Genomic DNA, 71,384 nt, shown 5'->3' with positions numbered 1-71,384 from the left:
GAGCTCCCAGGCAGTCTCCCTGAAAGCAAAGGGGATGGACACCAAACCCTGCTGTGGAGCTGGAGTTCTCCATGTCTCCTGGGGAAGAGCTGAATCTCTTGATCTCACTGTGTCCCACAACATCCCCCCATCCCCTACTGACCCCACTGGGTGTGTTTAATGGGGTAGTTCAGGCAGGGTTAGTCTGAAGAGGTTCTCACATTCCTTCTCCTGGGCCATCAGCCCTGAGCAAGTGTTAAGTCCCCACTCAACAGCAGATTTTTCCTCTCTGTGTTTTAACAGAGGAGGATGGTCTGGTGAGCGTTGCTGCTCTTCTCAGCACTGTACATCACCTCCTTGTTTGAAACAAGTCAGGCAGCACCCATGAAATTAAAGTGCTTCAAGCAGCCTGGAAAGGAGGGACTCACATGGCTGATTGTTGAGAGTTCTCCAGGAGAAACCAGCAGCACCCTCTTCAGAAACACAAGCAAGGCTCGCAGTAGCAACCAGGGGCTGGTTCCCACTCTGGCTGAGAATGATCTGACTTCAGGGATTCTGGTGTGCAGAGAAGTGGCTGCTGAGTCTACACGGCTGCAGTGGACACAAACAAGGAGAAAGCACTCACAGCAAAAAGTTGTTTTGCTGCCTCTGGGCCTGGATTTCTCAGAGGAGCCCAGGAAGAGGCTTAGAGATGTTTTGCTCAGCACAGGAGCCGTGGTTATACCTCCTGTGTATCTCAACTAATGTAACCACAGCATGTTAATGAAACCAGACCTAAGAGTGTACCCAACAATCAATATCAGAATGCATGAATATTATGCACCACAGACCTCACACTCCTATTTTATATGTTTGTTTCCATTTTTCAGGACCATTTTCTTACACAGAACACTCAAGTGGAATGATTAACTTCACTTTAAAACTCTAGCAACGCATAAAAATCCCCCTTTGGGGGATATTTTAGTGATGATTTGCTGCAAGTGGCCATTAAAACAATTTAACATGTGGCAGTTCAGAGCAGAGCTAAAAGACAAGAGCCCTGAGTTCAAAGACTGAGCTGGTGCTAAGCTGCTGCTTCCACAATTAATGTACTTCTTTCCTCAAGCAATGCAGGATGGAAGCAACTTTCCAGAGAGAAGGAAAAGCACTTTGCACTGACAGGAGATGCAGAGGGAGAGGAGGAGGCAGGGGAAGTTTGCTGTTTGGTGCCTTTAATCCTATTATCTGCAGAAGCATCACAAAGTGGCAGTGCAACAGCTCCTGAAACAGGCGTGGAAGAAAAGCCTGTATTCTCCTCATGCCCTTCCTCAAAAGTTAAACCAATCTTTTTCCTCCTATTGTGCAAGAGCTGCTTCCACAGAGAACACAGAGTGCCTGACATTGATGACAGGCTTAGATACCTCACTCACTGCAATAGAAATGGACACACTAAACTTTGCTCCCAGTCTCAGAAGAGAATGATGATCCTCAGAAACCAGGACAGCTCTGCAAAGCAAGGGTCTAGATCATGTTTTTCTGTGCTTTGCATCTGGAATTTATTTATTCAGAGTAATTTTATACTCAACACGAGGTGCAGTGTTCAGCCTGAGAAACATGGGGCATACCCATGAAAAATACCATTTTTCTACTTTATCAGAGGGGAGAGCTCTTCTTTTGTTCGCCCTTTCGTAGTTCACCCTAAACAGAGTAAGTTCCTCAGACATTACTGCAACCTATTTGTACAAATATAATGCTAAAAATTAAAATGCACTTGGAAGGCCAGAGACAGCTTATTTTTTACAATTATAATTCCAGCCCAACACTTCAGGTACCAATCCTCCAGCCTGTGGTATGAGGGCTCAGTGTAAAGACACCAACCACCAATATCAGTGTACTTAGCTTCATCTGCCTGGTTCCGGATGCAAACACAGAAATAATGCAATAAACTTCTTTGCTTCAGCCACACAAAGACATCCCCAACCAAAAGAAAAAAAAAAGGCTACCACCAAACCTGACTAATTTTTTTAAAGAAAAAGGCAATTTTTCACATTTTAATAGCTTTCATTCCATGTCTTAATAAATGCATGTTTGTTGATTTGTGTAAGCATGATGTAGGATTCTGCAAATGAATGTAATCTGCAACAAGGGGATAGCTAACCACTAGCTAACACTTTTGAATAATGAATCCCTACTGTATCAGATGGACGCTATTCATAATAATTCCTTGCTTTTCTCATTTTGTCGTGTACAGTAGCGATTAATCAATTTGCAGTGTTATGTCACCCGCAACAAATTGCTAGCACCAAGACAAATTTATTGCTTTATGATAAAAGAACTTGTTTAGGTAGAAATAAATTAAATTTGGGGGTTGTTATTTGAGTTTGATGTTTACATATATGACCCATGCAGCACAGGCCAGCAGAGGTAAGGGTATCTAATTATAACACTGGTGTTTCGAGGATAGCTCAAAGAGATGCAAAAGCAAGTGGTGTGTTTGTACAGCCAACTGGTCCTTGAAGAGAGGAAGTCCTCCTGGGAACTCTCTGTGCCATGACTGAGGCTGTTCAGAAGAATTTGGGAGGATTATCAGGGAACAGAGTTGTGCCCTCACTGTTCCTTCCGTGTAAAGATGGTTTGATGCACTTTGGGGGTCTAGAGGAGAAGCACCTCCCAACAAGCAACTCCTTCACAGCCCCTCTGAAGGTGGTGTTGCTTTGTGGAAAGGGGCTGAGCAGGAACAGCTTCGCAGGGAATAACCAGGCAGGTCTGGTTGCCTTTCTCTGCAGCCCTAGGACCGCCCAGCCACGAGCAGCAGACAAAGGTCTGGTGCAGGATGCCAAGTGCTCCTTGTCTGCTTGCACTCCTGCAGCTGGATGCAGCCTTGGGACTCCTTCCTGAGGCACTGGGAGGAGGTGGACAGCCTTGAGGCTGCAAGGGCTAATTAACTTCTAGCACTTAAAATGCTCCATTTGCTGCCTTTAATTCATATTTTTTTATATCTTTTTAGCTTCCTTCAGCCTTTGATAGGCTCCAATCTCATATTAGCTGCTCCTCCATAAATCTTAGTTTTGCTCTTACTTTCTCCTTCCCACTGCTGCAGAAATCACTGACTCTTTCCCCATGTTAAATGCAGCTGTTACTTCTCTTTCTTTGCTTATTTCTTCCACTCTTCGCTTTTTCTCCTTTTCCTGTATTCCTGACCAGGCATTTTCTGTAGCTCTGGATAATACCTCTCCCTTCCCTGCTACTCCCTACTAATGTCCTTGTCAGGCGTCTCCTGAATCATTGCTGCACCATCCCAAAAGATGTTTAACTGAGATTACTCCTGGCTGGAACTGCAATACTGAGAAAACCCAATGTGTCAAATGGTTCCTCCACACTCACTGCGGGCAAGGTGACCCTGAAATCTTGGGAAAACGAGGAGAGGAGAGGAGAGGAGAGGAGAGGAGAGGAGAGGAGAGGAGAGGAGAGGAGAGGAGAGGAGAGGAGAGGAGAGGAGAGGAGAGGAGAGGAGAGGAGAGGAGAGGAGAGGAGAGGAGAGGAGAGGAGAGGAGAGGAGAGGAGAGGAGAGGAGAGGAGAGGAGAGGAGAGGAGAGGAGAGGAGAGGAGAGGAGAGGAGAGGAGAGGAGAGGAGAGGAGAGGAGAGGAGAGGAGAGGAGAGGAGAGGAGAGGAGAGGAATGCTCAGTGTCGGGGTGCAGAGCCTTTTCTCCAGAGGTGCAGGCAAACCTCACAAAGGGCTGTGGTGAGTAGGGAATAAACTTCATCAAGTGCTTGTAGGTGTGTAGGGGCACCACAGCTGATTTACGAAAATTCCCTCAATTTTTCCCTTTATCTGAGGTGTATAACCCTGTGTGAGCACTGATCTCACAGAGTATCCACACAATTTGAACATGAGTGTGGACAACACCTGAAAAAAAGTCATATACTCCTAAAATTCAGGCCAAATCCAAGTTTCACCAGCCTCTGAGGGTTCCTCCAGATTTTTGCCAGTGTAACTGGTCTCAGAAGGTTCTGATGTTAGTCAGCCACAGCACAGTAATGGGCTATTAATTAGCCAGTTTCTATCAACACCTGCAGCGCAGTTTTATTACCCATGACGGCAGCCAGCAATCTGCCCTCGGAATCAGGTGAGGGAGTGTTCCTGCTTGCTGAATAATCCTCATCTCTGATAAAATCAAACCTATTCCATACAGCTTTCTCACCACCAAGTATTCCTGAACCAGGGATTAAAAAAAAAAGATAATTAACCCAAATAATTTGTTTGACTACATGATCTCCAGGTGGTTCAAAGTCTACCACAGCCATATAAGAAAACCTACAGCAAGAGAGAGCTGGGGGATTGTCCAAATTAATATTTTTTGGTGCAGAAGAAGCTCAAGCATTGTTATTAGTTTTTTCAATTGCATTATGGCAGTTTTGCTGTCACAACCCAACCACAGCATCACACAGATACTGTATGATGTATGTGGTATACTCCTATTTATGTTCCAGTGAAAGGTATAATTGGGGCATGTGGATAAACATACCCAAATTGATTTTAAGTACCTGGCAATTTAGCACAGTGTTATAAACACCTCATTGCTCCTCTCCTGGTCCCCCATCTCAGAGCTGCCCCAGCTCCAAGGATTGTGCTGGATCTGCCCCAGTGTGAAAAGAGCTCCACATGTCCCTGTCTGACTTAAAGCACCCTTTATGCTGCCTAATATTACCTTTACCAACACAGAGTGAAACATGAGGTTTTAGATATCTCTCTCTCTCTGTTTAAAAAGTTGCATATTTCAAGCATTAACAGCTACATTTTTAATGAATTTCTATTTTTAAGGAAGAGGGTAACAATAACTTTTAGACCGAAAAAGCGGGAAGAGATTAGTGAAGTACAAAGTTAGAAAATCTCAGTTTATTCAGTCAATTAATTGTCAATATTAAGTTCTATAAAATAAGTAAAAATATGTAAAGCAGGTCTGTCCTTATGAACGTAAGTGCAAAGGGGAGGGTGCTGTGTTATTCTTAAAGTGAATCAATATTTTGACAAAGCTGATATTTACTCTCACACATTTCAAACCCTTTGATGCCCACGTGGGACTTGGCCTCACAAACATGGGTTGTCAAATGCATATTCATTAACCTCACAATTGGCTAATCCAATAAAAAGAAAGAAAGAAAGAGAGAAAGAGAAAGAGAGAAAGAAAGAGAGAAAGAGAGAGAGAAAGAAAGCGAGAAAGAGAGAAAGCGAGAAAGCGAGAAAGAGAGAAAGAAAGAAAGAAAGAAAGAAAGAGAGAAAGAAAGAAAGAAAGAAAGAAAGAAAGAAAGAGAGAAAGAAAGAGAGAAAGAAAGAGAGAGAGAAAGAAAGAAAGAAAGAAAGAAAGAAAGAAAGAAAAAGAAAGAAAGAAAGAAAGAAAGAAAGAAAGAAAGAAAGAGAGAAAGAAAGAGAGAAAGAAAGAGAGAAAGAAAGAGAGAGAAAGAAAGAAAGAAAGAAAGAAAGAAAAAGAAAGAAAGAAAGAAAGAAAGAAAGAAAGAAAGAAAGAAAGAAAGAAAGAAAGAAAGAAAGAAAGAAAGAAAGAAAGAAAGAAAGAAAGAAAGAAAGAAAGAAAGAAAGAAAGAAAGAAAGAAAGAAAGAAAGAAAGAAAGAAAGAAAGAAAGAAAGAAAGAAAGAAAGAAAGAAAGAAAGAAAGAAAGAAAGAAAGAAAGAAAGAAAGAAAGAAAGAAAGAAAGAAAGAGAAAGAAAGAGAAAGAAAGGAAGGAAGGAGAGGAAAAAACCCCACCAATGCCCTGGTAGCATGCTTACAGAGTCATTTATTGTAAACATGATCCAAGAGGCTCATTCCACACATGCTAGTAAAAGCTTAAAAACCGCTGGCATTGCTTAGCCCCAAGTCAAATCCTGCACAAAGAAAGAGCCTTCAGGCCAAGCCAAATGGAAAAAGGGAATTAGAAGGATGTTACTCATTCATTACTGCCACTTTAATCACTTAGAGGTCCAATTAAGTATAAATCATTAGTATTAAGTTACTTTATCCAGGACTCTTTATAACACACATGACTGGATTTGGAGGGCTCTCGGTGGCTAGATGGAGCGTGAGCTGAAAAAGGCAGTCAGATGTTGGGTTCCCCCCTCCCTTTCCCTTTCCCCCTTGCTATGAAATTGATAAATGAAGGCTGCATTCTAGGTGCAGCAGTAATTTCTGTAGTGCAGTCAAGTGCTAGGTCCCTTGTCTCCTCCAAGCAATGAGGCCACCGTCCCCTTTAATGCCTGAGCCTTCCCCTGGGCTGCTGAAGGGCCGGACCAGAACCAGGCACGGTTTCATTTCCATGCACAAATCCCCAGGGCAGGAACCCTTTATTCATTAACGGATCCATCCTTTCCTGAGGAAGGAGACGGAGGGAATAGAAAAGTCTTGAGAGAAAGTGGCTTTCATCCCTTTCCTGCTCTCTGCCTGCTGTTACTGCCTGAATCTCTCCTGAGGAGCAAAGCGACTTTGGGGCATGTGAAAAAAACGATGCAATAGCATCTTCTAAGGTCCTTTCCTCTTCTAGTCCTTTCCCCCCCCATCTTCCCAGGGATAAAATTTCCCCAGCGGCCCAGATCACTGTCTGGGAAGCATATTTCCTTCTAATCGGTTTTACAGCTCTTTTAAAGTAATATGTCAGATCATTTTCTCCATACACATAGTTAATGAAAGTAACCCTACAAATTCATTTTAAATAGATGGAAGTTGTTATAACCCTGATCTGGAATTTATTACATTCATTACAATCTTGCTGAAGTAGGTAATGTAATGGACTATTACTTTTATTATCTTTTTAATCCCTCAAAATTATTAGGAACTGACTAATATTTGGCATCACCCTGTTAATGTTTAAACAGAAATTGATATCTTCATTCATCTAATAAATGATGGGATCTTTTTTCTGCAAAAGAACTAAAGCTGGTGACTCTTTTTTTAAACTGAACTAGGCCAAAAGATTTCTAAGTAAAATCTTAAACTGACAATATGATAATTTTATTAAATCAGCTCTTTTATCAGGTTATGAGAACATTTTCCAGAACATTTTCGTGACTCCTGACTGCCCAGAGAACAATCAGGGCCCCATCCATTTCTGCGAGGGATGGATTCAGATTTTATTTCAGCAGTCAGCCCTTTGATCCAGCTTTTTTCCTGCTGACCAACAGAAGCAAAGCACCTCCCAACCTCCCTCCCAATCAAGATAAACTTACACTCAGGAGCAGTGTTTGTCAAGGTTACCAGCTTTAAATTGGCCTCCCCCAGCCATCACTTTCTTGTACATATCCTTTAACACAGCGTCCAGTCCCACCTCTGTGACATCCAGCAGGACGTGGTGTGTCATTCCCAACACAAAGGTACAAGTGCTTCCTCCTCCTCTCCCTCACCCCCTGGCAGCGATGCTTGCAAGTTCACTGAGTGCATTTCCTTTGGCACCAGAGTAAGAGGCCGGGCATTGCATCATCCATTGCTGGGTTAAGGAGCTCTGGGGGTTATTCCAGGGTGACAGACGTGGGGACAAACACGAGGCAGGAGCTGTGCAGGACCCACGTGTGCTCAGACGTGTGTGCACACGAGTGCAGCCCTGCGTTCGGGCACCGCAGCCTGGGCAAGGGGAAAAGCTCTGTCTGGAAGGAGTGAGGTGCAGCCTTGTGCTGCACACGATGTCCCTGTTCAGGGGCCCTGAACTCTCCACCAGAAGCGATAGGGGCTGCAGTAAAGCCCTCACCCGCCCGAGCAGCTGATATCTTGCCGGGCTGTGTGCACACTGATGTCCCTGGGAGCAGCTTCCTGCTCTCGGGGAGGCTGTTGGTGCTCAGCCGCAGATGCAGTGCTAAAAGGACAAGAGCAGGGGGGTGCCATTTTCCATGGATCCCAGTAAACTGGGACCAGTGTCACTGGTCATCGGTCGCAGTTGTGCCACTGACTCTGCCAGGAGTAGAGTTCAGTTCTATTTGAACAGTGTTTTTGCTTTTCCATACAAAATCTGTCACCTGGACCTCACCTCTGGCTAAAGCTTCCCGAAGACATCTAAACGGCAAAGTCCCATTTTTGGGAATTATTTAGATAGAGAGAGTAACAGTGTCAACAAGTTTCTGATGGGATTAGCAAAAGCACCTCAATTTTATTTTACATTGGTGATGATGAAGGTGCTTTTGAACCTCACATAAAACACATATTTGTACTTTTGGAAAGCTTTAGACACCTTGAAAATGAGGAGTAGAAGTCACTTCTAAAATTGCACTAACAAATCTGGCCCTCTGGCACTGCCAGAAATGTTACCCAGCATGCAACCCTTGAAAACATCCAAGTTATATTTTAATATTTTTAATCTGTATCTCACCTTACAACTGCTACTGATATTCATTATAGATTAAGGCCAGAACAAAGATAACAAGAGTTCTTTACAGTTTCTTTGGAGTAAAACCTGTGTTTTGTGGCACAGTGCAAATGAAAGACAAGAAAAGTTTCTTTGGACAGTAGCCCTAAAAGCCAGTTATAGGGATATATGTGTTCATATACATTAGAAAGACTGTTTTATTAGCATATAGGTGACAAAATGCACAGAGTTGGTGGCATGATAAAAAACTGAAGAGGGAACTCACAGCATGGTTTATTTTTAATTGAGATGAAAAATGAAAAATATAAAAATTTAGATGCAATCCTGAAAGAGAAACATTTTCTGCCAATTGAACCAGGTGAAGTGAATATTAGATAATAGATATGTTCACAGAAGGAAAGATCCCTGAGATAAAACAAGAAAGACAAGGAGAAAAGTGCCAGCTTCCAGTGAAAATGATTAAAATATTAGCAGGAAGAGCCTGCTTGGATGGGATTTTTGAGAATCATGTAGAAACCTGCAAACTTTTACCTGCAAATATTCCCATATTCAGATATCACTGAGTGGCCAGTATTGGAGAGTAGCTGGGGTTACAGATGCAGCTGGGCTCTCTCTGCTGGTTATGGTGGCCCTGTGCCAGTTGGTACCAGCTAAGGATCTGTCACCAACATAATCATCTTGTGTCCTCAAATGTCTTCTCGAAGTTCAATCATCATTTCTATCTTGTAGAACTGAACATGCTGTAGGTACTGACCAGAAAAATCTCCAAATCATATTGGTGGCCTTAGCTCTTAGACCTGACAGCCCCAAAAGATGTGGCAGAAAGAATGCTATTTCCTGGGACTTCTGTACTCTTAACTACATTTTTAAAATATGTTCCCTTTATGTCTCCCTGCAATCATAAAAAAATAAAGAAATAACTAGATTTTGGTGGCTGGTTCACAAAAAATCAAGTCTTTTAGATGCACATTAGAACCAATAATTTCTTGTCTCACATAAATACTGTCCCTGCTTTATGATCTGCTGCTGAGGTGGAGTAAAAGGAGCAGAGAAAAAGAAGAAAAAGATTCCCTTTTTTTTTTTTTTTTTTTTTTTTTTTTTGTATTCCAAATACTGCTTTAATAAGACTGAAAGTTTCTCTTTTTCTCTCCTTGCAGCCCTACAGCAAATAAATGGAGGTGTCAGCCCAACACCCTTGTAGGTTTAAACTGAATGGAAGTGTCCTTTTGAAAAGCTTGTTCTGTCTGACAGTCCTGAATGCGCTCCTATTGCAGTTCCTTTGAACACCCATCTTTTCTGTGTTGCTGCTCTGCTGACATGGCTTTTCGTTGAGTTAAAGATTAACAGAGTGCTGCTGAATGACAGGACTTTGTGATAACTTAATTGCATGAAACATAGTTGTTCCTATGCAAATCAGAGTGTAATTGGTCACTAAGAAATTACTCTCCCTGTATAAAGATGGCTAAATGGATTTTGGACACACGTGGGGAATAATCTGTTACCTTTTATCATACTTGAAAAACATAGCTCATAGTTTTTATGATGAGTGTTAGACATACATTTCATACCACAAAAGTATCTGGTTATGTACATTAAATATCAAGTCTGAGAGCTCTAAAGCCTCCTTCATTTTACGTGTATTTTCACTGCTGACATTGGAATTAACATAACAACGTGGGAGATCTGCAATAGATTAATAAATTGTGAATCCCAATGGACATACCTTGCAAAGGTCCCATGGTATTTACCAGCCAGAGAAGACACGGCAGAAACTCTTTTAAATGAGAAAACACTGAAGAAGCTCTCTGAAACGGTTTCTTTATTACAATTAGGTTTGGGTAAGGGTAAGTACGGGATTATAACATCATCTAAAAGAATATCATAAACCAGACAGGAAAATGATATTGTAATCACAGAAAGGGGACCACTCCAGGGCTGCAGCTCTGACTGAAAGTCTATGCTAAAGAGCAAATGAAAAAAACAAGTTTAAGAACTAAAGAGGTGTGTGGTGACCACACTATTACCAAACTATTTAGCACTTCACTTTAAACAATAGCAGGGTATCATATACCGAATGATGTGAGCTAAGCCCTGTCTCGTGTGGAAAGAGTGCAATTACAGCACATCCCATCCTTCTCCCCGGTGTTTCACTGCAGATGTTCAACACTTTAGGAATGCTAAAGCACAACGGAATGGAAATGGTATTGGAACAGAAAGAGCCTCCCGAAATGAACTGTACGCAGCCCGTTGTGTTGGCATGATTGATACTGGAGCATGTAGGTGTAATGAAACTGATGCTGTCTCTTCTGCACCTGTGATTTATTGAGTACAAATTTAAGATGAGAAAAGGCCCCATACCAGGAGCTGCATCTTCCCCCTCAAAGAGGGTATGGTCATCCATCACCAGCCATTGCAAAAGGCCCAATAGTGAGCGGCTCATCAGATGAGCCAATAGTCTCTTTGTTGGGATTCCTAACAAGTGTTGGATCAGCAAAAGTCTATTTAGGCTGGTGGACCTTTCAGGACCAATTTGTAGTGGGTCACTGATTCTGCTAGTGTATTATCTTCTTTACTACTAGTACCAGTTGGGCAAGCAGCAAAGATTAATGATTTTAGCTGCCGACTGTTTGTGGCAATCTACTGCTTCTGGACCAAAGATTAAGATTTTTTTGTGCTTTACTAGAAAGGACACACCTTTTATCTGGGACCCATTTTTATTTGCTGAGTTCTGTACAAATACTAAAAGAAAAATAAAATAATGGGCACCTCAGTTGCCTTTTTAATGGCAATAAAAGGGATTTTTGCAGGTGCATAGCACAACAGAAGAGGGTTTTGAAAAGGAATGATAAAACTCAAAGCTGAGAGTAAGTTTTGTCCTCATTGGGCTACAGAATATGGCTCTGCCTCATCCCTCAATACACAGTGCTGGAGAAATTCCAAGATCTCCCTACTTTTTAAAAGAAGGGGAATGAGGGAAATGTGATTCTCTACAGCAAGAGCTCATTTTCCAGGTTCATATTTCACTATTTTTCATAGCAGAAATTCCCATTATAATGGCCTTAGACATGGTGTAAAATAACTCAAATCCATCCCAGGAACCTGAATCTGTGCTGGGATCCCTTGGCTTCTGGGGAATTCCTGGGATGCTGAGTGGCTTTGGCCACTTCTGGAGCCAGTTTCTCTGTAAAAGAATCAGAAACAAGGATGTTGTGACTCTATTATCAGGTAGAACTACACGAGACACTGACTGACAACATCTAAGAAAGGAAACAAGGTGTGGGAGAGACTTTGATTTAGCATGTCCTTTCAGATATGTTATCAAATGAGATGTTATCTCACCAGCCCAGTAGTAAACTCATGCTCCAGGCTCAAGGGGTTGGACAGCAGGACTCTGGGCAGTTCTAGAGAAATGCCACTGGCTCCTTAGTAAAAGATGAGACCTGGTTCTTTTCAGCTCCCTGGGCAAACCACCACTGAAGGAATTAGAAGTGGAAATATAATGACAACTCTGCTGTTGGAAAGGAGAAAGGTAAAAGAATCCTAAAAAGGGTAAACTGCAGCACTTCTAAAAATTCTGGTCCAAGTTTTCTTTATCAGTATTATTTGCCTGATCCAGTGTGATTTGCCAGAAGCTTCCCACCAGCTGTAGGGAGACAAAGGACAGGTCAGCAGAAGGATGTGAGCAACCAGGAATGAGAGAATGCTACATAAAGCAGTGCAAGTCATGCAGGAATTCATCTTCACAGAGGGCTTTGGCTGCAGATGGAGCAGGACTTGTGGGTGAGCTCAGGGATGTCCTGTGCAGCCCTGGGAAGTTAAGGACATGGCACAGGAGTGTTTCCAAAGGAAAGCCCAGGATTTTCCCTCAACTGAAAAACAGGACAAAGCACCCGAGTGTGTGAAAAATGCACTCATCAAGGATCTAATTTTTAAAAGGAAGAGTGGTATAAATGACCTAATAAAAAAGTGATCTAATTGTTTCCACAACTGCTTCTGAAATTGCCAGGGCCTTTTCTCCTTGCTTGTCATTGTTTGTGGAGTCATAAATCACAACCCAGGAGATCACTCAGCTCCTGACAATCTGCAGCCATACTACCAGGTCTTGTGTTCGGCCGGGCCACGAGCACTGACAAGCTGTTACTTAAGCAGCTGACAGGTTCAAAATAGCACAAACTACAAGGACTTCACCAAGTAAAGAGATTTTAATTTATTTTTTACATGCTTATCTTCTGCCCCTGTCGAAAGCACTGTCAGAAAACATGGTACTCCCCTGTAGGTGCTGCCAATTCCCATTGTGACATCTAACATGAATATGAATTTTCCACTGTGCTATTTCTTGAAATATTGATGCAATTTCATGAGGCAGGTAAAGTTCTCTGGTTTTGAAGAGCGTTTATTAAAAAAAAGTCTTCCATGTGTTAGATGGAGGGTGTTTCCCTACTTCAACTGCTGAAATAGGCTTTGTCAAAAAAGAAAACCACAGAAAGCTGACATCTGCAACTCACACCTTCAAATTTTTTGGTGGCTGTCTCTGGATTTGCCCTTGGTGGCACTTGGATGCTGGCAGCCTGCATGGTTCCCTGGGAGTGAGGTGCTGGAGCCAGGGCTACCCTGGTTGGGATCAGCAGGGAAAGCCGCCCGTCCCGTTCAGCTGCCAGAGCAGTGGCAGTGCAGCAAAGCAAACAGCATTACTGGCCACAAAGACAGGGTGATGACAGACATATTTTAAATCTCAGCTACCCAACAACAGTAGGTGTTTCACAAATGGGATCCTTCAGCTGACAAACGCCCTTCTCTCTTTTGTTCCTCAAAAAAAATTGAGCTTGCCCGTTTCGCAGCTGTATCCCATTCCCTGGTCAGCCTTGCAAATGTGTTTTGACATTGCTCAGTGAACCTGGGCCATATTTTAAACACACAGTTATGGAAACTGGAGTGCATCCAGCGCTGCAAAATTCCACACTGGAATTTCTTCTCTCGTATCAACAGCAGAAAATGCCCTTCCTAAACCACTTCACAAATAATCACACAATTCATAAAGTCCAAACTCGTTCCTCTAGGAAGTCTCTTGGATTTAATGACATTAAACAACAAATTTGATGGTAGATACTAAGCAGAACCCCATACCAAACCCTTTTGGCAGTCATTCCTTTTGGGATGGTCATCCCATAGGCTGCAGCTTCTTTCTTTGAAGAAACTCTCCCATGCCCAGGGAAAGCAATAAAACCAGTTTTTTCAATGAATCATCAGAAGGTGACCTAACCTTTGCTCAGAAGGAACAAGCACCTGACAGAAAGTTGGGGCCGAGGAATCAACCTTCCTGACCCATGCAAAAGATACCAAGAATTGAATGAATAACTGAGCATTGGCAAGGGCAGAGCTGGTGCTGTGGTGAACTTCTAACTCAGCTGCATTGGAAATTAAATGGGGAGTTACCTGTGGGGGAGTAAAAGTTGGACAATTTTCTTCATAGTCGGAAAAGTGAAGAAAAGGAAAGGGGAAAAGGATTGTAGTAATCTCATTGTGCAATGTTTTGGGGTTTCTTTGGGTTTTTTTGTCCTCTAAATACAATTTTGGCCTGGTTTCATGAAGCCCTGGTGCACAAGCAGAGGACACTGGTGGGCAATGTGCTAGGTAGGTGCCAAGCACTGAGCTTAGACTTTTCCAAAACCTTGGCTGGAGAGCAAAGCCAAGTAACTCCTCATGGCCAGGAATGGGGAGGATGTACTTATGGGAGAGCTGCACATTGCAGGACAGTTTCCTGTGCCCTCCCAGCTCAGGTACAGAAGAAGACAATTTTGCTTGCAGATAAATCCAGTGAAAGTCAAGTCCTCCTGCCCAGTGTAGTCTTTGCAAAACAAACATACAAACAAACAAACAAACAATAAATGCAAGGATTCTTTGCAAACGCAGCACAGTAGTAACTGTGAGACTCTGCTTCCTTTCCACTTTAGGCAGAGCATTATTTCATCCAAGTTCAGACCTGGATACAGTTTTTTCCCCACTGAATTCAAAGGCAAATTGCACAGCTGGCCCAGACTCCAGTCTGCTCTACACAGAATCGACCTGCCTTAGAGGCAGATCAGATCTCTGCTCCTGATGCTCAGTAGCCAGAGGGAAACACGAGGGCAGCTGGTCAGGAGCTGCTCTGTGAGACCCCAGGAGGCACCGAGCGGAGCCGAGCAGCGGCACCGTGCCCTGGGCTCGGCGTGGGGGAGCCTTGGGAGCACTTAGGACAACCTGGCATGGAGCAAGGTGTCAGTCACCCTTATTCCTAAACAGAGAGCGAGCCTCTGTCAGGGCAGTCCAGGGCAAAGGCTGATGCACACAAAGAGAGCTGCTGTCAGAGTCACCTTCCCGCAAAGGAGTGAAGTACTGTGGGACAGCAGCAGCCCTGCACGTTCACCTTTATTTAGATGTTTGGTGATTGAGCAGTAATATCCCAGCTCTTCCATAGGAGATTTTTAGCCTCTTTCATAAATACTTTTAGCCAGTTAAAGAGGTCAAATGGCATGACCAAGGGCAGAGAGGAAATTAGTGGCAGAGCAAAAAACCTGATTATTCTCCCACACCTCCCCCGGTTCCATTAATTGCTCAAACTTGTGGAGGGCTGTGCTTAAAGACACCAACAGGAGTTTCAGTGGTTTGAAGGTCAGGCCCAAGCACAGCAAAACCCTGGGGCAAAAGTGTGTTTCTCCTCTCCCTTCCCTGCAGCAAGTGTGTATTCCAACACCCTCAGCAGAGGAGGTTACTCCTTCACTGGAGTCCCTTGAATAAAGAGACGCTTCTGGGAACACACTGAGCAAATGGGTTATTTTGAAAGGACAAGTTAGCTCTATAATTTGCCTTCACAATGTGTTCTGCACTCTAATTACAAATGCAAACACAGTAATTGAGAACAGCATCATAAAACTCTTAAGGAAGCCATAAGTGATATAATACATGGACATGTTTACCATTTGGTGCAGCAGGATGCCTCTGTGATGTTTTCCCCATGTTTAAACAGGGTGGAGATTTGCTTTTCTTTCATAAAGTTAATTCCATGACAGCAATTCTTCCCTCAGCCTCCCCAGTTCTGAGCCTGGCTCAATTAAAATACAGCTTTCAGAAAACATTTATTCTTTTTTCCCAAGTGAGAAAAACCTCTCTTTCTTTTGAAAGATATAAAATTATTAATTTGAGATATTCCAAAGGGAAGAAAAAAGGGAAGATATTAGTGTGTTCTCTGCCTATGATGTCCCACTCTTGCCTTCAACAGCAAATAATTCATCAGGGTGAAGTGTAGAAAGGGCTGGGGGCTGCATTGCTACTCCCCCACCTAAAGTCTCCTTGGGGAGCCTTCAGCCCTTCCCATGGTTCACAGGAGAGAGGATCCCCACAGAGTTTTCCTTCAGGTACCCACTGCCTGGATAGTGCAGGCAGTCACTGGCTCTTGGTGCTCTCCACCCACTGAATGCCCTGTGTTGGGGCGTGGAGAAGAGTTCAGAGCTCCAGTTTGTCCCAGTTCAAGGAGGGTGAGTGGCTTAGGCCAGTGAATGGCCAGTGAAGTCAGGTGAGCTGCTCACAGGCTGGATGAGAGCTTTCTGCATGGATGGGCAGCAGGAGGGTCTACAGCACCCTGCACAAGGTGCACGCCCACATTCCTGTCTTCACCCACCTTGCCCTTCTACCCCTCCTTTTCCATCATCTCCTGGGTCACCCTCCCCATGTCAGCCTGGGGTCCTGCTCCAAGCAAGTCTTTGAATCAAGGCAAAGTCCATGGGCCTCAAAAGTCTTCCCAGAAAAAACACAGAGAAGTGCAAAATCAAACATTATATCAGCCCTGCCCTCTGGAAAGCAGCTTTGGGATGCTGGGTGGTGGGGAGGAGTGACCAGGAGGATGCACAGCACCTCAGGGAGTCCTGCAAGAGGAGCCGTGGGACCAGCCCTCTCACAGAGGAGCCAGGTAGCAGCACTGACAAATAAACTGAGAGAGGATTAGGGCTGAGTGTGCACTGACAGGATCCTACAAGCTCACCTAAGCTTAACAACTGCTAAATAACATGACAAATCATGTGATTCAAACCAGAACAGTTCAACCTGCCTTTCGAGATCAATGAAGACGTGTGTCCTCTCTGCAGCTCGCTCTGGCTCACACGTGCACACCCCGTCTCTTTAGATTTGCTGAAAGCTGCTATGGCCTGATTTTCAGAGGTGCTGAGTGCCTGCAACTCATCATGACAGGCTATACATCAAATCCATCACCTCTTGGGAAACTTGATTACCCTAGTGGAAACCCTCATTTCAAGCATTTAACTGGTTCCTACTGGTTTCAGCTGGTCAGCTCAGTTTTGGAATGGATCACTCAGTTTGGATTGTACTAATCCTTCAGGAGAAATAAATCCAAATCCATGTAGACCAGTGAAGGAATCCACCAGTAAGGTATCAATTAAAAAAAAATTCTATTTTTAAAACACTGAACCAATAAAAATAACTCACACTTGGCTGGTTAGAGCTGTTCATCAGGTGACTTGCTGAACAGATGTCTCCAGCTGGGAATTCTTGGATGAAATTCTCCATCTTTCCCTTTTTTTATAGAAGTCACTTATTAAAGAAGTACATTAGAGGCTTGAAATGTGTTAATTCAAGCCAGGAAAACAACACAAAACAGAAACCACACATATATTGCCAAGAGAGAGGTTGCTGAGGTGTAATCACAACTTTAAGGGGTGAAGCTCTTTATCTGGATGTGTGAAGGATGAAAACGCACTTATTAAAGCCCCTGCAGATACAGAGTTAATGCTGAAGATAAACAGGGCACTCACACTGAAAGCCTGGAGAATCGTAGAGATGTTGTCCAGGAGACTCTAATCTGTTTTTTCACAATGCTCAGAAAATGTATAAAGTGGTGATTAATTCTGTAGGTGGAGATTAGTTCACAGATATTAGGGAATATTTTTTCCTAAATTTTCAGCCATGTTGGGTATTAATATGTGTATTTTTAAAACCTAATGGATGTCCATGTCACTGTTTAGCCAAAGAGGGATAACTAAAGCTGCTGGAGCATGGGCATTTTCTGATTGCTGCAGGAGCTCTTTTCTACCTTACAGAGTATGGGCTGGAAATTTTGGTGTGTTTCTGTCTCCACTAACATATGAGGAATTGATCCTGGTAGAGGAAAACAGGAAGAATTTATCTCCTTTGGTACAGCAAACCTGCAATGCCCCATAGGATTGCCGTTAAAATAGACACAGAAATTAAAACCTTCCCAGACCAGCTTCCCTCTTGCAGCAGCCTGTGCCCACCTCACACTGCCCCTCTCCTTGCTGCACTTTCCTGTGGCCCTCTCCCAGCCAAGGGAACACAGTCACTGTTTATGGGATCCCAGGATGGTCCATGGCTGATTTGGCTGCAGAGCATCCAGCCTGGGAAACGGTGACAATTTGCAGCACTGCTGTGCTGTCAGCTCTCCTGCACAAACTCATGTAACCATTCTGCAGAGGAGCTCTGGAAGTAAAGCAATAGTTACAGAGGAACTGCAGCTTGTCCCAGAGGCAGCAGGCAGCTCCATGAGCCCTCCCCATGTCCTGGCCCAGCCGTGTCAGATCCATTTCCCTCGGACCCTCCTAAGGATTCAGGTGGTGGCCAGTGATGGGAAACATCTCCAGCTTTTCTAGGGACTGGAGGTCTAGGGAGATCTAAGCTGGGAGGTGTTTGTGACCCACAGCAACCACAGACACACAGGCTAAAACCCAGTTTTATTTCCTAAAGATAAAAGGACAAGTTGCACTGTGATCCAAATATCTTGTTTGGGCAAATGGAGCAGAATTTACACTCTGAGTCTGATTTTAAATCATTTGGTCTGGGGCTATTCAAGGCTGTAGATCTCTTTATATGTAAAAGAAACAAAAATCAGAAACAAAAATTTATTTTCTCCTGTTTGAGTAACAGCTGAATACATGTTCCTCAGACTAACAGGGAAAGCAAACAGAAGCATTTCCCCTGAATTGTTCCCTTTCTTTTTCTCTCTTCTTTTCTCTTCACATATTTAGGACTTAAAAATATTTGGGAATGAAGGTGGAAGCTTGCAGAAGCCACCTCATTTCCAGTTTGGCTCATATTTACTTCTCAGAAATGCACAAAAGGACTTTAATTAAACTGCATAACAGGCTTCTACTAAATACTTCCTCACTTTTCTCCTGCACCTGGATCTATATGGAGGGGCTAGAGAAGGAAAATAGCTGAATTCCTTAGGTGAATAGAGAGCTTCATTCCCAAAGGGCACAACAAACCTGATCCTTCCTCTTCTGATCAACAAGAGCACAGAAGCTGCAAATCTGACCAGTACATCAAAAAGGAGCTTGAAAAATACTTTGAGCAAAAAATGCTAACGGTGCATCCTTCTCCTGTAACTGCACTGATATTAAATCAGGAAACAGTACGGAACAACCACAAATACATATATACAGGGGCTGTCAAACCTGAAACAAAACCAAATCCCTAATGGGCACTAAAGGTGGAAAGAGCAAAAAGAATATCCAGTATAGGCTTTATGATTATATTTAAATCCTTATGCAGCAAATGCTGGAAAGGGAATTCCAAAAATTTTCTCTATATAAGCAGTTTTTTGAATCCAGGACTTTGTGCAATGAAAAGGAATTACAAATCAGTGTGAATGAAAGGATACAGGTCCCCAGTGGGTGTTGGATCATGCCTGTGGACTCCTGAGTGGCAACGACAGCCCCCTGATCCTGCAAGGGCCCAGGGATGCACCCCGGCCTGCTGGGAGCAGCCTTTCTGCTGCCACGGACATTGAACCTGCAGCAACACCGTCTTTCTGAAAAGAAAAAAAAACCTGAGGAACTTCCTTCCTGCCTGCTGAAGATCTGATCATCAAGAAAGCCTCCCACAGAGCTCCTTGGAAAAGCAGGCAACAGACTATGGCCAGAAAAGGATGTTGACCTTTTCTGGAAGATCTCCTGGCTTCTCGTGACTTTGTGACATTGGGCTCCAGGACACCTTCCCTGTCTCCCTGACATATCCCTTTTCTATCTCTTTCTTGTCCAAGGGAACTAAAGACCCTTGTACCTTTTCCACCCAGACATCTGTGCACCCAGACATCTGAAATCACAGGAGAAGCTGATGAGCAGGAGAGAATTTTTTCTCTAGTAAGATGTGGTCCAAGTTCTGAAGTGTTTGAAAAGTCTTTGAATGACACACAATGGTATTGCAATATACAGCTGCAGCAATTACAGTTCTGCAGCTTCTACTGGCTACTTCAGTCCCCAAAGGCGACTTCTGATCACTCAGAAAGGTTTTGGTGCTGTTTATTAGCTACAAGCTCCTAAAAGGGCTCAGATAGTGAGTTCAAGATGCCATGGTTCAAGTGGGAAGCAGGACTCAGCCAAGCACAAGAGGAAGGCTGGTCCTAGCAAGGTTCGAATGGGGGATGTTGTGCTTCTGGATGAGGTGTATCTGCTAGAAACAATTTTCACCATGATGGCAAGGGGAATAATAACAAAAGCATGTATTGGAGACGGGGGTTAGGATGAGACTGCAGAGTTTGGAAACGGTGTGAAAGCGACAAATTATTCTGAAAACGAGTTTGGACCGATGCATTCATGGTATGACGGGGCTAAGGCTGAAAGAAATAACGAGAAACAGAATGTTCCTGTTCTCTGCTTGCCTCCCTGCCGAAGGCACTCTTGTAGGAGGGGGTGAAATGAAGCCATTTGGTTTGGAAGTCATCCTTTCTCACCCCTTCTCCCAACCCCGGAGCGCAGCGAGACCCTGAGCCAACTGCAGAGGGTGCCACGGAGGGCTTGTGCTTCTTTGCCTGCACAGGAAGGCAGGACTCGGCCACAGCAGCAGCAGCAGCCGCCCCCCTCCAGTCCCCCCGGGCCGCGCAGCTGTCCCGGGCTAACCCCGAGCAGCCGTGGGGCACCGGAGGGGGGGGCGTTCCCCCCTCCAAAAAGAAAATAATCCCCACTGCCCGGGTCCAGCGTCCTCCGAACCTCGCCGGGACGGGAGCCTCGCCTGGGCATCACTCCAACATGCGCTGCTGCGGTGCCCACCGGGGTTCCCCCCATCAGAAGCCGTCGCTCCCCCCTTCCGTCCGCATCAGTCCCCCCAAGGCGCGCTGCTGCCTTTGGGGGTGTGTGTGCTTGTAGGGCAGGGCCGGCGGGGGCGCGGGGCCGGGCACCGCTCGGGAGGACCCTCCGGGCGGTGACACGGGCACAGCCGGGCTCACGGGCCGCCTTACTAGTGGGGCGTTCAAATCACCCCCTAAATCCCCCTGTCCCGTACAGCAACACCCGTCCGGGAGCACTCACGACCCCCGCGACCGAGCGAACCCCAAAGCCGCCCGCCCGCACACCCTGACCCGCGCTGCTCAGCGGGGATTTAACGCTGGACCCTGCAAAATCTCGGGAAAGAAAAATACCCGCCTAGAAACCTACCCTTCTGAAGTGTTGCTCCGCTCCCTTCTCCCAGATCCACTTGTGAAAACGTGTCTAGAGTTAGTACTGGGATTTGCCCCGCTCCTAACTGGTTCGGGCTAAAATCTGAAGAGGTCCCAGTTAACCCAGAAGGATTCAATCGCTTGTTTTATACAGCAAAGCTGCTCTCTAGACTTTGTCCAAATAATGTTGCCTGCTTTACTTTAAGAATCCCCGCAGGAAAAGGAGAGCGAGGGGAAACAAAGCCTTATGATTACCACTAGTAATTTAATCCTAAATTCGTGGGCCATTCCCATCAGCCCCAACAAGCAACCATCAACACTTTTCTTTCTCATGCACATGTATCTGAGATAGATGATTAACCAGGTCCCTCGCTGCTTACACAGGGGAAAAAATCCTGACATCCAGCACCGTGTCTGCCTGCGGTCTGGGAATTAAAAATCAAGCGAGGGGAGGTAGGAATTAGGAAAGTGATGCTCTTTTCCTCCATCAGTGCCGGCTGCCAGCCCCGGATAATTTAGGTTTGGGTCTGTGCTCGTTAACAAAACTCCCATTTCAGTCAACATATCCCGCTGAAGTTATGGGATTTTAAAAAAAGCTAATTCTGGGGCAAAAGTAGCAGTCAGCTACCAAAACCGAGGAGTTCGAGCATGGAAACTGCACACATAACAGTCGTCTTAATTTTCATCTGAGTACCTACACCTGCTGTTTCTAAGAATTGGGGATTGGGATGCCAACGTAATAAAATTCCCTTTCTAAATGTCGCTTACCCGATTTAGGCAGAGCCCTACCTGAACAAACACGAGTAGGTATCTGTATGTTGCAGTTTTAAGGGAGAGATTTAAAATCTCCGTGGCTCCAGGACCCCAACTGCCCTGCCCTGGGCGGACGTGCCGGCTGGAGCTGATCTGAAATGACATTATCATTTTCTCTGAACTCGTCCCGATTTTGGCCAGGAGTTTGCGGGAGGAAGGGGAAGTGGAGGGAGAGCGGGAAGAAGTAATTTTTTCCTCGAAACGAACCTTGAAAAACCGGATCTTAAAATGTAGAAGGAAAAAAAATTAAAGCAGCTCGATTAGCGGTTTTCGGATGCTGGAAGAAGGTGTCAATTAAACAAAAATTGCCCGGAATGCTCGGCGGGGAAGCGAGCTGCGGGGTCGGGCAGGTGGCAGCGTCTTCTTCCTCCTGCGCGGGTGCGGAGGGGACGGGGAATCCTTCCCGTCGGAGCCGGCAGCCGCCGCTTTGCCCCGCGGTGGCTCTTAGGGTGCGGGGGCCGGGGTGCGCAGAGTGCTCCCTCCCCGTGCGCGCAGCACCGCGGCCGCGCCGATGGGAAACACTTCTGAGCTGCCTCGTTGGGCTATTCAGCCCAGGAATCCTTCTCCAGCAACACTATTTCTTCCCCAATCCTCGTAAAAAAAAAAAAAAAAATTATATATCTATATATTTATATATACATATAATTTAAAATGTACACAGGAGCAACGCCCCTAACATAAATCCCATTGAGAATAACCTTTGGTGGCTGAATTAAAAACTAGAGTGAACAACTGGCGATTCGGGGCACGAAGCGGTTCTGACTTCAGTCAGCTGCTTAATGCCACAAGTTTTGTGGGGTGCATTTTTGAAAGAGGAGCGAGGCATGGAAAAGCAAAGAAACGGACCCAGGAAGTGCCCCGAAATTTTAAGACTGTGAGGATGAACGCTGAAAACCGATCTGTAATTCACAGCTTAAAAGATTAAGGAAAGGGACAGAGTGTGTATGGGCAGGGAGATAATCAGATCAATGCTTCCCTCCGCCTTTCAGTAGCTCCACCTTGTGAATATACCTCAGTAATTATGAGAGGAAAAAGTATTATCCATCTACTGGCACATTTTGCAGGGCTGCATCCAGGCTTCCCAAGCTCTCGCCAGGGTCCCCTTTCTTTCAGTGGCAACGATAACGTTTAACGTGCAGGTAAAAATAAAGCTCTCCCCAAGCAGCTTCCAGGACCTCAGAAATAACAAGTCCAGCGGACCCACACGAGGGACTTTCGGCAGCCCCCAGCCCCGGGGAGGCGGCAGCCGCCGGACGGGGACCTCCGAGCTCCGTGCCCGGTCCGCTCTGTCCCGCCCGGCGCCGGCGGACTCCTCCGTAGAGGGGGTACGGCGGGGCTCCCCGCCTCGCTGCGCCTCGGGGCCGCTCGTTAACAGCGAAAAGCCGGCGATTTCCCAAATCTAGGACTGCTGGGAAACCGGCAGCGCGGTGGCCGTGCGGACCCCGGGGCCCCCCGCACCGCCGGGGCTGCGCTGCCCGTGGGGGATGCGGGGCAAAGGGAGCGCCCCGGGTCTGTGGGTGCGTTCCACGCCTGTCCTCCCCTACACGCGTTCGGAGCAGCGCGACCTGCGGAGAGAGATCTGCGTGCTCCCGGGAGCGCAGCCCCGCTTCGGCCGGGATCGGGATGCGGAGGCAGCGCTCACTCCTGGGAGCGCAGTGTGGAGAGCGCCGGAGCCGGCCGCTCTCGGGGACTATCGACTGAGAGTTCTGTCCCCTCCAAATGTCGTGGGGAAACACGCACACAAGGCATTGCCACACGAAATTAAGCCCCGGCGCGCCTGTGCTGCGAAAGAGGATTTGGATGAAATCTCCCTGCCTGGTTTCCTCCTCTTCCCTCCAACGCGCTGCCAGAGGGACCCCCTGGAATTTCTTTTTGGGAAAAGGGAGGACTTTGCGCGACTTTTGCCTCCCTGGTTCCCTGCGCGGCTGCTGCCAGCTCTGCGAAGATGCGGAGGAGCGGAGCAAGCGGGTCCGGGCTGTGGTTATCGCCGCGGAGCTGGCGGGGGGTCCCTCAGGGACGGACTCCCACCGGGAGATCTCCGCCTGGGGACCCCGTAGTGTTGTCCCGGCTCCAGAAAGGCAGTGCCCTGCTCATAAATTTCGGGGAACCAGACAGATCTTGAACTTTTTTTGTTCTTTGGCTAAATAAATGGGGGGTGGGAGAGTGATACGGGGGATTCTGAGGTGCAGAGCAGGAGGCGCAGCTCCGGAGCGGCGCGGCCGGGCCGGGACCGGGGCAGCCCCGCTCCCGCGGCCGCTCCCGCATCGCTCCGGTCCCGCACGCCCATCCCCTTTTTCCGGGTGTTTTCTCCCGGGGAAAAGTAGCTGTTATTCTAAAAATGGACACTTGGGGTCGCACTTTCTGTCTGTTTGAGCATGAAAGCGGTGTAAAAAGAAGCCCTAATCTCCCTTAATCGTTACAAAATGTTAAAAAAAAAAAAAAATCCTGTTACTGGACCAAAAAAAAAAAAAAAAAAGAAACTAAAAAACCTTACAAACCGAATACTCCTTTGCATGCAGTCTCTCTCTCAGGGAACAGCAGAGGAAAGCAAACACGGTCCTCTCAGAACCGGAATGCAATTATATTTTCTCCCTTCTCTCCCTAATATTTGCAATTGTCTGTGTCAATGCCTTTGCTTTACTTTAGGGAGAGATTTGCTTCCTGTAACCGGGAGGATTTCCCCGGTTGTAAACGAAGCGCTGACAGCCCTGTCGAGCCGGTGCTTCCCTCGCTCCCGGCTCCCCGCGCATCCCCCTTGGCGCCTCCCGCAGCCCAGCACTCGCTCCCGGCCGGATCCGCTGCGCGCCCGCGGCCGGTTCTCCCTCGGTACGTTCGCACCGGGGACGCTTACATAAAGTTGAAAGGGTGGATGCGTGTGCGTGGCACGGGGGGAAGCTCCCTGCCTTGAGATCCGCTACGGGACGGCAGCGGGCAAAAAGGGGCACTTCGTTATATTTAGAACAAAGGGACGGGCAGGATGTCCCCGAGTCCCCCCCCTCTGTGGGCTGCAGAGGCCGAAAAGGATGGGAGGAAGGGAGCAGAGAAATAAATAAATAAGTAAGTAAACAACTAACTAAATAAATAAATAACTGGGAAGGCGCGGGTGCGGGAGGGGGAGCCGGGGAGCGCCCGGAGGTGCGGGCTGGGAGCGGCGGGCGCTCAGCTGGCGCTGCGGAGCTGTCACGGCGCGGCCCGGCCCCGTCCCCGCCCCCGGCCCGCGTCCGCCCGGCCCCGCCGCCGCGCTGCCATTGGCGCGGCCGCCGCCGGCCCCGGCCCCCGCCGCGCTCTCGGCGGGCACGGCCGTATAAGAAGCCAAGGGGGGCTGCACTGTGATCATAGCTGCACAACGAGCGCAGGCGGCGGCAGCTACAGCAGAGACCTGGGCTGTGCTCGTCCCCCCTTCTCTTTTTTTTTTTTTTTTTTTTTTTCCTCCTCCTTCCCCTCCTTCCTCCTCCTCTTCCCTCCCCTTCGCCTGCGCTGCCAGAGCCACCGAAACTCCCGTGCAGAGCCTCGCCGCCGCCGGTAGCCCGTGCGCTGCCCCGGCGCTCGCTCGGGCTGGAAAGTTGCGGCAGGCTCCGGGCTCGGCTGCCGCGGGGAGGGGGCTCCGGACTTACAAAACCCGGCTGGGGGCACGGGCTGGGCGTTTGCACCGACCTTCTTCTTCCTGCACAGACCCGAAGGCAGCATCTTTGTTTTGTTTTGCTTTTGCCCTTCCTGCTACCGCTCCTTTCTCCTTGCGACCGGGCGCCTCGGAGCCGGGCGCTGCCGCAGCCCGCGGTGCGGGGCGAACGCTGATACCGAGAGCCAGGAGCCAGCCAGGCGGCCCCGGGGGCCGGCTCGTCCTTGGCTTTGTTGCTCCGGACTGAAGAAGCTCCAGAAGCCGGGAGAAGGAGGCGGCGGAGGAGGGGGAGCACAGGAAAGGAAGCGAAAGCTGAAAGCCAAAGTTGGTTTGGAATAGAGGAGCGCGGCCAGCCCTCTGCCAGACTGACTGCGCGCTGGGGTGAAGTCTCCAGCCCCCTCCGCCGGGAGAGGTGCCCGCAAGACAGCGATGGCCGGAGAGCTCAGCATCGGAGCCGAGCTGCCCACTAGCCCGCTGGCCATGGAGTACGTGAACGACTTCGACTTGATGAAGTTCGACGTGAAGAAGGAGCCCCTGGGCAGGAACGACCGCTCGGGCAGGCACTGCACCCGCCTGCAGCCGGCCGGCTCCGTCTCCTCCACCCCCATCAGCACCCCCTGCAGCTCCGTGCCCTCCTCGCCCAGCTTCAGCCCCACCGAGCAGAAGACCCACTTGGAGGACCTGTACTGGATGGCCAACAGCTACCAGCAGATGAACCCCGAGGCGCTGAACCTCACCCCAGAGGACGCTGTCGAAGCCCTCATTGGGTCCCACCAGGTGTCCCAGCAGCTGCAGGGCTTTGAGGGCTTCCGGGCCCACCACCACCACCATCACCACCATCACCAACACCACCACCAGTATCCCGCAGTCACTCACGAAGACCTGGCCGGCAGCGGGCACCCTCACCATCACCACCATCATCACCACCAGGCCTCTCCCACTCCCTCCACCTCCTCCAGCTCCTCCCAGCAGCTCCAGAACTCACACCAGCAGCATCCCCCCTCCAGCAGCGTGGAGGACCGGTTCTCAGATGACCAGCTGGTCTCCATGTCTGTGAGGGAGCTCAACAGGCACCTCCGAGGCTTCACCAAAGATGAGGTGATCCGCCTCAAGCAGAAGAGGAGGACCTTGAAGAACAGGGGCTATGCCCAGTCCTGCAGGTATAAACGTGTCCAGCAGAAACACCACCTGGAGAACGAAAAGACCCAGCTCATTCAGCAGGTGGAACAGCTCAAGCAAGAAGTGACCCGGCTTGCCAGAGAGAGAGACGCCTACAAGCTGAAGTGTGAGAAACTTGCCAGCAATGGCTTCAGAGAGGCCGGCTCCACCAGTGACAACCCGTCTTCCCCTGAGTTCTTCCTGTGAGTGCTTAACAAAAATAATTAAAAAACAAACAAAAACCCCTCACCCCCCCAAACCTGACCCCTGTCACCTTCCCCTCCGCTCCCATCCTCCTCTGACATCTCCATCCATCCGTCTGCTTGACTAGAGAGAAAGGAGGAGAGAAAAATAGAGACTTGATTTTTTTTTTTTCAGCATCCAGTCTTCTAGAGTAGCTGTGGGAAAAGTAGGCTGGGGGTGGGGATGGGAGAGGTAAAGTGCAACTTTTTGACTTTCGTGTGCAAGTTAGAGAGGGAGACAGAGGCAAAGGAGAAAAGGACAAGTGAAGCGTTTTATAGATCGCTTGCTTGCAGAGCGAGATGGACTTTAAAAGAATAATAATAAAAAAAGGACAATGAACAAGCCATCTATAATGTACTGCCTGCTTGGAAAGGGAGAGGACATATACAGCACCATCTCATGCACAATTTACCTGCTTGGAAAAAAGAGAATAAATAAAAAGGACAATATATGCAAACTCTTCATATATTGCCTGCTTTGAGAAATAAGTTACAGGACTCAGATGGGACATTCAATCTAAGAAAAGAAAGAAAGAAAAAAACTCATCAGTTTTATTGCCTGCTTGATTATATAGAAAAAATACGAAAATCTGCATTAAAAATATTAATCCTGCATGCTGGACATGTATGGTAATAATTTCTATTTTGTACCATTTTCTTGTTTAACTATAGCATGTTGATCATCGATCATAGATTTCTGTTGTTGTTTTGTTTCATCAATAAGAAAAGCATCACAGGTTATCGAACTTTTTACTGCTTGTGCAGTTTTGTTCGTTGGTTTTGCTCTTGTTTTCTTTTATGGTTGTTAGCTTGTAAATATCTGCTACTTCAAACCGTACAGGAGAAAAATACACAAAAAACAAAATAACATTTCAGCAGGCTGGTTATACGGTTTGTTTGATGTTAAAGAGATACTTAAAGAAAAAAAAAGTTATGGGCATTTTGCATTAGAAAAAAACCAACTTTGTATATCTGGTGCACTTTTAAGTTGTATTTTTTTGGTTAGTTTTCATTTTGGTTTTTGTTTGTTGGGGCAGAAGCAAAAACGCCTGAATAGCATTGACAAACCTAAACTTAACAGGGAAAAACTCTCCTCGGTCACTAGAACCTACTCCATGCCTTAAAGTGGCAGCGAAGCTCTTTCCTCCAGGACAATTCCCAGCCTGAGTGGTTAGGCTTGGCCAGATAGTTTCCCTTCTGATTGTACACTCAGGAAGCGAAGGACGGACGAGATACCAGTTCCATTTAAAAAACAACTGCCCCTAGATTTTCGGTAAATAAAGAGAAAAAACAACCCCAAACCCTCCTCGTTACGAGTCAAGTTGCGATAGCAGCGAGGGCTCCGTGTCGCCACTGAAGTTGGGTTTCTCAATGGCAGCAGCTGATGAGTGGGCTGGGAAAGCATATAAATCTAAAACTTTTTTTAGGAAGACATATCGCAACTTTTAAGTGTATTCTTTAGCAATGATTTGTAATCTGCTTCTCTGCTTCCCTATGCAGCGAGTGAAAGTTTTAGCCAAAATTTATTTGCAGTTGTATAGTAGTAGTAGTTTGGAGTCTTATGGGTGTTTTTATTACTTTTTTTTTTTTTTTTCCTCCTGCAGGTCAGTAAAAGGATTTACGTTGCACTGACAAAAATACCAAAATGAAAACTTATTTTTTAGTTTCCTTTTAGGATAGCTGGCACTGCTGGCCGGATGCATTTTAAGTTTGTATTAGTTTATAAATTAACAGTAATAACAAGATTGTAATGAACAGCATGGTGCTTGCAGTTTTAAATATTGTGGATATTAGTCATGCATCAGAAAACGATCTTTGGTTTTTACTGATTCAACTGTGTTGAAATCAAAACATTGCAGCAGCGGAAAAAAAATTGTTTTTATTTCATGTAAAGTTCTGAAGGGATCAATTTCAAATCCTGCTTATGATATGAAAAATATTAAAAAACCTGGTCTATTGTAGTTTTATTCAGACTGGTTTCTGTTTTTGGTTATTAAAATTGTTTCCTATTTTGCTTATTAAAATCATTGAAATGGCATTTCTTGGAGGGACCTGCTTCTCTGACGTCGCGTGTTCCCAAAAAAAAAAAAAAAAAATGGAAAGAGGGGAAAAGTTGTGGCCCCGTCCCTGTCCTCACCCTGCTGCTGGCGCTGGGCTTGTGGGGGGCTGCGGCCCGGGGGGGGGCTCGGAGCTGCTTTGCCCACTCGGGAACGCTGCTGCTCGCAGGGTGGGAGCTCTCAGCCTTCACTCTCCTGTGCCTGGGTCGGAGCTCGCCCGGGGCAGGGGGACCATCACCCCGAACCCTCCGGGGGCAGCGGAGTGCCGGGAGCCCCGCGCCGGGTCCGGCTCTGCCGGGGTGTCCCCCCGGCGCTCCGCTGCCCCGCCGGGAGCGGGACTGTCCGGCCTCAGCCAGCCCCGGGCTGGGAGAGCGGGGAAGCACCAAGGACAGGCACTTTACTTTTTTTTTTTTTTTTTTTTTTTTCTTTTTTTTTTTTTTTTCCCATTAGAAAAGGAGAGGACTTGGACAAGTCTGTGCTTTCCCCAGCTCCTTTGGGATCCGGGGTGCTCATGCACTTCTCTCCAGCTTCACACTGTATTTATTCCGTTTTGGAGGGTTTTTGTTTTTTTTCCTGCCGAAGACTCCTTAGGTGCATGTGGAGAAGGGGAAAGATCTCTCCCCGCCACCCCCCAGTGCTCAGCACCTCGCAACCCCACCACCATCCATCAGCTGCTCTCAATGCAGAATAACCGCACAGCTCCCTAAATTGAAGGAGGAGGAGGTTAAAAATCGCCCCCGGTCCTTGCCTGGGTGCGGGAAAGGGACTCCCCGAGCCGGGTCGCAGCGTGTCTGAACGCTGCTGCTCTCAAAGTGTGAAAGCGGTGTTGAACTTTAAAGTCCTCTTAAAATGCAAGGTACCACACAACCAGAAAAAATAGGTTCTCCCTTCCCTGCTCCTCGTCCCAGCAGCAGCGAGCCGTTCTTTGCAGGGATGACATAAAGCGCGTTTGAAGAACAAACTGGTTAAGGACAGAATGTGGGAAAAAAATAATTTAAAAGCAAATACAGCACCTTAAAACACCCCCCTAACCCTCCCCCCCGTAAATCCCATCCACATCCCTGCCTTGTCAGAGCCAGGTGGGCCAGCCACTGAGCTGGGGGAGCGTGGAAGGGGCCGGGGCCCGTCCCAGCCCCCCGGCTACATGAGTCAGGCCCGGAGAACAAGCTCGTACCCTGCTGCCCTGCCAAGGGGGGACAGAAGTTTGCAGAGGAAAAGGCTGGGAGAGCCTGGCTTTCCCTGTATAGCCTCCCCCCTTGCCAGTAAATGCTATGGCTGCAGAAAGCCTGAGAGGAATATTGTTTGTGGGAACTGCCACCGCATATTAATGTCCCCTCATGCATGCATTGAATAAATCACTAGGGCTAATTGAACAACAACAACAAAAACAAAAAAGTAGGAAAAACAGGCCTGAGAAAAACCCTCCAGATTCCCACCACAGAACGGTGTCAGCGGCAGGGCAGCCCCACGGCACGGCCCGGGCGGCTGGGACTCTGCTGGCCCGGCACCGCTCCTGGGCTTAAATTTATTCCTTTTAAAAGAAAAGAAAAACGCAACCGAGTCCCACCGGGGCACAGCCCGAGTCGGTGGGACCGGGACCGGCTGTGCTCGGCCCCGCGGGCGCTGCGAGGAGCCGGGCCCGGGCCGCGGGTCCGTCCCTCCCGGCCGGGGGTCGGGTCGGCTCCTCTGTCCGCACAGGCGGCTCCGAGGGGGTTTGGACACACCGAAGGGCCAAAACCCACCCGCACTTATGCTCATCCCGGCCGGCGGCTGGGCAGGCTCTGTCCTGACGGCAGCGGCCCCGGGGCCAGGCAGCCCCGCGGGTACCGGGGCGGGCAGCGCCAGCCTGTGCCGCGCTGCCTGTACCTCGGGGGAGCCCCAGCAGCCAGGGGGGACCCCTCCCCTCCGCTCGCCTATTGCCATCCATGGGTATCGGCTTTGATCTCTCGCCGTTCATCACCGATCGGCGAAGGGCTGACACATGAGACAGGGGCACCACGGAGAGCAGCTACTTGAAGCGAAGGGAAAACTCCTCTTTTCCCTTCTTTTTCTCTCCCGGGACCGGCCTGCCCGCGGGGTGCTCCCCAGGGAGGGGAGGGCTGCGCGGGTCAGCTCGGGGCCGTCCGCCCGGGGCTCCCCGCTTGCCCCGGAGCGCGGAGAAGCTGCTGTCAGCTGCGGAGGACAGAGCGTGCATCCTGCCCAAGCCCATCTTCTCCCCCCGCTCCGGACGTGCTGCTTCGCCGGTGGCTCCTCTGTCCGTCCTTTGAGCCACTTGTCCCCACGCACCCCCTGGCCGGGGCCGGGGTCCAGCTCCGCGGCCGGGAGGTGTTGCAGCTCCAGGCGGCCTGGGCTGGGCTTCCCCGGGGCTCGCAGGAGGCCGGAGGCGGCAGCTGCTTCTCCGGCTCGGAGGGGCCGAGCGCTGACCACTTCCCGCTCCGGGAACCGGACAGGCGACCCGGCACTCGCCCTCGACGCTCTTCCAGAGCGAAGATGCCGCAAATTGTTTCCTCATAAGCCGGGTATAGAGGCCCTCACCCGGAGTCTCGCTTCGAAACCTCAGAGAGGATGGGGTCGGGGTGGCAGCGAGACACGACCAGACCCGGACTGGGACCCGGACTCGGACGGGCCCGTGCACTCTGGGCCGGAGCAGGGAGCTCGGGGCTCTGTGATGCGCTGGGAGCAGAAGCAGCGGGGCCTTTGCCGGCCATGGGAGACCCCCGTGAGCAGCCCGGCAGCGGCCGGCGGCTGCCCTGCACCCCGGGGATGGATGGGGCGTGTGACGGGGAAGGGCCCAAGGTTTGCACCGTTAAATTTGGCTGCCGGATGACTGATCACTGTGTGATCTCATGTACTGCAGGAGGACGATTCCCTTCAGTGAAAATCGTATTATTTTGTTTGATTTCGCAGTTTTGTAAGAGCTATTGCTAACAGCCGGAGCGAGCTCCGCACCCCCTGCCGGGACAGAGGTGACGACCGGCTACGGCTGCTCCCAGAACTGAACGAGACACTCAGACAGGAAACACAATTGGCAACACCCCCCCTTCTCCCCCCATTTACTGACACAGAGCTTACCGACTATCGCTGCCAACCGTTTAATAGACTCCTCTCAACATTCCCTTCCCTCCTCCCCTCCAGGAGACTGTGTAAAGCTGATTGTCTTTAATTCCAAAACAGAGACATCTAAGACTAAAAAGACGTTTTGAACTAAAGATAGAAACATCACTCTAAGACTTTCCAGAGATGCTGAGCGCTGCTGCCGGCCGGCAGATGAGTTGCTCCGTATTGAGGTGGGCAGACGAGATGTGTTATAACGATGATCCAGGGCTTGTGAGATAACTGTTCCCAGCTGGTTTAGGGTTTAATTTTTTTTTTCTCCCCCCCTTCCCCCTTCCCTATTCTCCCTCGGGCTGGCTCAGTGCCCGCCTGCCTCTAGCAGGCTGCTCGGTGCCGGTGATTGACAGACCAAGGTCAGGGAAGCACTTCGGGGCTGGGGGTGTCGGGTTTCGGGGAGGACAGATAAAACATCCCCAGCGCTCGCAGATCCCTCTCTGGCTCCGCGGCCGCGCAGCGCCGTGCGCAGGTTCAGCGGGGAGCCCGCTGCGTTCCGCCGGGCGCGCAGCTGCCGAGTGCCCGGCTCCGCGCCTGCTGCTGCCAGCATCCTCCCCTGCCTCGGCTCCCGGGGTCCCTTTTCTATTTTAATTTCTTTATCTCTATTTGGACAGGTTTCAATTCTTTCTTTCTTTCTTTCTTTCTTTCTTTCTTTCTTTCTTTCTTTCTTTCTTTCTTTCTTTCTTTCTTTCTTTCTTTCTTTCTTTCTTTCTTTCTTTCTTTCTTTCTTTCTTTCTTTCTTTCTTTCTTTCTTTCTTTCTTTCTTTCTTTCTTTCTTTCTTTCTTTCTTTCTTTCTTTCTTTCTTTCTTTCTTTCTTTCTTTCTTTCTCTCTTTCTTTCTCTCTTTCTTTCTCTCTTTCTTTCTCTCTTTCTTTCTCTCTTTCTTTCTCTCTTTCTTTCTCTCTTTCTTTCTCTCTTTCTCTCTTTCTTTCTCTCTTTCTTTCTCTCTTTCTTTCTCTCTTTCTTTCTCTCTTTCTTTCTCTCTTTCTCTCTTTCTTTCTCTCTCTCTCTCTTTCTCTCTTTCTCTCTTTCTCTCTTTCTTTCTCTCTCTCTCTCTCTCTCTCTTTCTCTCTCTCTTTCTCTCTTTTTCTCTCTCTCTTTCTCTCCCTTTCTTTTTTCCCTTTTAAACCATCATGTTTCACTCTATTTGGGTTGCATTAAATCTGAAGATATGTGGGTACACACACACACACACACACTGTAAATAGCTTATTGCATAATCCTGCATGGTGTGTTCAGTAATGTTGCATGCAGTGGTCTGATAGGATCCCACACTGGACTTCTGTTTCATGCAAGAAGAAGAACAAGAAGAGGGGGGTTAAAAAACCCTTCCAAGCTCTGCCTTTTCTCGGTTTTTAAATGGTGACTTTCAGTAGTAAATTCTGAATGCAGCATGAAGTGCTGCAAAACGTTTTCTTGCTAATGCATCCAGGACAGGGAAGAGCTAATTTATATCTGTGAGCTGGTCCTGTGCATCACGGTGGAAGCGTTAGGGAATGGACTGTGGTATACTCGAGACCTGAGGTACTGCAAATCCTTTGCCTTAAACAGAATTGCTCCAATGGGGGCTTATTTTATTTACAGTTTTGCCACAACAAGGTTAGAATAAACACTGCACTAAAGAGGGGAAAAATTATTCCATATGGAGAAAGTGACATGTTTTCCTGTCCCAAGGAGCCTGCTGGTAGGTTTTAGAGATTGTTGTCCTCTGACATTTTTTTATTTCCCCTTTTAAAGATTCACTGTTTGTCTTAAGGCACAGATTCAAAACACTGCATTTCCACTTTATACATGTGTTCTCTTAAAAGATTTGTTTAGACAAGGAAACCAATGCTAAGTGTTCTCACTTGAAAGAAATTAAATATATAGAATGAGAAGCTGCTGCTAAAATATATAAAAAACACTTAAATTAATAATAAGAACTTGTTCTGAGGCAAAATTCAATTTTACTTCCTATTATGCAATCTTTGCATGTAAAGTTGCTTTAATGCAAAATAGCAGCTCATCAAAAATTCTGTTTTATTGGTATCAAAAATTTATGATATCCTGAGGCATGAGGGGCAGAGAGCAAGGTAGCAAAGCTGTCCTTTTACCAAGTTTAGTGCTTTCTTTAAAGAAACATCTCAAACTTATTTCTTCTGCCTTTTCCCTCGTTGTTGGAGGCAGTGGGTGAAGGTTTATACCAGAGAAAACTCCACTGCCAATGTCACTGTGCTGCCCTAATACACCATTTTAACTGTACCCTCTCTGCAGACTCTTGCTTTTACTGCAAAGCTAGGAGATACTAGGACATGTCCACACAAATAGACAGCTGGGATTCTTTCTAAACTGGGATGTTTTAATCCAGTATTTCATTAATACACACATATTGCAAATATAGGGCATTGCTTGTGCCTCTATTCTATCAAAACCTGCAACCTCCCTCCGATAAAATATAAAGATCTGATTCTGCTTTAGCCTCGACTTCCCACTAATGAGACTTCATTTGTTTCCAGAAAGGTGCTCCTGGCTTTATAAAGGATATTAAACACATGGTGACAAGGACGCTGTGGTCAACACGATTTTTTTCTGAAATAAGTGTGGCAAGAAACTGCTGCCAAGCGCCTGAAATCTGCATAAATAAACACAAACAGTACTTGCTCCTTCTCCAGTAGAAATTCAGGTAATTTATTAAAGGAAGCCACTGACCTTTCACAGGGTTATGGTGACCTGGCCAAGGGGAGCTGCAGACTGACAGCAGGGCTCAGCCTGGCAAGTTCCTCTGCATCTCCTCCCATCCCATAGCTGGAGCACAGGACAGGATCACTGACCACCAGGGAATAAACAGCAAGGTGGGAAGGCAGCACAAGCCCCGCTAATACTGTGAGTCCATGGATCCTGTTTTATTTACTATGGAATGGAACTGAAACTTTCCTGCTGGTTCAGGGAGCCCATTCACAAAAGAAATTACAGAGGGTAATAAACCTGCCCTTGCTCTTCAGCTAACTGCTTCTTCCTTGCTCCTATGCTGTGGTGCACTTATTACCTAAAGCTTCTGCAAACATGAGAAAGGGAACGTATAATTATAAACAGGTCTCTGAGCTAACACGGGCCCTCACAGCTTCCAAATCTGCATTTTCCCCCTATTTAAGGCAGCCAACAATTACAGGGAAAAAAAGGTTTTTGAGTCTGAAATCTCTGCTCATGCAATCCTGAAGGGAAGCTTTTACATTTCTCCTCAGTCTGGTCCCCCTCTGGCTCACTATCCAATGACATCCAGCTCCACATGTCGTGTTAGTGCAATTGCAGTGGTAATGCCAGCTCTATCCTGCACAGTGGCTGAGGCTGATAAACTGAGTGCACTCAGGACACTAAACTCCTCCTGACACAGGCCATCCTTATTTTTATGTTAGCCTTGACCCCCGGATCAAGTGTTTTATTCTGGGTATTGCAGTGGCAGCGCTGCACTGGTCTGTGAGAGCACATGTGGATCTCAAGGGCTGAAGAGCACAAACTGCTCAGGGCCAGCACTGGTTTTGTGCAGTGACAGGTTAACCCTCTCCACAGATGGATGAAAGGGACAGCAAGGGTGTTTGTTAGCAGAACATGCTAACAATGGTTTTGAAAAGGTATTTTCAGATCCTCACTTCCCTCAAATCAGGCACCCAAAAGAGCAGGGTATTAAGCAAATACCTATGAGCCTCTGGGGCTACATAATAAGTGACTCAGGCTCAAGTCGGATAGACAGACAGGAATCATGATAATTACAATAATAATAAAGTCTATGGCTTTCTGATTTGCAGTATTATCAGAACTCTCCTATGCAGTGATTTTTGTCCTGCTTCATGGACACTAAACCCATGGGGTGACACAAGAGAAAAAGAATCTTTAAATAGCAGAGAAGTTTAAATTTGAAATAAACAGACCTTATAGTCATGCTACTCAGCTCAATAATTAATGAAATAGCTTGGGTAAAACTTAAAACAAAGCAGAAGCATCAGCTGATGTCTGCTTCAGAATCTAAACCCAATGTTCCTACTAAAATGTCATGTATCTTTTAAAAGAAACTCATTGCCATAATCTGTTTTCAATTGAAGTCTACAGTAAATATGTCAAGATTACTGAATCACATTGTTTACAGATGAAACAGTTTAAAGGTGAAGTTATTTTTGGTTGAAATCTTCTGTGTTTTAAAATGAAAGGCATTTTTGAAGTAGCTGCTGAAAAACAAAAATACCAGAAAAAAAGAAAAAAGGAAGAAGATGAAACGTGGCACTGTGAGGGTTAAGCAAGGTCCTAGGATCCAAGTAAATATTTATATGAGTGCTCAAAGAGGGGGGAAAAAATCTCAATATAACCAAAATATAAATCATGGTGCTTTATGTTAGCTGTCAAATTATTCTAGCCCCTGCATTCCAGTACTTGCTCTACTGGTAATGTCACATACAATATGTGGGCTTATGCCCTGGTGCAGGTTTGGCAGGTAATTAAAGTCAGTTGCATGGAGGTTTACACAGACTCCCTCCAATCCACTGAAAGACAAACAACCTGTTAACTGGGAGAGCTGCAAGTGTGCAGAGCTGTATGGGAACAGGGATTCTCACAAGCAGGGGGGAGAAGCCTGGCTCTAGGGTGCTGTTTTGCTTCTTGTCTTCAGTCTGAATTAACTCTTTGGGGCCTCTGTAGCTCGTTGCTCTTTGCAGAGGCAGTGAAAACTGGGTAGCAGTGGAATCAGCAGCCAGGTGTTTGTCAGAGGGAAAAAATAATAATAAAAGCAAGCCCTGAGGGCAGCTAGCCCTCGGGTCAGGTTTGCCTGCATTCCTGACCTGGGGGAGACTATTCTTGCTAGGAGTCATCTGGGTGATTTAGTCTTTCTGCTTTGTCCAGCCTCTCTAAATTGGAGACTCCAGTCACAACAGAGGGAATTATTCCCAGCAGCTTCACGGTGCAGCCTGTTCCCCAAGCTGAGAAGGTCCTGGGGGCCAGGCTGCAAATGATGCTCAGAGTGTGCATCTCATGGCCTTTGATGAAACTTCTTCACAAAAGACAACCAGAATCAAACTCTGTGGCTCGGCCCTGGTTCACACCCATCTTCTCATTTGACTCCCTCGTGTGAGAGAGAGGGTTTCAGACCTCCAAACCTTTCGTTTTGCTCTTCCTGTCAGAGGTGTTCCTGTCTCCCTGGGGTGGATCTTTGCACTGGGAGGCACCCGCACGTCTCCTGCTCCGTGCAGGAACTCGGCACAGGCTGCAGGCTCTGCTCTGGGAGCCGGAGTGCTGTGAAGCCACACCTGTGTGGATGCAACCTCGGTGTCAGGGAGCCGGGCCAGCCCTGGCACCACCGCCGTGCGACACCCTCTGATTTAACCCCGGCATTAGCATGGCACCGAGATGACGGGTTACTGCCCTCCGGCTCCCTCCCCACGCGATGTGTCATCCCCACCTCCAGCCTGCAGAGACAGAGGCTGGGGGCAAAGAGTAAATCCTGCCCCTATGGGTTGTGTTTCACCGCCTCTCTTCGGAGGCTTGCGGAAGAGAGGCCAAGCTGTAACGGGGACACCCATCTGTAAGGATAACCCCACCACCAGCACCACTTCGCAGGGGCCAGCGAACAACCACCATCTGTTTAGCTGCCAGAGGACCCATTCATATTCATTTAACAAGTCTCTTATGCTAATCTCTGTCTACATCCTTTCTTATCTTCTAGTCATATACAAAATCAGAGAGCAAGGCCCTTCCTGAATTAGCCCAGATTCCTGTTTCTCAGCTTGGGAAATGCTGGGTTGAATCCTGGCAGTAAGGGAAAAAAACCCTCCAAAACCCCAAAGGAAGCAGAGATCAGCTTTTTGAATTGCTTAGGACCATTTGTCTGCCTTAATCAAATGGTGATTTGTCTGTCTGATAGGAGTTTAGATAAAGTTTTCAGCAATTTGCAGTAATTAAATGTGAAAGGGGAAGAAGCAGAGGGTTTCCAGGCAACATGCTGCAGAAGGGGAGTTTTGGAGGAAGGCAGGGAACCCCTTGTTAAACATCTGCCAGTTTGCATGGAAGGTAGTGGTGATTTCCCTGCTCTTATGGAGTTCCCCACCTCCTCTTCACTCCCTGCAAAGATGTTCTCCTCCTGTTGTTAAATTCAACCAGAGGAGGAAGAGAATCCCTGGAGAGCAGGAAAATATTTTCCAAAACAAGGTATTGCCTTTGATTACAACAAGTGACGGATATAAAAAGAAAAAAAATCCCAAGGAATGACACTGTCACCTCCTCCACAAGGACTTTGCTCCCGTGTCAGAATTATGCAAGGTACAGTGCAGTGCTCGGTATATTCAAGACAGTTGTCAAGAGCAAAGTATAAACATTTCCAGCAAATGCACTTAATAGAAATGTGTTTGCCAAGTGCTGCAGCCTCCTTTCTTGGTTATGGCAAGGAAAAGACCTTTTTCATCAAGTGTGAGGAAAAAACCCTCCCCCAGTTAAAACCAACACAAAACAACTTTGAATGTAAAGCTTTTTCTGGTGTTTCGCTTTGTTACCCATCGGCTCCAGTGGACCCAAAATCTATTCAAGTCCTCCTGTCATGTATTCCCTTTCACAAACATGATCTGTGGGAGAACAGCCCCACTCAGAGATGATTCAGAGCTAACCAGCAAAGGGATGTGGTGAGTGAACTTGCCACTGTGATCCAAAGGGGATGCAGAAGAAATGCAGTGAAGACCCTGTTGTGCATAAAACACAACCACATTCTTGGGAGAACAGAGTCTGTGGGAATTTGGACACTGGACTTTGCTGGGGCTAGAGGCTGACCCCAGCCTCCAAGGGGGGTTGGGTGCCTCTGCCAGGAGATAGCTGAATTCAGGGAAGAGATACTCTGCAGCAGCAATTAAGCTGTAAGCAGTATCTGCCTTTGCTTGAATCACGTTGCTCCACCCTGAACATGCAGTACAGCAGGGCTGGAATCTCCTCCAGCCAAGAACTTGGGACTCCAGGGAAGGGGTGTGTTCCTCTTCTGAGCTAACAACTTCATTCCAAAAGCAACCACAGTTGTCTTGAGCTACTGTCTCCAGTTCAATATGCCTTTAGCAAGAAACAGAAGCTTTCTGTGAATGAAAGAGGCCTGGAGATGATGATTCTGTTTTAATTAACTAATATACCCTATAGATTCATGCTTTTTCCTTGAAATCTCAATTGGCTTCTTTAATTGCTGCTCTCAGTGACACAGTTTAACTCCCCCTCTCTGGTCTGCACTTGCCTTTTCCCAGGGCACTGACACTGAAAACACCGACGAGAGCCCTGTCTTGTAGCCAGAGTGCAGGAGGAGCTGCTTTCCACTGGGCAACCTGCTGATGACTCCAAGATGACTTTGGAAAACCCTCCCTGAGTGTGTCCCTCCATGCTCCCACATGATGGAAGTGTTGGTGGGAGGTCTCTCACCCAACCTCCCTCTCCAAGCAGGATTGCTGCCAACACCAGATCGGGTCAGCCATGGCTTTCCCTCAGTAAGTCCTGAAAACCTCCAGGGGTGGAGATCCTGCCACCTCTCTGCCTGTCTGTTCTACCCACATTCTCCAAATTATTTTTCTAGGAATTTACCTGTCTACAAAAGAACTCTATTCTACCAGCATGATAATAACTCTAGGACGTTTTACAGTATTCCCCATCCCCTGTCCTTCAAAGACCTGATGACCTTGAAACACCTAAGAAATTGAACACCTATTAGAGAAATTAGGAAAATTAGGCCTTCTGTTTAGGTTCATAAAATCCCCAGCAGGCTGTCCTTCCAGCTCACAGGCTGGAGACACCAGCAGCATTATCAGCAGAGTTCTCCAGGCCCCTGGAGTTCTGCCCCTGGGATGGCCAGGAGCAGGTTGCTGCCTCTCTCAAGCTTAAGTCTACTTCACATTCATGAAAATCAGATATTATTCTGCCTCTCCTGGCTTAAGGTTCAATTTGCTAAGGTGTTCTCAGAGCATTCCCATCAGATCTACCAGACGTGGCAGCAGCATTGGTGTACTGAGTGCATATGTAACACCCTACCCATTCACCTATAGACACAGGTTTGCAGCCTCTTTCCTTCCCTCTGGCTCTGGTTCCTCTGGGCACAGCAAAACAGCCTTGCCAGAGCACAGCAGGGCAGTAACAGTGCCAGGTATCTCTGGGAATGGCTGTTGGCACCTCTGGGAATGGCTGTTGGCACCTCTGGGTGCTGGAGCAAACCCAGTCCCTGCCTTCTGCCCCCAGGCAGCCAGAGCTGGGGCCTCTGATTCAAAGGATGAGCTTTGGATGCCCAGCCCTGGGAGAAAATTCTACATGTGGCAAGGAGGCAGATGCCAACATAGGACAGAATGGGGTGGATAATCCCCATGAGGGCATGACTTAAACCATTGCTTCATCTCTTTACTGGCTACTATGGATGGCATGGTTGTTTATCTGATAATAGGGCTCTGAGAAAAGTTATGAGGATTACAGGGAATATGTCAGTGTTGTGATATTTTCACCACCAATTAGAAGCTTCAGTGGTGATTTGATTGTCACTCAGTCCACACAGAGAAAAAAAATCTTGTGGAGGAATAACCCAATACCTACAAATTAGAGGTAGATGAAATACACACCTCAAAACAGTGAACTTTTTGTCATGATAAAGCTAAAATAATGGGTGATTTGAACAACTCATGAGGAGTTACAAAGGTCTAATCCTTTACTTGGAAACTGTAGGGAAAGGACTGGATATTTTTCCAAAAGTTGCTTTAATCAAATTAGGAATTAATCCTGACCTGTCCTAGGGTCTGTTATACATGTGAAATCAGATTAAATGGTCTTCTGCTCTTACAATCAATGAAAAAAATGTAATTGTGGTGAAAGTGAAACAATGGCTAGTGAAACAGCAAAGAAATATACTGCTGAACTAGAGGGGAGGCTAAAGGACAGATGAAAATATTATGAATTCTAGAACTTATATAATAGATTGCATTCACTTCAGCAAGAATTCCACCATTGTTATTTTTTTCCACATTTAATTTAAAGAGGCAATATCCTTTTAAGCTTTCATTCTTCAGCAGGGTAGATTAAATTTAAAATAGAAAAGTGCTGCAGAATAGATCTGGGGATGTTCAGGGCTGGAGGACAACTTAATGAAGCAGAAACTGAAATACCATACGTCTCCAATAGCTTTAATTTATACAAATATTATCTTTGTGTCTTTCATAACATGATGCAGAGGAGCTCAGAGCACAGTGTAATTCCTTTGCTTTTCAAGATAATTTTATCCATTTTAGTACCTGGGTTTGAAACTGGCCCAATTCAAACCAAAAGAGCTATAAAGGTTTTTTGCTGTAATTGCCGAAACAGGCTTGCACATATAAAATCAATTTAATGGCTGGAAAAGGCTGCCTGCTGTATGAATCGGGATAAGTGCCAGACTGCCTAGAGTCCAGTCCTGCCCCGGGAATTCCGAGTGGTCAGTGCTGCTGGATGGGGAGTGGGCAGGGTCAGGGCAGGGCTGTGCCCCAGGGTCACTGCGACAGAAACTGGGAGCTGACACAGGAACTCTTCAGATCCAGCTTCAAGCAGCTGGGCACCCAGAGGGGGTGCACCATTGCGATATTTTGATCTTCTTTCACCCTAGTCCCAGAAGAAGTTAAATGGGGCTGTGGCCCCAAACCTCTTGATGCAATAAAGCCAAGAGCAGCAGCAGCAGCAGCAGAAGGGAGCTGGGGTTGAGCACCACTTGAGACAGGATTTATTCTCCCCTGCTGAAGGATTCCGTGCTGCTACAGGATCACAGAAAGGTCTGGGTGCAGCAATGCCAACAACCCCAGCACAGGGACAGTCACAGAGTGTCCCTCTGGGGTGGCTCTTCTTGGCCAGCGATGAAGGGGAGTGCCACCAAAGCAGGGGACTCGCTGTGCTGTGGTCCCTGGACCTTTCCTTGTCCTGCACAGCCCTTCTGGCTGTGTGCAAAAGGGGCCAGCACTTTTAGGTCTGAGGCAGTATCTTTTGGTGTACTTGGCCTTCCAGATATTTTGGGACATTGTGGTACTACTTCATATACTCTGCTTCTAACTTACTCTGGGCTTTTGGTTAAAGCAGCTTCATGTGACTTAAGTTTAATTTCTGTGGGATGAAACAATATCTTTTACTAATCTCTGAAAAGGACTTTGAAACTTAAAGAGCAGGTATCTACTGTCTAGCACCTTATTTATTCACAGATGTTAGAATCTGCTCAAGACATGTAAAACTGGGCTTTTTTTTCCACTCAGTGTGTTAGAACTGGGGAGAAAGAGAGAGAAAAAAACATGTTGCTGGAAGACATCTTCCTTCTGAATAAAAGTAGAGTTCATTAGCAAAGAAGGTTCATCTTTTCTTTATTCTTCATGACATGCATTTTCATGGTTGGTTACAAGTCTGGCATTGCTTCTTCCTTTATATGCTGCCAACAGTTTTCTACGATCTTAATTTCCCCCCCTCTATGAAAACCTCAGGAAAAAAAATTCCATATATTAGCCTGCAAGCATTTGATTGACACACAGATTAATGTTACACAATTAAGGAGTGTTATCAGGTGAGTGCTTCAAAAATCACAATATTTCACAGGCAGGAAGGTTTCCTGACACCACTGTAAGTAGAAATACTTTATAAAAATTATTTAGAATCACCATCCATCATCATGAGAAACCTGGTGTTGTGCTAAAATAATTGACAGGTTGATAGCTGCAAAATGTTCCCAATCCAATAAAATACATAGCATTTCCAATAACAACACTGGTGCACGTGGATTTACAGTGGTGGCCAATTTATTATGAAAAATGATGGAGTTCTAATTTGTGAGCAACTTGAGTGTATTTCAACTCTGTGGTCAGTGTCCTTCAAACCTTCTCTGATCCAGTCACTTCTTTCGTGAGCAAACGAGCCATGAATATGTATAAGAGATGGAGCACAGCATGGGCTGCTCTGCCACCTCACAGCCAGAAGGTCACGGGCATAAATCTCCCTGGATGCTGAATATTCCCTCCATCTCAGGTAGGTATCAAGCAGCTCCCCAGATTCCTACACCATTAAAGAGAGGAGTAATTGGGTAGAAACCCTCACGTATTCACTCCCCCGTGGCTCACGTGGATGAAAGAGAAGCTGGAATTAAAAGGATGGGGCTGGAAATGAACCCACCAGGTGCTGGCAGGCAGTTCATCAGTTCCTTAATGTGCACCTGATGGCTCTGCCTCTTCCGGGAGCACAGTCCCACGGCCACTTCGGCTGCCCTTGCCCCTCTGATCCCCTTCAGCTGGGCTGGAAATGGATCATCTACTTCATAGCCTGTGCAGGAAACATGTTTGGGGATCAAAAAAAAGCTCAAATTGCTGCATCATTCACGCCCCTTGCTGCTGGAGGATAGGCAGCCAGGCAGTGGGCTGGAGCTTGTGGGCCCAAGCTCCAGCCAGCCTCTGCCCTCTGTTCTCTCTTCTTCCCATTCCCATGTTTCCTGCTCTTCCCTTCCATCCCGAGACGTTTGCAGGTAGAATGAGGAGTATGGGCTTCTCCTTTACTCAGGAGAATAAAAAAAAAAAATTGGAAGATGCCTCTTGTGCTGATGTGCCTCCCTGGCATCCTTGGAGTTATTTGTAGTGGTTCTGACCTTGCTAAACAGGGGTTTAAGCTACAGAGAAGCTCTGACATTAATAGGGGCAAAGAAATAAACCTTTTGATAACACTAAAAAAGCCCCAATAAAAAAAAAAGTAATAGATATGCCTGATTTGGACCTATTCTCTCAGCTACGAGCACACCAAAAACACCAAGTAAAAATTTTGGCTTTTTAATGTAAGATTTTATAAAGGAGAACTACCTTTGGACTGCTTTTTTTGTTTGTTTCTTTGCTTGGGGTTTTGTTTGTTTTTTTTTTTTTTTTTTGTGGTCCTTTTTTGTGTTTGGTTTTTTGTTTGTTTTCTTTTAGGACAAGCATTTGTTTTAAGCAGCCATTGAGACATTTGCAGCAAGGTTTCAAGTATGTGGGACTTTCTTTCCCTGTCCTGTCCCCAGAATTAACAAGAGAGAGAAGGAACATAATATCCTAGAGTAACAATTAACCTTCAGCCACTTGCCTGTCACACAGCATATGCAGATGCAGGAGGAAGAAAAGTCAGCCCAATGCACACTGGAGCACTGTCCTTTTAAACTCTTACCAGAGGACACAGGTTTATAAAAGAGTCCATGGAAAAACTGCACCAGATTCTGCAAGAAGCTCCTGAGACACAGAGGTAAATATGGTCATTCTTCTTCAAGGTCTCACTGCAATATGAGAACTTTCAACAGGAATTTTCCTAACACCAGGGTGATTGAAAAAATAGATGTAATTATATATATATAACTCACTATGTAATTACGTATTTTACTATATATGTATCTAGCTATATATATAGTTATAATAGTAATGAAAATTGTTATCATGCACTTTGCAGCTACCTGACTTTTTTCTTTAGATATGCTCAGCAAACTTCAAGAACTTCCACTTGGCCCCAAAAAACATCACTGAGGTTTTCCAGCAGTAACCTGGGAAGGGCTCTGGGTAGCTCTTTGACATTAAATTTCTGCTCGGTTCAGCAGAGAGGTCAGGATCTGAAACTTAAGGGCCAGTGTGGATTCCCCATCTCCTGCTCCATGTGGTGTTGTTGCTCTGTTCTCCAGCAGTGGAAAAACTCCCACTGTCGAAATTGTAGCAATTCTTGTCAGAAGGACATTTTTGTTTTCAGAGACATGCTTTATTTTTTCCCAGTGTTATACACAATTGTTCCAAGAAAACAGATATTACAGTAAGTTGTTGCATTATTTAGATGGTATGCAGAGTTATATTATAGATTCCAGGGGGAAGAAGTCCAACACCCATCAGGAGTTATTCAAGAAGACTAAATATATCCACTGGTCTTAAATCCAGGTAGTGGGCTGGTTTCACCACTGCATGAAATAAATCTGGGCAGATCAGGTTGGCTTTTTAAACCCCCTTTTCTTTACCCAACCTGGCTTAGACAACTTCACTCAAATATTTTCTTTCACACGTTGCTGGCAAAAGCATCAAAACCCTCCCTGGGTTTGTATTACTGCTGACAAATCACAGTAATTCATGATCAGAGCTACTGTAGTTATTCAGAGCAACTAGTGCAGCCACGGGGGCTGAGAGTGACTGACAGCACTGCAAAAATTACCTGCTAGAGTTTCTTAGAGCTGCCAAGTAATTTGGGTTAACAGCTCTTTCCCTTGAAGAAGAACCTTGCTAAGAGGGTTGGCCCCACGGTAGCTCGGCTCTAGATCAGCCCCAGCAGTCAGAGGAGCAGGATGACCAGGATTAAACTGGCTACAGAGGTCTGTGATGTTGAAAAGTTATTGTCAATGGAAAAAAAACCAAAAAACCCCCAAACCCAAAGGCAATTTAACAGCTCTCCAGGCATCCCTGGTGAATGGAGGAGTTTATTCCTGGAAATGATAACAAACAGGACAATATCCTCACCTTTCCTCCACAGGCACCTGCAATATTCCATGGATGGGGATGAACCATGGCAGGTCCCCGTGTGGGGAGAGTCCTCGCAGACTTTGCTGCCACAGACATTTGGCACACACAGCTTACAAAATGACACTGTTCTTCATAACAGTGCTTTAAATTCTGTGACACACCAGTGCTGAGAAAACATTAGTAATCTGCTTGTGATGAAAATTCACATATTCAGCATCATCATTTCAAGTTATAAACACCAGTTCTGTCCAGCAGAAGTTTCAGGGCCTCTCTTTCTATGTTTAGCCAGGTTTCAGAATTACTGGAGGATAACCAGGCACAGCCCAGATTCTTTGTTCAATTTTACCCTCTTTTTTAAGGGTTTAATGTTGCTGTATTTTGATCCTTCACATTTTAAACCCTCGGTTTTCAACTGGCAGTTTCTGGCTTTTCCAACAAGTGTTTCCAATACCTTTACAAACTGGTGTATTGTCTGATAGACTGCACCTTCAGAGCCTACTTCTTTTTAGGGGAACAGAGCCGAGACTTTTATTCCAGGGTTTGCTTCATGACACAAGGATCTTTTGTGGGCACTTTTCTCTTTTTCTTTATAGGATTCCTTATACTAAAATAAAAGTAACTTTAGAGAAAAAAAAGCTACAAGACTGTTCTTTGTGTATTCAGCTTGCTAACTGTCATGATTTTATGAGGAGTCTCTTGACACCTGGCATTTTTCTTAAAACCCTAGACCTTGGAGTCATACGGATATATCAGAGTTCCAGCATTAATTAAGAGAAGAAGGTTTCCAGCCAGCATGGATGTGGCAAAAACCTGAAAATGGTGAACCCGGAGAGTAGAAGAGCCCTTAAACTGCTTGTAAAAAAGCTCATGTTTTAGGAGGTAAAATCCTAATTTCTGGAGGGAGGGGAGGCATGGAGGATAGAAAAGTCTTGCCCAACATTGAGTTCTGATACCCCTGTCCCTGCAAGACATCCTCTGAAATTGTGTAAGGCTAATTGGAGTTAGAAGCCATCCAAACCTACAATAGGAAATGAGATTTGGGGAAAGCCCACAGCCAGCAGACAGGATTAAAAGCAGTTTCCTTGAATCCCAGCCCATCTCCTGCAGACAGACTGTCAAAGTTTCAGGTGTGCCGATTTCATTCGAAAATTTCAAATAATAAAGTGAAAACAGGCAGAAACACAATTCTGTCTCTTACTCAGCTGACAAGTTAAGAAAGGAATTAGAGAGATGCTAACAGCCTGTAGGCTGGCACTCAGGCCTATCCTATCTGAGTCTTTCCAGCTGAAGGACCACTAACATCTTTCACGCTGCTCCAGGTGCCTGAGAAACTCTTTAAAGACAGCTGCTGCCAGTCTCTTCTCCCACGGATAGGCTTTTCAGGATAAGGGTTTCTTTGGTTAGTATAGAAAACTCTCTCCATAAAGCTCCCATGGGGAAGCAGAGAGTGGATAATCCAAATCACAGAACAGGCCTGGCTCAGCTCAGTATTTTTTCCCGTGTCGTAACAAACATTTGATAACAGTGCAAACCTGCATAAGCAAGTCAGCCCATGGCAAAAAGAGCAATCCACTGCAGCTGGGTGGTTTCTGTGGTGCAATCCCATGTAACCCTGCTTCCCCTCTAGCAGTCCTTGCTCCAATCTAAGACACCTTATGAGTAAAACAAGTTTGTGAGGCTCAGACAAGAGATCACTTTGTAAAGCAACTTGTGTGTGCATGACTTGAAAGAGCAAGAAAGTGCTCCTAGGACACGTTATTACAGGAGCTGGCAGCAGGTAAAGGCTCCTTTCCTGTTTTAGCTGGTCTATTAGTAATGTGATTGCAGCACCTTAGATGTCAGCTGTGAATTAAGACTCCCCTAGACCTACAGGTGTTCCTGATCCTAAAATGCCCATGTGTGTGGGGAGTCTTCTGAGCTGTGCAGATAAAGCAGCTTGGCTCTCCAAATGCCTGGCACCTAGTCAGAACTCATTGGAGAGCCCAGTGTCTGTTCCTGTAGAGTCAGAGAGGTACCTGTGTGAGCAGTCACACTGTTGAACAGGGCTGGAAGGCACCTGGATGTGGTTGCAGCTGAATACAGCTGGAGCACAGCCTCTAAAGCCTTGCATTGTCCAAGTTATGTGCCAATCCTAGAATAAAGAAAACTTTTTTTCCTTTGTTCTGCTGGCAGTTTCGGGTTTTGCAAGTGAGTCCAGGATAGGTTTGTAGCAGACATGAGGCATCTGCTGTAGCAATGTCTCAGCCCTTTGCAGCTCTCAGCTTGGGTTGCCAGAGCTCTCACTCTGGAGCTGTGACCGTGGCTGAGCCATGTGGAGCTGCTCTGCACCCCCTCACACCTCACCTGCCCTCACAGCCTGGGCAGATCTTCACCCTGCACGGGCGTCTGCCACCGCGGGAGCAGTGACGTGGTGCCGGTGCCTTTGGAGGAGCTTGACCTACTTTGGAGCAGGGATGCCACAGTTTGCATTCTTCCTCCCCACTTTTACCAGCCGTGGTTTATGTAGGGCCTCCAACACCACTCATTAGAGGGGCGGCAGCAACTCGGCTGGAATATGCTTCCCTGAGATCAAAGCACCATGCAAAAAAATCCCATATTCAGTGTATTTATTAGAGATCAAATAACACCTATAAAGCACATGATTTTTTTAAACTCCACTGCTCCTACATTGAGCAGCTGCTTATCTCTTACATTGCAAAGACCTGCCTTGCAAGTACAGGGGGCTGGGGAACAAAGAACAGGCACATTTCACAGTTTTTCCTTTTCCTGACTTTCTCTCCCACCCTTCTTTTAGCCCCAGCAAGCAGGAAACTAAGGGAGCCCAAAGACTCTCTGCACCAGCTACCTCTTCTATCACCTCATAGCAACCAGCCAACTTGTGCTTGTGGAAACCCTGCACATGAAATATAATAATCACCTGCTCAGGGAAAAAAACCCAAAATGATAGCACTGTACTTGCAAAATCAGAGTTTTCTGGCCAGAAGATTTTTGCTGAAGAAACCCACCCAAATTTCCTGACCTGAGCATGCCACTATGAGAAGACACTCATGGGCTGTTTATATTGTTAGCAGCCACAATTTCTTGCCCTTTACTCCAGCCTTGCTCCGTGGACATCGGCTGTTTTCCCTCGTCAGCTCATCAGACTGATTAAGATAAGAGACTTTATTTCCTTCCACTTTCCTGGAATGTTTGCTGTAGTGTCTGCAGGCAGTAATTTGGGGTCCAGGCAGGCTGGGAGGGCTCTCTGAAGGGCTTTGCAAGGCTGTGCTCAGCATATTAAGCAGTCACTGGTGGAGGTTTATGGCAGGATTTTTCAGGTAGGAAAGGATAATATCATATGCTATGGGAAATTTAAGAAGGGGAAGGATAATTTGGTAAATATTTTATACAGGCACCCACTGGGGAGAAAGAATAGTTATACAGTTAAAATACTGGCTTTGTACACAGCTCTTGGCCTTTGGCTTTTCCAGAGGCTTCCTCTATAACCTCTGACAAAAATCACTCAGAGAAAATTGTTTTTGAAGCTCTTTAGGCAAGACAAAATAATGAAGAAATTGCTTTGGAGACCTGTCTTGCATTCATGCCTAGTTTCCCACATGCAAAAATGAAAGCAATGATGTTACTTCTCCTCCATCCTTGTTGGTGTCTCCCAGGTCCAAGGCACAAGGGTGGGAAGTGCTGCTGAGGACAAGCTGCACTCTGCAATGAGCTGTTCCTGTCAGGATGGGCCATGCCAGCCTGGGAAGGCACCAACCAGACGATGGTAGGACCAACCTGGTGGCATTTGACCTCTTCCAGGCACAGGTCTGAGGTGGGTAGAGCACAACCCTCAGCTCCATAAGGGCTCCATGCTTCCCAGGCCTCTGCAGCTCCTTATGCAGGGAAAGGAGCAACTCAACAGGTTTGGGAGGAGTTTGTGCATTTGTTTTTTCTTGATTCCACCTGGTCTGAAATCACTCAATAGCATTCTTTGATGGCTGGGAGGCAATAGGTGAAGGCTTGTGAAAAATCTTTACTAAAATACTCCAGGTTGCTCGTTTTAGCATATCAATTAATTGAGACATTTGGCATAAATTCTGTAGCAATTCTCCCCAAAGACTTCAGCATTTTGATCTCTTTTTTTTCTAAAGCGCTGTATACTTTAATTAATAGTTTTTATATTTTAGAATAGCCAAAGGCAAGCTTCTTTAACCAGAAAAATGTATATATTGACACACCTTTGAGGCAGTAAACTTTTCTGCATATTAATATTGAAAAGAAACTCATTAATTAGGCAGTCTCACACACACAAATCTTGTGATAGAATAAGTGCATTGAAAGTTTTAGACCACTTGGGACAAGTTCTGCCTGGAGCAAAGCTGCAAAGTTAATGCTCTGTATTAACTGCAGCAATCAACCCCCAAAATGGCTGCATCCCTCAAGGCCAGTCATTCCATTTGATCAGGCTGCAAAGCAAATTAGCATTCTCTTTGCCCTGGCTATGATGTTTCCTATTCTTTTCATGAATGATTTATTGGTGCCCTCTGTCCGGGATATGCTTGTTTTACCATCCACGTTTTTCCAGGCATGTTTGTCCCAGCAAAAGGTGTCCCCTGGGGTTTTGGTGCTGCCTGGAACCTGCACTAGGTGCTAGTCCCTGTCTTGTCCTGAAAAGCAGCATTTGCTGGGTGGTGACACAAGTTTGCCTCTTGACTTCTTTGCCATTCATCTTCCTTCAAATCCTGGCTTCTTTATTCGGATAAAACCCCCTTTTGCAGGAATGCTCACAGAATTCAGGGAAAGCCGTGCCTTTGCAGGGAGGTGACAGCCAAGGCCTGCAGAGGTGACTCAGTAGCTGGTCATCTTGGATGGTATCTAGCAAAAAAGCTTGGGAGGGAAGCAGGAAGTCCCACCAGGGTGTTTGTCACGTCCTCTGAGCTGTCACATAGAAACTGCAGGGCTGAGTGGCTCCAAGACTGTCCTGTGGGGCTGGGCCCCATCTCCTCATTGGCAGAGCTGTCTGGGATGCAGCAGGGCTCCCTCAGTCCCTCTGGGCTGTGGAAACTACAGCCAGGGGTGCTTGTGGTGGGAAGTGTCCAGTCCTGGAGTCACTGGAAATTGTTCTTCCTTCTGCACTTTAGGTAGAGCCAAAGAGCATCTGCTGGAACAATCTTTGTCTTAGGGGTTCTTCAGCAGCTTCTACCTTTTTAATTTATTTTGAAGACAGCAGTAAAAACACAGTGTTGGGATGCTGCTTTCATCCTCTTCTCTCCCATACCTCTGCACTGGCTTGGAAAGGTTCTAGAAAGACAAAGTCCTCCCCACTTCTCTTTTCTCAGTTCCTACTTCATGAGACCTTGTTATCAGTAAAACCCTGCCTGATTTCCAGGAAAACTCTCCTACAAGGTATAGAGGAGACAGTCACTTTGGCTAAAATCTGAATCATCTTTCCCACACATTCCTGAGCTGAATCACTCTGTTAATCTCAGCATAGTTGTTTGTTTTTTGTTTTTTTTTTTTTTCTTCTCCTGCCCTTATTGACAAATACATGGAGAATCAATTCTATTGAGCTCTACTAACCTACTGAATAGACCAGATGCATCATGTGTTTTAAGTAGAGAACTGAACTTCAGGAGGGTTCTCAGCACGAACATGAACTTCATCAGCTAGATTTTGACTGCCATGTGCACCTACACTGATTTTCATGAGTTATTGCTTATTTTCATGTGTGCAGTCAAGCCTAAAATCAAATCTATGTCTTCTGATGTCCAGAGAACAGTGACATGAGAACTGGTCTCATTAGCACTCATGGGAGATGCTGGTACAGCTGGGGAAGAGAAAGTGCAGCTTCTGACTTCTTAAAATTTAATGACACAGTTTATAGGGCTTTGATCCTCTAAGTTATCTTTACTTACAAGCAGACTCATGAAAGTCAATGGGACCTATTTAGAATATAGAAAGTTAAACAGAGGAGTCAGCCTGTGCAAGATCTATAGCAGCCAGACCAAAATTGCCTTGGACAAATGCCATAACATTTTCTAAAAATTAATATACGAAGAGATTGTTTCCTTATCAACAAATATTGAAGGCAATTGGATTTTCTGTGGCCATTATGGGTGTCCCTCATGGGCAGGGGGGAGCTCTCAGCAATGGAATTGAGTATATTTATTTTGTACTTTGAGCTGCTATGTACATCTCTCCTGGTGGCTTCGTTTCTCTTTAAGATTCTTGAGGATGGGTCAATAATCCTATAGAATTGTTATAGCTGTCAGTGAAGTGCCTCTGGCCATTTTCATAGGTTTTAGGCATAGCTTAACAACAACTTATTTGAGTGAAAATGATGCAGGAATGGAAGAAATATTCCTTGCCAGCTGGAGTTATGCCATGAGCAGCTCTGTTGTGTGTGAATGTCCAGGACCTGATGCAGCCCCTTGGTCCCAAACCAGCTAACAAGTTCCTCTATCCTGCAAGCCTTTAGACCTAGGACTGGCTTTGCACAGCTCCCCTCCTCTCCTGGTGTAGCTCCTGTATCCCAAAGCCCAGGGATTTCACTCATTTAGTTGAAGACTGAGCCCTGACTCTTCCCACAAATGACACACCAAGTCCACCATTCAGTGGGGGCTGCTTGGAAAGGTAAGACTGCAGTGGTTCTCATGGTGGTTTTATTTTGTTCATTACTGAAGAGCAACACTTTCCTGGTAGCTGACAAGATCAAAAAAAAATGAATCATTGTATGGCAGCTGGGTGGTTCTTCAGATTTTGTACTCAGCTACTACAAACCCCAAGTTAATGATAAATACATCAGCTCTGCTTTTTTGGGTATCTACTTGCCTGTGCCCCTGCTTGTCACAAGCCTGTCCTTGCTTGCCCTCGTGTCTGCTGAACAGACACCGAGGTACAGGGCCAGCCCTTCCACACATGTGAGGCTGCAAAGGCACACGGCCTTTCCCCAGTGCAGCTGCAGAAAAAAGAGGCTTTTCTTGATCTAGGCAAGGCAGGTGGCTGACCACACTTAGATGAGAAAAAAAAAAAAAGATTAAAATTATTCTACTCCTTTGCTCAAAACTTGGCATGGAGAAACAAAGTTAATTTTAAGCACAGGACATCTCACTGAGTTGGTCTGGAGTTTTCCAGAGCTGCTAATGAGCAGTGGATAGAGCCAGAAAGGAGCTCCCAGGCTCTGACAATTTGATTCCAAAGCATGGTGAGCAGTGAATCACAAGTGTTTCCCCACAAAACATTTTGCAAGCAAACAAACAAAGACAAAAAAGTAATTTTTACTTTTTCTATTCTTTTGGAAGGAACTTTACAGTTACTTAAAAACAAACAAACCCAAAGCAGAAGACATCCAGCTTCTGGGTATTTCCAGTGTTTTTAAATTTTTCTTTCAGTTTGAGGAATAATTTTTGATGTTGCTGAAAACCAAACTGTTTAGTTATTTGCTTTTTTTTTAATAGTTTCAGCAAAACACATTGAAAAGATTTGGCTTCCTTTACATGCAGGTTGGGAACATTTTAAAATTCTCAAATATTTTGCAGGAAGGGAAATCCTTTTCTACCCAGCACAGCCATCTGCCTGCTGTAGTAATGCTCATTTTCTTGCTTCTTTTACTTCCATCTCATATTTGCACTGATTCTAAGTATCTCTGGACAGGGACTTTACTGTCCTTTACAATTGTTCAGCACTCTCTATTTAGGGTATTACTTTCATGTAGATGAGAAGTAATTATAATGGATCTGAAAATGTATACTTAAGTCTAACGGCTATTTAAGATTCCCCATTCAATCTCATAGAATAATTAGCAAATCTATAGAGAGCTCTAATTTTCAGTCTTTTCTGAGGTTAATTTCTTCAGGGTTCAATCACAGTGCTAAGTGTATCTTCTAGAAGCTTCTAGAAACATTTTTCTTGGTCATCCCTCGGGACATAAGATTTTACTGGCCTTGATTCTTTACTTGTTGAAGTTGAATGTAAAGCCCTTGGAAAAACTTGGCTAAAATGTTCAGCAATTCCATTTAGACACACAGATTTTTCTGAAAGTACTCAAGCCTAGAAATACAAATTTTTCTCCCAAAGGAAAATGGAATTTTTAGCAGGACTTCCTGACTGCTGCTGGTGGGGGCATTATGGGGACAATCACCACTGTGGCAGTTCTTTGATGCCTCTCCTGGCCTTTGCTGAAAACTAGGAAGTAGTAAAATGCCTGAAAACATAATTAGTATCAGTAAAGTTTTGATCAGTACTTTAAAACGTTTGCAATTTTTCAATTATTCCAGGTAATAAAATCTTCCAGAGTCTTTTAATTGCCTTTGTCATAGGGATGGAGCTGGTTGTGCCATCACCATTTACAGCAGGCTGAATATTCACATGGCACATGGTGAGGATAACCCAGCTCTCCAAGACCATGAGGCTGTGGAACTGGGAGCAAGCTCCATCAGCTTCAACTTGCTCGTAGTAATTTACTAGATAAATGCAATTAAAAAATCTATGGTTTAAAAAAATAAAATTATAGGATGTTATCTATTTCTCCTTAGTATCCCTTGGACTTGTTACTCAATTTCAACCCATTTTTCAGTGCATTGAAAGATATTAGGTGCTTATAAGTCTTAGGAAAAGAGGTGCCTGGGTTCAGGAAAATGATTAAGGAAAATGATTTTGTCAGTGCCCCCACTGAATCTGCTGTATGAGCTCATCCCCTGTGAGACATCAATAAATCGAGTCAGTCAGTCCTGAGCTTTATGTCCAAGTGCTACATTGGTTCTGCTGCTCACGGGACTCTGCTTCTGAAAATGATTCATCCCATTCATGCACTCCTACACACACAGGCACTTTCCCTGCTCTCACCACAAACACTGCTCTGCAGGATGATTTTCTGCAGCTGCCGAGATACCCTCATGATCTCTTCTTTTTCTGTGTCCCCCTTATCTCCGGGTAACAGGCATCACCTCTTCATTCCATCCTCCCCTGCTCAGATTTTGTGCCATCCAGCTCTTCCTAATTCCCAATCCCCTACATTAAGTAGTGGTATTAAGGTGATTGACTGTGCATATGCTTCCTTTCTTTGTGGTCATATTTAAGTTTTGCCAACAAATGTCCCCAAAATACTGTCACTGTTGCTTAAATGCTTTTTCAATATTCTATACTATTGCTTGAACCATTTTTAATCCCACTGAGGGACTAGTTCTGCAACTTTGCCTCTGTGCCTGTAAAATTTTCCTGAAGGCCTTTACGGTATCTCTCTTTAGGGTCTATTGATTTGGAAATCACCTTCTTATCAACAGCAAGATACAAGTGAAAAATTATGTCAGACCTCTACTTCTGCTTGGATGATTTATAGAACATTCCTCCTACCGGTTACTTTTTTTTTCCACACTTTTTATCCTTCAGAAGAAGTGGGGCAGAGGGCAAAGATGCAAGTGGGTTCATGGCTGAACTTCCCCAAAGTGCAGAGGTGTGGGTAAGCGTGTTAGGGACACACAGGTTAAATCTCTTATATGGATCTCTGGTTTATTTTTCCCCAGAGCTTGTGTAATGTTTCCTCTTATATTTCCTCTCAGGTTTTCATCCTGCAGTTTGAGGTAAAATCATCCTGAAGTCTCCCACGCCCTCCTTGTCATCTTTGCTCGCTGTCATCTCAGCCCTTCTGAACCTTTCATTGCTTGGAAAACCCACTTCCACCTTCTTTAGTGTCTCTCACCTCTTTTGTACAAGCCTGTGATCTTCTGTCCCCCTGGCTTTCATTACTCACCAGGCTTGGGCTATGTCTGATGTTGAAATCTCCTCTGTGTGCAGATGCTGTGAGTTCCCCTTTCCAGGTTGTCATGGTTCTTGTAAGGAAACAACCGATCCTGTTCCTATGGCAAATTGCTGTGGGACCATTTGGGGGAACCCAGCCTCCTTAGCTGAGACCAGATTAAAGCTAGAACTAAAAAAACTGGGCCTCAGACTCTGGGGATCCTGAATATAAACTTGTGTATTGTGGCAAGATGAGAAAGCGTCAGACAGGTGCACGTTTTTATTCCACCACTACTTCCAGTCTTAGTCATACTCAGCAACTCCTCAATACCCTGTACTGAGATCTTCAGCAGTAGCCATCAATATGCCACAGGAAGGGACCAGGAAAAAGTGACAGCCCTCATTGATATCCCTTGAATAGCCAACAATTTTTAGGTTAAATTACTACAACAGGCCTTCCTAGGAAGGTGGCAGCTGCCCACGCAGCAGAAGGCAAAGGACTGCCTACTTGGACCTTGAAGAAAACCTCCTCTCAACTCCAAAAAAAGGAAACAGATTAGCCTTACAAATAAAAAAGTTTGTGTCTGAAGTGAGACACACAAATAGAGGGAAGCTGTTTTTTTTTTTTTTTTTTTTTGGTAATATTCTTTATTGGATAGGAAGTGCTCTCTAGGATTTTCAGAAAGGGACTCTCAAGAGGAGCTGAGTTTGTAACATCCTGAGCAACCGAGTCCAGATTCATGTTTCTCCTTGCAGCCTTCTCCAAGGACAGCCTGTTTGCTTTTTCATGAAGCTGACTTTTTTTTCTGGCCCCTCTGCGTTGGGCTCTTTAGGGCTGCCCCTCTTCCCATGCAGCTGGTTCTGCTGTCCACATTCTCAGGAATTCCCAGTACATGGCTCCTCATGACCTCCTGCCAAACCAGTGATTTGCTTGCAGTGGTGTTCACATTGCAATCCCCTGTAGTAGTGTCTCCAAAGAGCTCTACAATTTTAATACAAATGTTTTAAGGGTGGCTGTGTATCTGAAGGAGCAGCGCTGGGCTGGGTTTGGCAGATTTGCAGGTAGCAAGCTTGGGTGGGTGCGGATTTCTGCCTGAATAATTAATCCATCCCAGAAGCGCTATTTGAGGCTTGGGTGTCAGAGCAGATTTTGTTGAATTTTAATATTTCCTGTAACTTACACATCTCATCCTTGCCCAGTTCTGGTTTCCTCCGCTCTCTGGAACGATACTACCTTCCTCTCACTGGCAAGTTGTGGCTCTGTGAACATGTTAAATCTCTCATCCCATTCCAGAGTATTTTCAGCCCTCCAGCAAAGTGTTTGTAATCTTGTCACCCCACGTGGTTTGATCTTCCAGCACCCGGCAAGGGTGAATAAACTTGCCTTGTAACAGCTCCTCGTTAAGGGAAAATGGCATATGACACACCCAGTGAAACAAAGCAGTGAGTAACAGACACATTATAGGCACATTTAAAGTGTAGGTCTCAAACTCCAGTGATTGTGGGTTCTGCAAAACCATTTCTATCCCAACAGCCCATCCCAGAGCTACAAGTCGTTGAAGCAAGGTGGGAATCATGAGGGAAGGGAGACAGCCTGGATAAATGAGGCAGCCCCAGAGGCTGCCCTACGCTTTCAACATTGTGTGATGAGCTAAGAAAGAAAGAAAATAAAGCAAGCAACGTGCATGGGAAGCACATTTCTTGTGGCAGTGACAGCATGGTGCTCGGGAAAGCTCGTGCACACGGGGCTTCATGTGCAATTAAGAGGGACGTGGTCCTTAACTGCAAATGCAGTCTCAATTAGTAGGGCGAAAGTGTGGGCCTGAAGTTTCCAAGTACAAAAAATGCCATTTATACCTCTGTTTAGGAAAAGAAAAAAAGGACATTAAACTGCAGTGGTTCCCGTTTCTTGGCAGGAATGGTAGAATTTTGTCACAGCACAAATTTGTGAATCCCCTTTAGGCGTTATTGCTCATGCACCAACAGCCGTGAGGTGATTCCGGCTTCTTTGGCAAAGTGACCACTTTCTGTAGACTCTGCTCTGTAAAAATAAACTGAATGGAGTAGTTCTTTCCCTTCAGATTTTTCTCACTCAGGAAACACCTATGCCCAAATCCTCAGCTGGTGTAAATCTGCAAAGCTCCTCCGATTTCAGTAATGCAATGCCAAGTTCCTCCATCAGAGAATGTGACCTGTTATTTTGGCTGAGCCTGTAAATCACCGTTTCTGTGTTTTTGGACCAATTGTTAGGTAGCTAATCCTCCAATTTGCACATGTGGACAGTCTGAACGCTCCCATGTGAGTTTTTGCCTGAACAAAACTGTAGCCAACACAAAGTGAGTGGGCAAGACCTAGGTGTGTAATCCAAAGCATGCAAACGTGGAGGCTGAGTTTAGCTTTTCCCCAAACGCAGCCCTTTAAATCCCTGCAATCTCCTCGCACACAAAACCCACACGCAGAGTCCCTCAAAACCCACACTCACCGAAACAGCTGTAAGAGAAGAAAAGACAATGAGGTGCATTGTGGAGGCACAGTCAGTCACATCTCCCCCTCTGCTCCCCACCCTGAGCTGGCACATTCTGGGAGTTAGCTCTTAGGGGAGCGCAGGGAAAACATACACCCACAAGAATGACTCAAATAATCCCACTCCCTTAAATCCTACAGGATTTTGGTGGTTTCAGTGTGGGATTTCCTTTCCATTCTGGCTTCTCCATTCCAAAACAGTATTTCAGACCAAAGTTTTAAGGGAAAAAGAAAATTTATTTTTCTGGGTATTTTTTTCAAACTTGTTGCATTTTCCCAGAGAGAGAAAAGTAATTTTTACAGCAAGAGACACATACTAAGCCTAAGAACTGTCAAAAGTGGAGCCTAAATTGAATATGACGTGCAGACACCTTCAGCTGAAGTCAGTGGAGGATCTGCTGTACCCAGCCCTGAAGAGGAAAAAAAGAAGGTTCCTAGCCAGGGACTTAGAACCCTAAGCCAGTAAGTTTTTCATTAGGAAAAAGTAGTGCAGGGTTTTTATTTTAATTGTTTGACTCATTCCTGAGAATAACTGCAAACTACTCGGAATAATCAGAATTCTCAGCTGGCTTGCTGGAGCCCAGTGTGTCCAGCAAAGCCATCCCTGGCTGACTCCACCTGCAAGCACAACCCCTGGCCAGTGCGGAGAGGATCACCTGTGTAGTTAGCTGCAGCATTTTATTTAGTGATGCAATGTTGTAAAGAATCAGGAGCCATGGGACAAATACCTGTGGGGTCAGGTGTGCCCTCTGAGCACTTCTGACCTGCTCATGGAGGCAGAACCCCTTGCTGATTGATGCTGATTCCTGCTACCAGTCACCATGTGAGGAGTCAAGAGCAGCTTTTCTTCTGTTATTTCCATTTTTCTTCTTCCAAGCAGCCTGGGGTCATGACGTGTCCAGGACTCAGAGCCTGTTTATGAACATAGTGCAGGGACAATGAGATTCTTGTCTTTTGTGACTGGAAGAGCCAAAGGAGGGAAAAGGCAGCTTTGCCCTCACATCCAACATCCCGGGACACATCCCTGATGGTGCCATTTCTGCCACCGGGAAAGGCACAGGAGCAGGGAACGAGTTCTGGGCCATCTGCATCCCATCAGTGGAGCACTCATGGGCGGGCTGAGGATTTCCTGAGACGGAAGAGGATGGGGTGTGACAGAGCCCTGGCATGCTGGTGGTCCCCACAAACACAGCTACACTGAGAAGGAAACAAGGTGATGGCATCATGGCATGGTGCCCCCTGAAGCTGCCTGTACCAGAATCCCCAGAGCATGAGGCAGGACGTGGAAAAGCAAGAGCCATTCCTTGGCCCCTGCAGCAGGCACAGCTCATTTGGGGTATCTGGAAAACACAGACCTGCAAACCATTGCTCTGCACACAAGTACATCACACAGGTATTTAATTAGTTTTGTAGTTCCTCAGGATTTATGAGCCTCCATCTTCACTAATTTGCCTCAATGCAACATCAGATGGTGTTCGAGCACGTCCAGGAAGTATTAACATGGGGGAAAGTGCTTCTAAAAGTATGATGTCTGTCAGAGAGGGTTAAATTTAAAGTAAAGTTGAGTTTGGGTTTTTTTCTTAGGTTTATTTTGTTTTTGCCAGAAGCAGTACTCTTGAAGAGTGCAGTAACCTGTCTGTGTGTTCAGAAAATTACAGGTGTTTAAGTGGGCTGTGCTAAAGGCAGACTGAGAGATAATGGGCGTTTTCTACCCCTCCAGGTTCTGCTGCTGCCACTGGGACTGCTCCTTGCCCCATCCCCGGGCTGTGCTGGCAGATGCTCTGCAGGTGAGGCCCTCCCCCGCCTGCCAGGCAGGTCCAGGTGCTGAACTGAGGCTGGGGATGATGTGCTGAGATGGTTTCCTGGGACTGCCCGTGCAGCTGCAGCTCAGGACCCGTCCTGACCACTCACCATCACCACAACCCCCATTCTGACCTGTCCTGGAGTGCAGTGGGTTCTTATCTCCCTTGCCTTGGTGGCTTCTGATTTACTCTGATTTAACTCCTAGCTAGTCTGCTACTTCTGGGCAAACCCATTGCAAGTGCAGTGAATGAGGCAGAGATGCTGCTTGCAATTTGTAGCCTAGTCTGCCAAAATAAAAAGGGTGAAAAAATCATGCCTTTTTTAGACAGGTTACCCTCAAGTCCTCTACTCTTCTATCTGCCTGCCTGCCAGAAAATATCTTTTGCCAGTGCTATCCCTCCTTTTTAAAAGATCTAGAAGCACAATACATCACTTAGAAGAAATTATCTGGTTTAATCTTTAATTTTCTCCCCTTCTACATGTTTTAGATGTACCCTTAAATATTCAATTCCATCTTTAAAATGGTGTCTTAATGTCAAGATAGAGCAAGGATGTCAATCAGAGCCTGTCAGGTGAGCAAAGACTCAAAGTGACCTCAGAAAGCCCTGCTCAGCCAAACACTTCCTTGTCCTGCACTGCTGCAGTGAGGTTTGGGTGGAAGGACACTGGGGAAGGTCACAGGGGAAGAAAAATGCTGTAGGTAGTCTTGGAGGGAAGTTCCCTTCTGGGACACCTCAAACAGCTGCTTAGCACCAGTATTAATAACCTGCAAAAAGAATAAAAGGGATGGGCGAAGCAAAACGAGAGGCCCTGCCTGAATTCCCAGTCAGGTTTTGCACACACGAGTGGTGATGATTCACTGTCTGGTTTTCTCTCTGTTCCCTTCCTTCAGCACTCGGCAGTTTCCTAACTCTGGTAAAGCTCTGCCTGTCCTTTCACTTTATGTGAACATTAAGGTTTTTTAATCTGGCTACGTTATTAGCAATGACCCAAAATCCAGAGAACTTGACCCATGCTTTCCCTCTGTATATTTAATTTAATTTAATTGACTTATGATAGAAATTGAGTGCTTTAAGACCATAAATGAGAAAAGTATTACTACAGTTTTGTCAGATCTTGCCTCACCACTAATAGGGCATTAACATTGGAAAGCTGATCAAAAATATCCTCTTGGAAAGAGATATGTAGCGAAATGAAACAAACCTCCTTTATTCCTCCCCTGTTTTTGCAGACGTCTCCCCAAATTAAAACTCTCACCAAATATGTCTATTAAACTATGGCAGGTCTTACAGGGATGCTGCTCCCTGAGCAAACCATTCCTGCTGCATTGCTGTTATCCCTCTGTCTCCTGCAGGAGTGGGGCACCAGTGTGACACGGGGCTCCCCACAGCTGCCCTGGCACTGGCACCAGGGCTTTGATGGGGTCAGGATCTGCTCCTTTTTACTGGCGATGACAAAAGCGTGGGGCTGATAACCCTGACAGGGAAAAGAAGAGGCAGGATAAGACCTGCACACATTTCTTAGGGTATTTTTTACCCTTTGTGACTCTAAACCAAGCCGCAAGGCAGACAGGGGAGAGGGCAGGGCGGCTGCCTACATCTGCTGCCGCCAGCAAAGGATGGGGGAGCAGGCTCTCCCTGGAGAAATCACTGCTGGACTGTCAAAACCTACAGCAAACTTCCTGATAAGCGACATTTTTCCTGTAATGGTTTAGTTTTAGTCAGAAACAAAACATTACCGTGTGTTTGGCTACAAGGCGGGCGGGGAACTGCTCCTCTTGTCTCACTCGCTGGGAATTTATTATTTTTTTTTTAATTTAGAACAGCAGCATCTTCTTTACAAAAATCTGCATACTTTTCACAGCAGATCACTAATTTGATCCCCAAACTTCCAAGCTGAATATTTTAATGGTCTCTGGATGTTCTGACCTGCAAGCAGGAGTGTTCTCATGCACATCTGAACAGCTTCCACCACAGGAAAACTGCCCACAGCAGGTCCTGTGAGCCTCTTTTGCTCTGTTCAGGTCCAGGTAATCTCTTTGGACTGTTTGTCCTGCACATTTCAAAGGTGATGCTGTTGCCTCAGGAGGGCACCCACTGTGAGGTGTTTGCTGTTCTCTCCCCTCAACACCCAGAAAACAGCCCTGACTCACAGAGAGCAATGCTCAGCCTCAAAGGGTTGGTTTTAATAAGACTTTCAGTTTAAAGGGGGAATAAAATTGCTTTTTCTTCTCATCTCAGCTTCTGTTTCCTTCAGCTCTCAGCAGGCAATGGCTTGGGATGCTTATTGCTCTCAGTAATTTATTTCAGGACCCCATTATTTTTATTTTATGCATGGCCTAATGCAAGTGTCTCCCAGTTTCAAAGGAGGAAAATGAATTTGTTTCCTCTCGATAGCAAAGTGCCATCAAATTGAGCTCTAGATAGTACACACCTGGGCAGTGGCCTGGGCCTGCAGTCCTGCAGGGCTTCTTTGGGAATAAGCCTTGGTGAATAATTTATTTTTCAGTTTGGCTGCTGAGAGTCAAGGGGAAATTCAGTTTAATCCAAACCCAATCTCCCTCCTTCCCTGCACACGTGTGTGTTTTTGCTGTACTTAACCAGGCTGCACAATGGCTAGTTTTGCTGCTCTAAGCCATATTGCATGTCATTTTTCTTGTAAGTTTTTATATTTCTCCTCAGTGCTGAGCTTTAAGACATCAGCTCCTCAGAAGCCACTCTCTGCATCCTGCCAAGATGCCACATAAATGTAGGACCCTGGGGACAAAAATTTGCTTGGTTTGCTATTCCTTCCTCGCTTGCTGCTGCAGCCAGAGCCCAGGCCATGGTGGGTGGCCGGGGCAGTGGCCAGGAGGTGGACGGTCACTCTGTGGCAGAGGGAAGTGCCCACGTGAAGGGGACAGGAAAGTTCTTTGAGTTCTGTGCAAAGAGGAATCAGGAGTCCCAGAGCCCACCAAGGCGTTTCACTTCCTCTGAAATGGGAACTGGGAGGTGCTTACTGGCAGTGGTGGCCTGAGCAGCCACTGGGAGATAAACTGGGTGTGTGACCCCGTTCTGAAAGGTGAGGAGGGATCTGTTCCGCTCCGTACATGTTCTTCTGTCCATTGCTAGAGCTCTAGAGTTCACTGAGTAAATATATTGCAAAAGGAAGTTTCATGCCATTCTAACGTGGCCTGATGGGGCTCCTGGAGCACTCCACAGGCACCAGCTTGCTGCTGCTCTTTAAGGAGGCACTGCTGAAATTTTTAGCCCAACATCCTCCATGACCACTTTATTCCTCTGCAGTGTGTGTAGTGGTTACTTTTCAGGTTACCTATGCTACACTGTCCCATTAGTGGATTTTTGTGCCTCCTTGAAGCCCTAGTTCTGCTGGGCAAGGCTGGAACCCAGCCCTCTAGGTTTGTCCCTGGGGAGGGAGCTCCCAGATGTTCCCAGGCTCTGTGCTGTGCCTCTCCTCATGGCAGGAACACAGGCTGTGCTGTAGTGTCTCACCCATGCCCTATGCAATGGCATTTATGTTCCCTCAGCAACAAGCAGTGGCTCAGGACTGATATTTTGGAGGGATAGTTATTATTTGCTGGTAACAGAGGAATTCCTGATAGAGGAAGTGCTCCTTGCACCCCAGTTCATGTCACTCTTCACTGGGCTACGTCTCAGAGTAACCCAAGGTAAGAGGATGGAAAACCATGTGCATCTTGTTTCACAGTGCTCCTCAGTTTCCACAACACGCCCCATATTTCAGCAGAGCCTGGAAAAGTTCAGCACCCTCCTGCCCTCCAGTGCAGCAGAAAGTTTCCAGGGGTCTGCCCAGTTCAGCCTCTCCAGAAGGAACAGGATTTTACCAGGGGAAAAAATGCAGGTTTAGTCATGTACTTTGGAGGTAAAAGATACTCAAAAGATACTCAAAACTGAACTAAAGCTTCCCCAGCTGGGTTGGCCGAGCATTGAACTTCTCTCTGGTGAAATAGGGCTATATGTGTCACTGAACCAGTAGGACTCTATTTTGAAATGCAACCTACCAAAGCAGGCTTTGGAAGAGTTTTCAAAAACATAGGGGCAGATTTCTTGTTACTTTGTGAAGTTATTTACAGCTAAAGTGCCTGGTCTGGGTCACCCAGGGTCACTGAGTGTCTGAATACCAGACAGGTGAGATACTCATGTATTATCTCCAGTTTTTTTTTACCATGCCTTCCCTAAAAGGAATATTTTCTGTATAACCCCGCCTTGCATCACACTGGGGGAATTCACTGTTCTGTGAGTCAAAGCCCAGGTGAACACCAGAAGAGATCACCCAGGGAGGGTGTGGATTTTTATCCCCAGATAGTTTTGGGAACAGGTTAGACAAAAAAGGATCCCCACAAGAAGAGCCGATCCTGCCTTTGGGAACTCAGGTGGACTACATGCCTCTCCAAGTCCCTTCCAGACCATTTTCCACAGCTCCAAGCCTGGAAATACAGCAGGAAGGAGAATTTGGCTCTCTGAGAGTTTAGTTACTCTGTGAGTTCTGAATTTAACACTTCATGTACCCAGGAAAGCACTTGAGCACTGAGGATGGTGCCATGAAGTAGGCTTTTCCCTGGAATACAGGGGTGCCACTTTGCAGCTCCTGTGGAGTTCTCCTGCTGAGGACACAGCAGCATCACCAAAGCTCAGAAACAGCCTGAAAAGAGGTTGGGCACCACCCACACTAGCCACCAACAGCCTGGAGGTGCCCTGCTGTAACTGTGGGGTTACAGTCCCAGAAAGAAGCTTTTCCTTTTTTTTTCCCCCAAACACAGATTTGTTCCCCTCCTGTCAGCCCCTGAAACGTGGATATCAGGCACGCCCTCAGGCTAGCACTGAGCTCATTGACTCATCGGCAGTGATCAGCAGGGACTGTTGCTCACCTTGCCTGCCCCCTTGGCGAGCCTGGAGAACCTCACCCGGGCATGTCTACATTAAGTCATTAATTCCTGTTTGATCCAGTGCAAAGCCCTCACCTGACCTGCAGAGAGGAAAGGTGAGAGAGCAGGACCAAGGGCAAGGCTGGTCCCATGTCGAATGGCCGGGGGTGTGCAGGCTGCACAAGGTGTCTCAAGGGCACTCACACACCATTTCTATCCTCAGTGAATTGGACCTGACTGCCCCATAACTCCTAGAGAGTGACAAAGTGACCAAGCCACCACCTGCCGTGACTCCAGTAGCCAAAGACTTTTTTTGTACACTGGCCTCTGCTTTGTAGTTTTACTTTTTCCAGTTTTAGCCAAAAAACTGTTTGAGCAGAAAGCTGCCTTCATTTTTATCCCTGGTAATACTGCTTAGCCTTTATCCAATACTTTTTACTGTCAGAGCTGAAAGCCATTTACCAAGAGGGTCAGCTTTTCTCCCTGCCCCCCTGGGAAAACTGGGACACAAAATAATTCAGCATAAGTTGTATTATTATGGGTTCATATTTCTAAAAATTAAAGGACCACAAAAGTGCTTTTCTCTTGATTGCACACACACTGGCAATAATGGCATATGCAAAGTTATCTTCCTTAAAAATTATGATTTCTTGTCATCAATAACACTGTAAAAGTGACTCTTTGGAAGATAATGCTCCATAAATCTGAACCATTCACTCCTGCATCTGCATTTTCTTTTTCTTTGAAAAGTTTTGTGGTAGTGGAGAAATAAAGCCTACAAACTCAAATTAAACTGGTCTCCATCTAGCCCTGACTGAATGTGACTAAATCAATAGGAGGCATACAATCAAAAAGTAGAAAGAAGTAATGAAACCCCGCACCAGAGGCATGAAAGAGGCAACTGCAGACCCTCTGGAGCTGTAGAGTTGAGTGGTGGATTAGTCAGAAGGAGGCACAAGCTGCTAAACAGAGCAGCCCCCACTTCCCTTCAGTGTACTAATTAATCAGGCATAAAAAGCTCATCAAGGAGCAGTCCAGCAATGAGAACCAGACTGAAACAAGGTTATCCTGAAGGTTAAAGACACAGGATCTTCTTTAATTCCTTAAAAGAACAAAAGGAAATCCCCCTTGCCATCTCCTGACACACCACTTAAGCCAACCCCCTGTTGCAGGGGAGGAGAGATTGACAGCTGTCACTGAGGCCTTAAATCTTCTCGGGAGGGGAAAGTGAACCACAAGTGCTAATACTGAGGGTGGCTCATCAGCTTTGCTTTTCAATTCCCTGTCCTTTGGTTTTCAGCCTGGAGCTGTGCTTGCATTTACATTGGTGGCCCTCAGTTAGTTCCCTGGCTGTCGCCTTTTCATTTACTTCACAAAAGCTCAGCTCTCCAGGCAGAGTCCAAAATGAGTCCCTGCATCCAGGTGTGCTCAGCATCATGTGAGCATAGAGGGAACATTCAATTACAGAGGTTTCATCCTCTCTTGTGATTGCTGATGCACACTCAAAAGCTCAGTCATCACCAGAGGTGCTCAGCACTGGAGAACAGGGTCTTGCCTTCAGTTTTGGGAAATGTGAGGTCCATGTGGAAAAAAAATAATTGCATCAAATGGCGGAGTGGTTTTGGAGCCTCTGGAGTATGATTATGGTTGATCTTGCACCTTGATTGATCCTGTTCCTTGGGAAATGGTCAATGTCAAGCAGGACCACCTTGGTTCCGGGAGCATTGGGGGTGATGTGCACTGCTGCCATCTACTGCCGTGCTCACCCGGGATGAACCGTGGGTCATGCCTTGGAGTCATGCCTGAGTCTTTAGCTCAGATGGAATCTGTTCTTAGAGCAGGGCTGTCAGTGGCAGGTCCTTGTGACCAGTGTGAAGCTCCCAGTGGCCACAGAAGAGAAGCAGCCATGAGATGTCAGTTAACAGGATACAACAGCTTCTGGCAAACAACCTTAATGTATCCCAAACCAGTCATTCAAATCCATTTTTTTATCTGCATAGCAGTCAGCAATCTTCCACAATTCCATTAAAACTGTTTTATATTGAGTCCTTTGAACTTCATCTTGTGAAGCTGAAATAAGGTCTCTCTGGGACTGCATTACCTAGACTAATTAAGTCTGACTTTCCTTAGAGTCACCTAGGAGGTGACTCTAACCAGTACCTCACAGGTACTTCACTTCTAGGTGGGCATGAGAGGTGAGCAGCTGTGTTCTTCTCCAGCATGTTTCTGTCTCCTGTGAATCTCTCCAGGGTATCCATGGGAAGAAAATGCTGCTCCACCTTGGGCCAAAGGCTTTATCTACATCTAGCTAACATAAGACTACCACAAGGACAGCGTGAAGCCAAGCTCCTCATATTGGTATCTTCTGTAAAGGCAGCCAGAACTCAACCCAGGCTCTGTGAGCTGGCAAGTCCCATCTGGTCCCGTGCAGAAGGTGTCCACCCTAACTGGATCATATGAGGGGCTGCAAGGCAGAGCATGGAGTGCCAGGGATAAGCAGGCTGAAAATACACCCAGGATCACTCCCAGTGTCAGCAGGATCACCCACAGCCAGCCCCAAGGGTGCTTCCACAGGTAAGGGAAGTGAAAGGGAAGCAAACACTGCCTCAGGTGCCATGTTGAGTTTGTGTTCACAGAGCAAAGTAGCTGCAGTCAGTGGATCCTTGCTGGAACAGTTGGAAAGTCTCGAGTTTCAACAAGTGCATGTGAGAAAGGGTATCACCTCCCAAGCCCAAAGAGAAATTTCACTGCTTGGGTATAACTTCAGCATTGATTGGTGTTTTCAAAATATGGAGGAGACCCACCAAAGTGCTAGGCGGAAATGGAATCACTTGCAAAGAAGTAAAAGATCCTGTACATTGAACAGAAAGATTTTATCACCAACAGCTGGCTGTACAAACAAGATTCAAAAATATGTGGATGCACTTGGTACGTGCCCCTTAAGTACCAAACATACATCCACATGCTAAGGCATCACTGGCAAGGAGGAAGAACAGTGCCTTTGAGGAAAAGAATCTTGAAGACACAATAACTGCTCCAGCATCAAAGCTGCAACAAATTAAGAAGTGTCAAGGTACAGTTTTCATCCTGTGCCTTTGTCTTGATACTAAAATGATGGTGACTGAAGGGGGTGAAGGAATGGATGCACACCTGAAGAACAACTTCATGCTGACTGACATGTAGGCTCAGCCCAAAAGCTGTAAGACCCAACTAGCAAAAAAGTGATCAGCTAAGGTGTATCATCAGTTGTGCTTGGAATTTGTCAAGGTGTTACTGGTATTTTTTACTCTTAATAATAGCACTGACAGATAATATAGTTTGCTACTTCTGGTCTTCAAAGATTAAAGTCTCTTTCCTTTTAAAGCTGTTAAATATTGTCTTGCTTTGAAGACATCATAGGTCACTGAGTTTTCTGGCTCTTCTGATACTCCACTACATAAGTAGTTTTATTTCCACTGAACACAGCAGACCTTTCCCTCTGGACCCAAAGCAAAACCTTGGAAAGAAGGGAAATGTGTATTCCTTCCTTGCCAATGACCGGGTTAATTGATTTTTTCCCTTCCTCGTTGCCATTGTTTCTCTGTCATTAGCTCTCTGTAAATAAGCTTGGCAAGGTCTCCTTTCGAAGCTGCCTTTGCCTGTTGGACTGCAGAGCTCATGGAAAAGGGAGCGAACTAAAGGTGCACTATCCTAATGGAGACACTGGGAATGATGGGTGGTCTTTGAGGACACAGCCTGCCAAAACACAGGCTGTGCTGTAGGAGTGACTGGCAGTGTGAGTGGCATGTGGAGAGGGAGGAAGAACAGGACCAGGAAAGTCACAGTATTACAAAATGCCCAAGTATCACAAATTGCCACTTTTGCACAATATTCTGTACTATAGAATTTCCAAAGACAGGTAAATTCAGATTCTACAACACAAATAAATTTATTTTAAGGAATGGAGTCAGTGAGTGGGGAAGAAAAATCCTGTTTTAAGCACATTTTAAATGCCACAGGTACAAGTTGCAGTTTGCCTCATTTAAATCCATATCATAACAATATTTAAGTGGGCAGTAGTACTGCAGTACAAGTGTCTGGGATACATTCCTCCATATGGCTGGAAGCAGCAGGTCCCTTGCAGCTGCTGCTTGGTGGGGATGCAAATTTAAGTGGCTATTCTTGTGCTCTGGCATCCACATCCATCCATCCATCCCTGCATCCCCATCTTTGCTGTGAGTTTTTGAATGATCACATCATACAGAATTGTGGTATTAAAGCCTGGACAGGAGAAGAATTCCTTAGTCCAGCACCCACTCTGTTGGTAAGGAGTACCACTCTGACATTAGTAAGTAGTAGGGCCAATCAACACTGCTTTAGGGGAAATTACAGACATGGGAATGAACCATTCATGATTAACAGTAGCTCTGCAAGGGGTCTGCTTCATATTGTCAGTCAGGGTGACCTTAGTGGTATGAAACTTTGGGGTTTTTACCATGAGAACAGAAACTTCATTTTGAATCAGGTCTGAAGCTCTGACAGTTTTTTGCAATTGTTGACAGGCCCACAACTGGTTAATTTTCTGTGAAAATACAGAAAAATGTTGGTGAGGCTTGTAAAAGGCCGTTGAAAGGTAATGTCAAAAGTGGACAGATCAAGAAGCACTGCAGGTTTGCAGGTAAAAGACATTAATTTGAAATGCTGAAATGATGATTATTGCTGGCCTATGCTCCTTGTAGTAGTGGAATCACAAGTTAGGTCTGAGATGAACCCAACACCTTTTGATGTCATGTTCCTTTGGCTGCAGAGAAGCCTTGAGAAGGTGAGGTTTTATTTTAGATACATGAAGCTGGGTAGGGTGAATCCACACCAGAAAGGCTGTTCTCTTAGCTTGAGGCAAATCCGTTCAGAGCTTTGATTTTTAGTTTAATCCTGGAGGTGAAAAGACAGTTTTTGTTTGTTTTTTTTTTCTAGAGTGAAATTATACTGCTTGTTATGAATTCATGCTCTGCTGAATGAATTCTTTAAAGGACTGCAAGGGGTGCAAACATCAACTTCTTGCTGATTATCAGAGAGACTAGGGATGTGCTAGTTCACATCAAGAAAGGGTGGGAACAAAGAAGCCCATTTACCATGTTCCACTCTGCTGTGACCTAATGGAACTTATTGGAAAGGTTGGATTTGAGAGCAGCTCCTGCCTGTGTGTAGGAAAGCTGTGGTTCATAAAGTCACCCAGCAGATAAAGTCCTGAGCTGCCCTTTCATACAGCTCTGATGTGCTCTGCTCAGGGTACAGCACTCTTATGACATCCCCAAGTTAGGTACAGAGCAGATGTAGGCTAAGATGTGCACAGAGGCAGCAGCTCTGATTAGAAAATTAGGTGTCATTAGGGCTTTTCTCTGGCAAGGAGGCCCACTGACCTGGAATGAGCCATGTCCATAATATCAAGCTCCTCTTGTCACCACACACAACGACTGAAGTCATGGCATCTCTTGGGAATGGTCTCTGGCTGTGCTAACTCCCAAATTCCTGGGACATGTGTGGGAGAACATTAATTGATTCAGGTCAAAAATGTGCCAGGGCAGGTTCTAGGAATTTAACAATGTAGACTATCAAATTCCAATCCCTGGGAATATTACCTGTCACTGTTTAATTTACTAGCAGCATAGGTGTAGCCCTAAGGGCTTGTGCACACACACAGACACCTATGGTGCATTAGAGGTGTTTCAAGAGGTGCCTGGCAGATAATGTAATGATCCAGAGACTGACTTGAGAACAACAATGTCACTGCTGCCTTTTAGAGCCCTCAGTAGAGATTTTTTCATTGTGCTTCCTATGGCAAGACAGCATTCTCTTACATATGGACAGCACCAAAAGTACTGCTGAGAATATTGGAGATATATATATATATATATATATATAAATGAAATATGTCTCCTCTGCCCCATCCTGTATTCTACTTCAGAAGTCAGACTTTAGAGGTGCATTTTATGCAATCTGTGTTGAAAATAAAACCCCAGTAACTGCATTTTCCTTCTGATTGTGTGTGCCAGAGAGACCGTGAGCCACTGGGGAAAGGAAAACATAGAAGGCTTATTTGTCCAGATTTCAAGGAAATTCACTTCTCCCTGTGGATTAATTCTGATTGTACAGCAGCAGGTTTTAAATGTTTGATTCGTGTTTGTGTCTGTTTTTTAACCCGTATCTCAAGAGGATTTAATTAGATTTGATGTTCATGATATGCTATTTACCGGATTATGATGAGATCAGCTGATAAAGCTTGACATAAACTTGGCAACTCGTTTGGTGCTTTCTCAGTCTTTAGAATTTAATTATGGCAATTTCAAAACAGGAAGCTTGGAAACAACACGGGGATTAAGGACTTGCTGTTGCCCCACTGGGATCAGCAAGACTTATGGCATTGGTTGTCACTGTTGTCACCAGCTCTCAGCATGCTCAGCCGTCTGGGACGTGAGTGCACATGTTCCTGTTCTGCCTAAAATGGACCAAATGCCAATGCCATTTCTCCTTGGAAATGATTCTCCCGAGGAATCCCACCAACTGCAGTGGTATTTCATGGCTGAGGTGAGAATGGAGCTAACTGACATGCCAAGGATATGTAGACACACAAAAGCCTGGGACTTCTGTTTTTAAGCAATTTCCCAGGGAATCTGCATGCTCCAGCACAACATAAAATAAGTTCAAATACACAGGGCCAGAGCAGATGGAGTTTTTCACTGTAAAGATTATTTGCATGAAAGTGCTATTTTCCCACACTTGCACTCATTTTAAGCTTTCTTTCCTTTCTACCACAAACAGCTACTTCTGCTCTGTTCCTTCTGTAACCGACCTGATGCCAAGAGCTAACACACTGCAGTGTATACAAGCAAGCTCCTTCCCAAACCTACCTCTGGTTAAGGATCAAAAGATAGTGGTTAAAGTGCAGAATTGTTTCTTTTTATAGCTTTCCACAAGCATAGAGATCACACCTCTCTGCTTTATCTGTATTTTAAGCACCTCCTAAATAGCCTTGCAATCAAACATCTGAGCACCCACAGCTCTCGTTGAAAGGGGCTGTAAGTTACTCTCAGAAGCAACTCACGGCTCCCTTTTCTGAGCACTTTGTTACTGATGAAAGGTGCCAGGCAAGTGGAGAGCCTTTCTCTATTTTCCAGTGTAAGCATGTGAAGGAGGCATTTCTGATATTTTATCCCCCAGGTGTTTAAAAGTTGATTCTTGTGCTGTTTTAATAATGGCAAAAAAAAAAAGTAGATGCCTA

The 71,384-nt window shown here is 46.0% G+C and overlaps 1 protein-coding gene and 1 long non-coding RNA gene across 2 annotated transcripts; both read left to right on the top strand.

Moving 5' to 3' along the window:
* Positions 1–24,901: 24,901 nt before the first annotated feature.
* Positions 24,902–28,537, top strand: MAFB (MAF bZIP transcription factor B). Its single transcript, XM_069034249.1, has one exon. The coding sequence runs from the start codon at positions 25,600–25,602 to the stop codon at positions 26,533–26,535; it is 936 nt and encodes a 311-aa protein (XP_068890350.1). The 5' UTR covers positions 24,902–25,599; the 3' UTR covers positions 26,536–28,537.
* A 14,569-nt stretch (positions 28,538–43,106) lies between these two features.
* On the top strand, positions 43,107–46,401 carry LOC138121099 (uncharacterized). The gene is made up of 4 exons (XR_011156082.1): positions 43,107–43,520; positions 43,654–43,704; positions 43,813–43,957; positions 45,932–46,401. It is a non-coding gene; the product is annotated as an uncharacterized lncRNA (long non-coding RNA).
* The last annotated feature ends 24,983 nt before the right edge of the window (positions 46,402–71,384 follow it).

Source organism: Aphelocoma coerulescens, chromosome 20, assembly GCF_041296385.1.
Source record: "Aphelocoma coerulescens isolate FSJ_1873_10779 chromosome 20, UR_Acoe_1.0, whole genome shotgun sequence".
In the NCBI taxonomy this organism is placed as follows: Eukaryota; Metazoa; Chordata; class Aves; order Passeriformes; family Corvidae; genus Aphelocoma; species Aphelocoma coerulescens.
This window is presented reverse-complemented; position numbering and strand designations above follow the sequence as displayed.

Excerpts from the sequence above, each read along its gene's own strand:
- MAFB (XM_069034249.1), top strand. The coding sequence starts at position 25,600 with ATGGCCGGAGAGCTCAGCATCGGAGCCGAGCTGCCCACTAGCCCGCTG.